Source organism: Haliotis rubra, unplaced genomic scaffold, assembly GCF_003918875.1.
Source record: "Haliotis rubra isolate DU_JTF1 unplaced genomic scaffold, ASM391887v1 Scf236, whole genome shotgun sequence".
NCBI lineage: Eukaryota > Metazoa > Mollusca > Gastropoda > Lepetellida > Haliotidae > Haliotis > Haliotis rubra.
This window is the reverse complement of record NW_025766403.1, coordinates 4,615-76,703: the sequence shown is the minus strand read 5'-3', so window position 1 is coordinate 76,703 and position 72,089 is coordinate 4,615. Positions and strand designations below refer to the sequence as shown.

Here is a 72,089-nt window from a genome sequence, read left to right as displayed (position 1 = left end):
AACAGGGTTTTGCTCAATACAAACTGAAAGATTTCCACGACGAACCTCTGACAGGATCCTTTTATGCAAATGAGCTAAAGAAAGTCAACAAGGCAGCAGACGTGCTCTGGCAAGTAGAGAAGGTCTTGAAAAGGAAAAAGGTGAAAGGAAAGACCTATGCTTTGGTGCGTTGGCTAGGATGGCCTAAAAAGTATGACTCCTATGTGGATGAAAGCGAACTGAAAGAAGTGTGAAACAACAGACACACAATAGAAAACAAATTGGATCAACAATGGAGAAGTATGTTTTCCTGAAGAGTTCAGACTCCAAATCCACATTCTTTCCAGGGAACACACCCTATCATTTTCGTGTTAAACTCAACCAAAGGTTAACTTTTTCTGGTTTCTGGGTAGTATCTTTAATGGAATTGAACTTTGGACAAGTAGATATGAGTAAGGTCCAACATCCCTATGTGGATGTTTTGTCAAATCTTTGTGATACTTCGTTGGTGGGAGAAACGCAGCTGAGCTTGCTGAGACGCATCGATCTGAGACAGGGTCCTGCCTACAGTTTTGGCACCGAAATGTGCATGCGCGTCAAACTGAAGGAGACGGACAACATCGAACTGTATTTAAGAAGTGACAATCCTGACAGCGCTTCATTCTTGTCTGAGGAGACCTATGCCACACTTCACTTGAGACGATATCCTTTCGCCGAGTGATTTTTAGCATCGTCATGGAAACCCGTCCGCTGTACGTACCCGACTATAGCAAGTTCAAACATTACTTTGACAACAAACACGTGAAGAAAACGTCCAACCTGCTTTACGGGAAAGCCAAAAGGATGGTGATTCCGGTGGTGAGACATCAAGCAGGGCAACAACCTAAGCAGCCCACCACAGAGGTCACCTTGCGCATGACGTCGGAATCACAAAGCGAGGTCGACAGAGCCGGAGCCAAAGACAAGAGAACCAAAGCTATAAAACGCAAGGCCGGAGGAAGGTGCGTCACAACGAAGAAGATTCGTCGAACCGAGAACACTTCCTCCATTGTTCCCACCAAGACTACCAAAGCGCTCAAGTGCACTCCCGTGCGAGAAGACGATATCTTCAGCTAACGAACAGTTGTTTCCCATCGTCATGTCTCTGATAAAGGAAGGTGACTTCGAGGAACTGGTTCCCGAGGCTCTCAACGTATTTACTCTACCGCCCTATCAGTCGTCAGTCCAGAGCCATTACTTTATTCAAAATAGACCGATAAGCCAAATCAACGACACGACCCCGCTGGAGTTTAAAGTGTCCAATTCCGGAGCCGACTACATCGACCTGAAACGCACCCGTCTTCACCTCAAGGTCAAAGTCACTCAAGCCGACGGGGAATACGGACTTGGCTGTGGAGGAAAACGTGGCTCCGGTGAACTTGTTTATGCAGACGTTGTTTTCCCAGGTGTCGGTCTACTTGCAGAACGAGTTGGTGTCGTCGACCAACAACTATTATCCCTATAAGAGTATGATGAAAGCGCTGCTCGGTTACGGTGCAGAAGCCAAACAAACCCAGCTGACCACGCAACTGTTCTACAAGGACTACGCCGAGAGCGACCGCGACCTGGAAAGCAGCAGTGTCACGGGATCCCTCAACAGTGGAATGATGACACGCGCTGGTTTCATAGAGCAAAGCAAAGAACTGACCCTGTGCGGTCCCCTCTTCGAAGACGTCTTCGAAATGAATCGTCACCTGGTCAACGGGGGTGGACATGACCGTGAAAATGTACAGATCGGACCCCAAATTTTGTCTGATGAGCGACGTGACCACCCACCAGTTCAAAGTGCAGCTTTTGGACGCCTACCTTCAAGTGTGCAAAGTCAAGGTCAACCCGGCCCTCCTCATGGCTCATGATTCTCTGTTTAAGACTTCCAACGCGTTGTATCCCTATGTCAAAAGCGAGGTCAAGGTCACCAGCATTCCGAGCACGGAGCAAAGTCACACCATCGACAACCTCTCGAGTCCCGTGGCCAGCAGGTACATCGTCGGACTGGTGGAAAGTGCCAGCCTGAACGGCAGCTACACCGGCAATCCGTTCAACTTCAAATCGTCCATGGTGAAAAAGATCACCCTCTACGTCAACGGAGGCAGTGTTCCTGGTCAGCCAAGCCGAGCGGACGATGTCGCCACCTATGTAAGCATGTTGGACGGTATGAACGTGTGGAACCAAGACAAAGGAAACGCAATCACCAGGACGGAATTTCTCTTGGGAAATGCCCTGTTCGTCTTTGACCTGGACAAGATTTGTGTCGATTCGGAGTATCTCAACTTGGTGAAGACCGGAGACGTGAGACTGGAGCTGGAGTTCAAATCGGCTCTTTCATCAACGCTGAGCTGCATCGTCTTGACTCAGAGAAACTCTCTCATCGAGATTGATCAAGCCCGCAACGTCTTCGTCAAGTAACTGGAAAGCAGTAGCTAAGTACTTTAAGATCTTTAGATGAAGGCATCCGAGCTATGGTGCGCTGTGCAATGCGATCCCACCTTACGGAGACACGTGTTGGGCGTGTACGCCAAAAATAACTTACCATCCTCTATCCCGTGGAGTCTGCGCGCTCGAGGCGTGGGTTTCGTCGTCAACACGGAGCCGAGGCAAAAGCGAGGACGTCACTGGATCGCCATGGTCATCGAAGGGAATAATGCAGAACTTTTTGACAGTCTCGCGGAACCAGTGATTACTGACTTTCATCAATATCTAAAATCACACGTGGCTTCTTACACACACAACGGTCAACGATTGCAATCCATTGATTCGGACATTTGTGGCTTGTATTGCTTGTATTATTTATTGCACAAGTTCAAAGACAACTTAAGTTTGAACGAGATTGTCCATCATTTTAATCCTCATGACTTGCTGTGGAATGATGATTTTATATCGAAAAAAATGTGTCGCTATTTCAAATATTGTACTCATTGTAGATCCCTATCTACTAATGCCTGCTCTTCTTAGCTTCAATGTAAAGAAAATATGTTTTATTCATGTAGTTATATTAATATTATAAATATCCATGCACTATTCTCTGACATACCATTTAGATGTATACCCTTCTGGTTATGAACTTTATGCAGAAGAAAAGTGATAAATAAAAAGAAAATGTAGAAAAGTCTTTCGTGTGTTTTTTGTTTCACAACTTTATAGATAGTGATGGTTGTTCTTTGTAATTTTTTTAAGCTTTGAATAGAACACAATGTTCAAGATAAAAACCAAACACACACACACACACACACACACACACACACACACACACACACAACAATTAAAACTAATTAAGACAACTCCTTTTTGTTTGTTTTTGGTTTACAAATTTTGAAGAATGAAAACAAATTTTGAAAAATGAAAACAAATTTGTGAATTTGGAAAACAAGTTTTATTTCTTGACAACAATTTTTTTTCTGCTTACAGTTTTTTTAAAAATGGATTATGATCAATTCAAATGAGTGAAACAAATTTTTGAAGAATGAAAACAAATTTTGAAAAAATGAAAACAAAATTGTGAATTTGGAAAACAAGTTTTATTTCTTGACAGCAATTTTTTTTCTGTCTACTGTTTTTTAAAAACTGGAATAATGATCCGTTGAACTTTGGTGAACATTTTCTATTGACGTGCAATTTGAAAATTTTGGTATCAGATTTTTATTTTTTGGATAACAATTTTTTTTTTTCTCTCCCCAAAATGAAATTAATACTTAAAAAAAAAAAAAAAAAAAAAAAAAAAAGGAGGAGGAGTGTGTATATTTTATTCACTTTTTAAACGTTCAACGATTCAACAATTCAACAATTTCTAGTCTAAATAAACTTAAAAAAGAACAAACTTTCATAATTCAGTGAAAATGAAATTTTATTTCACATTTTTTTTAATTCATGGGGACATAGTCCTCGTTGTCTGACAATGGAATTGGCGAGGGGTGAGGGGCCAACAATGTTGGGGTGGCGGTGGTGGTGGTGGTGTTGGCGGGGGTGGTGGTGGTGTTGGTGTTGGCGGGGGTGGTAGGATACCACATCACATCATCGCTGCTAGCATCGGTGAAGACTCTTCTCCTCGGCGGCAGGGGAGGAGGGCGCGCCTTGAGCCTTCGCACGTCGCTCTCCACCCGGTCCATACGAACTTCATATGAGCAGTGCCGCGGGCATTCGATTTGACTGAAAATGCTTCGCAGATCTCGCGAAACACCATCAAGTCTGTCCTCACATCTTTGCAACCTTTCATTTATTTCATCCCTGTCTTCCTTACTTCTCCCCCAGCATTGACCCATTCTCTTCTTATCTTCGATTCCGCTTTCGTCAAAATGTGTTGTGGTCAAAGGGAGATAACTTTCAAGAGAAGATGAAAGCGAGCAAGTGAGAGACCGCTAGAGGCGCGTTTCGAAAGCATGTACCACTATTTCAAATATTGCACTAACAGTACAACGCTACTCAGCATCTGCTCTTATCTTCAATGTTAGTTGACATACACATATTAACTGTATTTACTCATAACCTATTTATTTTTATATTCTTTAGCCTACTTTTGCTGTTGTATTGTTCTTCGTAATTTTTAAAGCTTTGATTTGAATACCATGTACTAGAAAAAAAAAAAAAAGGAAACATGAAATAATTTTAGAAAATGTAGAAAACTCCTTTGTTTTGTTTGTTTGTTTCTGTTTATACAAATTTTGTACAAAGAAAACATATTTGTGAATTTTAAAACAAATTTTACTCTTTGACAACAAGTTTTTATCTCTGTCCACAGTTATTTTAAATGGTTAATGATTAATTCAAGACAGATTTTTTTAAAAAGGGTGAGGAGACAAGACCGCTAGTGACGTCAAGCTTAATCATTGATCTTCTCACTGTATAAATTCACTCCCTTGAAGGAAGTCAGATTCATTCTTTGAGACAAAGCCGAGAGTGTAGGCAGGCTACGATGGGGGATACCAAGTGTCTTTTGCCTTTTAAAACACCAACTACGATTTCGATTGTGGGCGGGTCCTCCAGTGGTAAGACGAGATGGTCAGCCACATTGCTGAAAGAGGCGAAATTCATGTTTGAACCACCACCCCAACTCATAATCTTCTGCTTTGTAGTGTACCAACCGGAAGTGTACGGAGATTTAGAAAAAAACTGTCCCCAACATTCGCTTTCAAGATACGCTTCCCACGGAGGAGGAACTGAGGTCGTATGCTTTGGAATCTGACAACAGGTGCTTACTGGTGCTCGACGATTACATGCAAGAAGTGTGCAAGAATCAGGTGTATTTAAATCTTTACACTACGCTGTCGCACCATCTCGGTATTTCAGTCATCAACATCCAGCAGTCGGCCTACCCAAAGGGCGAATGCAACAGAACAATTTCCCTGAATACGCATCATTTCGTTTTGATGTCCAACCCAAGGTCCGCTCACGAATATAAAATTTTGGCATCGCAGATATTTCCAGACAGGCAAAATATTTTGCAGAGGCATTTCGAGATGCAGTAGCCGAGCGAAAATATGGTTACCTCGTCGTGGATGCATCTCCACATGCCGACGAACATTACGGACGACTACGCACTAATATATTTCCAGGGGACAACAAGGCATGCACTGTGTACTTGCCTAAATAGTTCTAAACAGTCGATAGACGTTGACACCAATCAGTTGTGCGCTGACCGTGCAATGGATAAGAAGCAATACTCCTGGCTCGTAGTAGCTAACCCACCTGGAGGAGAAGCAGAGGTGACATTGCTTCAGTGTGAGACCTGGTTTGCCAGCGAATCGCAGGCATTTGACAATCTCAAACATCACATAGAAAGCAGGGGAATCGACATTCCAGACCGCTGGGGAAGCCCCAAGCACTTTGTCGTTGTTCGTAAAGAAATTCATCTGTGACAATCTGTCCCTGGATCTCTTCATTGCATCTGACTAGTAAAAAGACATTATGACAGCAGACCTCCTGAGGAAGCAGAGGACATTTCTCTATTCACTGGAGGACGTGAACACCAAACAAAGAAAGGCCTTGCTGGCTCATCTCTCGGGTGAACAATTCAAGGCGATTATCACCTTGATCTACAACATATTGAGGGGAAACATTCCCCTCTCTGACTCTGACAAAATACGATTGCAAAGACACAAGAATCTCATTCGGACATTGGGAAGCAAGAAGGTAGGGGCTCGTGAAAAACGGAGGCTGTTAGTCACACACCACAACGTCCTACGTACGTGCATTAGAGCATTGCTCGAGCAAGACAGACGCAATCATGAGCAAGCCTATGGTTCTGCTGTCCAGAGAGACCTATCAGAGACTGATGTCAGATCAAGAGTCGCCCTCGACGACAGAGAGGACACAGACTCAGACACAGACGGCGACGACGATGAAAGCACCACCAGCTCGCTCGACAGTGACAGAGAAGAACGAGGAGACGATACAGAATGATGTCATGTCCTCCACGGACGAAGGAACAGAGAAATCAAATGGTGACATCAGCAGCAAAAGTGACTACTTTCTCCTTCGTGTTCCTGATCAACTCCTGAAAGACATTGCTTCTGCAAAAACTGTAGGAAAGTTAATGAGATTGTGGCTATTTCTCAAACAGAACATTGAGTCAAATAACCTCAAAGTGAATCAAGATTTGGAATTTGTGTCAGCGGATGGACAATGGGTGAAACACGCAAACCTTGTGAAACTGATTCGCTTCATGATTCTCAATCCTGCCAGGTCAAAGAGTCCTATCGGATTCACTGAATTTCGCAAAGTGTTGCGCAGTCTACGCATGCCTAAACATTTCATCAGAAGGACCAATGAACGCAACCCAAGCAGCGACAAGAGCACCAGTGGCAAAACGGTGTATAAAAGACTGCATGTGAAGAGTAAAGCGGGTCGCGGAGTTCCTGGAAAAACTAACTTTAATAAACAATTGGAAATATTCTAAAATATCATAACTCTAAGATGCATCGTTGTACTCTTTCAAGCTTTGAGGGGGGAAAAAAAGCAATCATGAAATAAAAAATAACTTAAGCAATGAAAATAGACTTTTTGTTTTGTTTTTGTTTTGTTTTCTTCTGTTGTATTTAGTTGTTGCTGTAATTGTTAACAGTGATAACATCGAACATATGTTGAGTGAAAATTCTAAATTGTAAATGTTGAATTTAGTTGTGATGAGCCTCACTGCTCCCAGTGAGTCAATGAGTGATAACATCGTGCACAGGTTAAAATACTGAATTGCGAATGTTGAATTTAGTGGTGAAGAGCCTCACTACTCCCAGTGAGTAAACGCTTTTGAGCTTTTGACTGATACATAAAGTAAATATTACGTCGTATGGAGAATGGGAAAAATCAATGCCTCACCATTACAAAGATGTTATTTTAAATATTATGCCAACCAAGCGACACTACTCAAAAGACAAGTCTTGACAATTGAGTAAAATATTAAATTTTAAAAAAAGTCAGTGGTGGAGAGCCTCATTGCTTTCTGGTAACATTCAGTCAGTAAGGGAATTCGGGTGGAAATACACTAACATGGCGTTGAGAAGACTATTTTTCAACTTGTACAAAGTTGGGAAAATCCTTGATTCACTCTTTGTGAACATATACACATCTAAGTACCGTTTGTGCATCGATAGCGCACTTACTGGTGAAGGAACTGTTCCCAACCGCTTGTGTACAGCACGCCAAAACGTAGCAGGCGAGAGAGATCGCACCCTTTCAGACCCTACTTAACATGTATGGATGCGTTTGAGCGATTGTTTCTTGTTTTCGGGTTACGTAAAATGCACTGGAAACTCACAGTGAAGGAACTGTTCCCAACCGCTTGTGTACAGCACGCCAAAACGTAGCAGGCGAGAGAGATCGCACCCTTTCAGACCCTACTTAACATGTATGGATGCGTTCGGGCGATTGTTTCTTGTTTTCGGGTTGAGTAAATGCATGCACTGGAAAGTCACGGAGTGAGTGAGTTCTCTGGACACCTGCGGGTCTCGACAAACACTATGGAGAGAAATGAAAACATCACACACCCATAATATCAATATTATTACAAGAAATGGATAATGTTGAGAACTTGTTAACCTTTCTACATTGAATTTTCTTTAAAAAACGCATGCAACTAGATAATAAGTTAAACCTGTCCCGGTTACCTTTTTGTAACACAAAGTTTATAGTTTATAGGAAAGAGATGACTCAAAACATCCGCACTTTGATCAAAACATTACATAAAAAGCGTTGAGGTATTTTGCAAAAGGCGTGAGAAAGTTCCCCTTCGAGTTAACCCCCTCGATACCGTAGGACCATATATCACCTCGTAATACACGTGTTTCAAGAACCTCTGCTAGCCAGATAATATTATGCGTCTATACTATCAAAATGGTTACACTCAACACATAGCTTTATATAGCTTTAAAATTTACCCGATCTCTTCTCTCCCATAATTGGATTTTTGGAAGTAATACTGATCATGTCTTTCCAACTGATATTCAACCCGACGAGAACACATTTCCGATTACAATTTGGGAATAATTCCCAAACTGACGTCATACTTAATTATAACCTGACAAGTAAACTCATCGACATTTTAGTGTACTTTTTGGACGAGTTACATTTGTACACAGGCGTTTCTCCACCTCTAAACTTGTGTGCGCTCCTAACATATATTGTAGACAACACCCTGTTCAGCTTCGACAGAGCAGCACAAGGATCGCTGTCTATTCAAGTCAGAGACTCGAACACCATCTTCATGTTCGATGTTTCGGAGATGAAAGAAATGGTGGAATTGCTCTACAGAGGGCAGGCAGAGATCAATGCAAATCAGTCAATCGAAGCTTTCAGGATCACTTATCAACATCTCAACTAACGTAAGTAGAAAAAACATTTTTTCCTTTTTCATATTTTGTTTCCGTTTCCTAAAAGTAAACATTAAAGGGACAGTGGCACTTTTTTAACCCAAAATTTTGACACCCCATTTTTTTTTGGTCAATAGAAATGATCTACAGTAACCCTAAAACTCGTCTGATATCAAACTAATTCCTTTGAGCCATTATTTAAAAAATTTTTCACACATGTAAAGTAAGACCACATCAAGCTCCCCTTAGTAAAGCACTACGTTGGTCATTTTAAGTTATTTATTTGGAGTTGGTCATCTGTTCCTGTGCCCTAAACGCTTATTTTTATGGTCACCTTATACGTTTGCTTTTATTTCTTTTAGTGGTATGTTTCTATTGCTAAAATTCATTTTTTAATTAATTATGACCCATGAAAAACCTGTTACTGTCCCTTTAACCTTTAAAAGTTACAGTAGCTCACGACCTGTGTCTCAAACATAACATATTGCATTTCAAAGTTCCAAAAAACATTTTATCATCTCTCAGGGACACTACAATTAAATTTTTCAAAGTCAAGAAATAAGTATCAGGAAATTAGAGGGGTTTTTTTTCTCGAAAATCTTGGTAGGTTGTTCCCTTACAATTTTATTTGTTGATAATTTTGACAAGTCAAATTTTCTAGACTTTTTGTGAATTCTATCGATATAAACGTGTTCGTTGCTATAGATGCTAACCATTCGTTGATGTCGATTTCAAACAAACATTGAACTAATCTGTTACGGTTTTATGATATGACGTTTTCATTACTGGAGAAAGCACAATAAGTCTTGTGTACATAACAATTCAACGTGATGATATACAATATCGCTTTTATGAAAACATGTATCTGTGTGAATCAGCAATAGGTCAATAATTTTCACCTCTATCCAATTAATCAAATTTGCAAAGGGCACTGAAATCATAACATGGATAGAAACCAGGCGTATATGGGTGAACAATGTCACTTCACGTGAAAAGAGTGTCAGCGGTAACATAGTTACACAATAATTCCACATGTTAGCAAGATCAAAGGTGTCTCTCCCACGATGGGCACGAAATACTTATGAGATTTTTGGCGGGTTTGGGATTATGTTGTGATTTTGTTTCATTCTACTCGAAACCTTGGACGAAGATGTTGCTTGCCAGCTTCTTGATCTTTGTTTCCATTTCCAACTGTTATTCAACACACATAGTAAACGGTGGTCAGTGTACCACCAGTCCAAGGCAAATAGTGTGCAAGCCAGGTGGGGGTACCTCATACACATACCTGCGAGGGGCCCCCCACCCGTCTGTCACCCTTATCCGTCTGTTGGGTAAGGGTGACAGACTGGAAATTGACCTATGGCGATTTCCAAAGCTGAAAGTAAGTGCAAGCTCCATAATTTCCAATTTATTATGCATGTTGAAAATTTGTTTGAGATTGGATTGTTTGACAAGCGTTTTAAAACATTCTTATAGCAACCGTCTATAGATAATTTTAAAGTTAATTGAGTAAAAATGTGATATAGTAGAAATTAGTCATTGCAATATGTATGTGCATTACTTTAAACAAGGTTACGATTATTGTATATTTTTAATATGATTCACAAATAATGAAATTATTAAAATCCATAGTTAATATTAAGATGTTATTTCAGTACATCGATGGAAAGGGTGCCCGCTGCGATGACCTTCACGGCGACGTGCGGGGCATCCTGGTCAACGACCAGCCTTGTGTGGAAGGTAGGTAATTCTTTAATACAGTACATATTTGTTTTCACCATGTATGGGTTTCAATCCCAGCCGTGTCATACTGAAAGCCCTCAAAGAAAATCCTGATGGTGTTGCTTCATGGTCTGTCGCTCAAATTTAATGTTATTATGAATATTAATGAAGAATTCATTAGAAGTATATTAAAGTATACTATCAAAGGTAGTTATACCTTCATATAAACGCATTAAAACGTATTCATTCCAATCTCATTCGTGTTATTTTTGAATTTTTTTTTTTACAGTTTTTTTCTCCTATTTAATGAAATTGTATTTTGTTGAATACCTTTTGCCCGCCCCCCTTTTTTTAGAAAATTGTATTTACATCCACAGCCGTCAACAATACTACAACAAAACCAACAGCAGCAGCAACTACTACTACTACTACTACTGCGACTACAAAACATTCAACGGCTACTGACGTAATGCCTACACCTACAATTACTACAACTTCTACATATTCTAAAACTAGGACCCCCACTACAAAAAAAACTTCTCTTTCTACTATTTCTATCACTCTCCCCACTTCTACCCCTGCTACTACTACCCTCGCTACCACTCCCACAACTTCTACCCCTGCTACTACTACTACTACTACTGCTGCTGCTGCTGCTATGAGCAACACTACTACTGCTACTAGCATCGATGCTAACACTATTAGATCTAGCGCTACCCCATTAACGAGAATCAAAACTTATTTTCATTCTACTAAAGCTGCTACTGCGAGTACTGCTGCCAGTGTTTCTGATTCTGCTTCTGATTCTATCGCAACTTCTACTTCTACTTCTGCTACTGCCACCGTTAGTAACAGTCGTTATAACCCATCTACAGTTGCTACTAATATTACTGTAGTCCACTCTGCTTCTATTGATTTCGCTAATGCTTCTGCTTACATTACAGTCCCTATTACTACCAGAAATGGTGTCATTGGTAATGTTGATGGTGATGACGATGATGGTGATGGTGATGACAAAACTCTAACTGACGTCTTAGCAGGTACAATCATATCTTTAGTACTAATAATACTAACTGGTTTGATTTCACGGATCATATTAAAAAAAATTGAAGACATATAGACAGACGAATGTACATGATTTCCGAATAGAAAGTCCCATTTACTTAAAAACAACAGAAAGTAGTAATGTTTAAAAGGCACATAGTCAAGTCAAAATATACTTTAATGAAAACAATTCCTATTCATGATCTCTTTTCGATTTCATTTCAGACCTGGACTCTCTTAAGGAGGGTGTTATTGTCATTGGGGTTTCTGTGATTGTTACAATAGCATTTGGTATTATATTTCGATTTAGGGAGAGAATACTGAGACGCTGTTGTCAACGTCTACAGCACCATGATTATGAAACACCAATGGGAGTTGCCCCAATACCGTCCCCTTCTCGGAGACGTCCCTCAATATCTCACCCCATACCCTCCACATCCGTCTCGACCCGCGTTCAGTCTATTATGTCTGTATCCAACCCCATGTCCTTCATGCTCTCTTCTACTCCCACCCATTCTCTCTTTGACTCCGTTCCTCGTCCACATCCCATCTCTCCCTCTGCTTCCACTCCTGTCTCTCTGTCACGGCCGATCTTCACCTTCACGCCTGTCACTTTCATTTCCAGCCCTTCTCAAGAAACCTCTCTCGTACACCCTACCCCTTCCAGCCTCGCCGCTACCCCATCAGCATTCCTCGATATCGTCTCTAACTCAACCCCGTCCACCCTCGCCGCTACCCCGTCCACCCTCGCCGCTATCCCGTCCACCCTCGCCGCTACCCCGTCCACCCTCGCCGCTACCCCGTCCACCCTCGCCGCTACCCCGTCCACCCTCGCCGCTATCCCGTCCACCCTCGCCGCTATCCCGTCCACCCTCGCCGCTATCCCGTCCACCCTCGCCGCTATCCCGTCCACCCTCGCCGCTACCCCGTCCACCCTTGTCGCTACCCCGTCCACCCTCGCCGCTACCCCGTCCACCCTACTCGCCACCTCTCTCTCTACATCTCGTAGCGCGTCCAAACTCCCACGTCCCCCCTGTCACGACCGCTTTTCCCATGTTATCACTGATAACACACCTCCATCGCCACCAAACGTGGACCCACCAAAAAGGAGACCTACACGAACTAGGCAGGCTCCGAAACGATTCAGTTTTTCTCCGTATTGACATGTTAGGAGATAGACAATTTTTAGTTTTAGTTTTAGTAGACAATTTTAGTTTTAGGTTGTAATGAGATCATGTTCTAGAAATTAGTTAGTAAATTTATGATCTTATGATCTATGTTAGCAGATAGACGTTTTAGTTTTTAGTTAGTAGACAATTTTAGTTTTAGGTTGTAATGAGATCATGTTCTAGAAATTAGTTAGTAAATTTATGATCTTATGATCTATGTTAGCAAATAGACGTTTTAGTTTTTAGTTTTGTTATGAGAATATGTTCTGGAGAAGATTAAGTGTTAGTTGTTAATGTTGACTTCTTTGTTCAGGTGTCAGTTGATTGTTGTGTAAACTGTAATGTGTGATTACAAATACTGTTTCCCCAAATTATTCACTTGTGTATCAAGCTTGTGTAATGTTTGTTTGTTTGTTTTTGGTTTTTTTTGGTGCTCGTTTTGAATGAATAAATCGCGAATCAATTCATGAAAAAACCTATGCATCAATAAATTTGAATAAAATGCTATTACATTTATGCCTATGTTTGTTGTAAGCCATGCTGTCATCATAGGCCAATAGTAACATCTCCTTATATGATAGAGCGTAGAAGTAACAGTTTAGTCATGGTGTCGCTGTATAAAATAATAAGTATGGCTATTGCAATCTTAAGTTACTTAACAAGTTTAAAAAATAATAAACAAGCTGTCATCATCAGCTAAACTTTAGTACAGAGACACCATGACTAAGCTCTCTTCTCGTCTCTGCATGTTATCCCAGACTCGGTGCACTGCATGCTGTGAACTCTTACAAGCGTGTCAACACCACGGGGAGTGAGAGCATTGTCCAAACATGACCCACTTTTCACAAAAAAGCCAAGCTATTTTAAGCTGATATCAAAATGTTACCGTTATACAGAGTACAGGGGAACTTCAATGGATAATGCTTTCCCCCGCGCAAAGATAGAGATAGCTCTTCAAGTACATAACCATGAAAGAAAGATACAACTCTTTTTAAATTCAAATTCATTTTTTTTATTAAGACCTTGTTTGAGTTTAGTTGAGTTACTCAAGTCTACTTTCTCAGTTCACTCGCGGCTCTGTTGGTTTCCGAATCCTGAAATGACAAATGGTAAAATACATAATCCGAAGACGATAATAAAAATATTTGAACGGCATAGAAAAACACTACACTAAGTTAAAACATCATTAATTAAAAGGTACAATCTTAGACTCAAAATAATAATAATAATAATAATAATCTCTTTATTATCCTCAAAACAACTACATTTTGATAATTCGTTTTGTGCCTAACAGTGGTACCCGTCGCCGTAGTGCAGAGTCAATTACTGTGTTCTTCTAACCTCATAATACTGAGTGCCAAGCGAGGTAGCAACAACTCCCACCTTTTTACGTCTTTTTGATATGATGTGACCGGGATTCGAACCCATGACCTCCCGGAATCAACGCGGACACTCTACACCTACACCACGGCATATTGAGTACAGAAATACACGGTGGAACTAGCAAACCATGGGTGAAACTACACTTTTACCAAGTGTAGCATTATACCCAAACCTTACTGCATGAGAAACGGTTCTCCACTACAGATGAGGTTGAATTAGTTTTAACAGAAACATGGTATCATCTATTTATATTGTGAGTATCCAACAGCTTGTGGGCAAAGGTATCTTGATTACAATAAGATTTCATTTCATAAACCCACGCCCATATTGACAGAGGTGCGCTGAATACAATACCCATTCAGTTTCATACCCCACCCATATTGACACACGTGCCTTGAGAACAATACTCATTCACTTCATAACCCCACACCCATATTGACACAGGTGTCCTGAGAACAATACCCATTCAACTCCTGCCCTTTTTTCTTTTTATTTACCCATTCAAATTCACAGGCACCCATGAAGGGCCACCTCCTCGTGGTGGGTGCTGGGTCACGCTAAGCGCCCTTCAACCCCCCGTTGTGGACCCGGGGGGGATATTTTGGTCCACCAACCTGTTTGCCGTGGGTTGCGCCCCTGTGTCGGTGGAGGACGGGATTCTGGTGGTTGAGGGCACTGGAGCCAGGAACAGTGTTCCTTTTGCCCAACACACCACTTCGGCCCTGACTTCACCTAGACGGGAGGTAGAATGGGCCCGGTTCTACCAATCGGCTGGTCATGCCAAGCCCTGTGCATGTATATTGTGGTGCACATATATTTTATATTGTTAAATGTTTGGGCAAATGTCTTGGCTTTATGATGTTTCCTTCGAAATTCAATTAGAACTTTCATTCTATAACTTGCCTAGAGTCCTATGCCCAGAAGGCGGTGGCTCATGGGCCAATCTGGTGGAGTAATTATTTATAATTCTTCTGCTGGAGTATATCATCCAAGTATCCTTGGTGCTACAAGTCGGAAATCCACTTGTTTTTAGCATTGTCTATATGGTACTCCGTGGTGGGTGGGGAGCTTGGATGACGAAACAATATAACAACAGCCATGGATTATCAAACCCCTAACAAAAAAAAACCAAACGTCCACTTGAAAACGATGATCAGCAACGTCCCTCCACATCTATCGATTATTGGCCACGATTTTTGGTTATCGAGACTCTTGACAAGACTCCATTAAAACTAAACCCTTTCACAATTTCTAAAGGTGTCTCTCTGGAATAGCAGGAGAAGTCAAAAACATCAAACGCTTGCGAACAGGATCGCTGTTAATCGAATGTAACAGAAAGATACAAGCAACCAACCTGCTATCAATTGATGTATTCATTGGAGTTCCGGTTCTGGTGTCAGCTCACAGAACGTTAAACACCAGCAAAGGTATTGTTAGAGATCGGGATCATCTATTTGCAGACATGACTGAGCTCGATATTGTATCCGAGATGAAAGACCAAGGAGTTTCATTCGTCAAAAGGTTTACAACCCGGAAAAATAATGAGATCATTCAAACAAACACTTACCTGTTTTCATTTTCTGCACCACTTCCTCCAAAGTCAGTCAAGGCAGGTTATTGCAATCTAAACATTGATGTATATATTCCAAACCCTCTGCGCTGCTTCAAGTGTCAGAAATACGGACATGGTGTGAATACTTGCACATTGTCTGTTACATGTGCTCACTGTGCTGAGAATACACATGTAACAGAAGATTGTGATAGTATTTCTAAAAAATGTGCAAACTGTTCGGGACCTCACTCGTCTTTTTCTAAAGAATGTCCCATTTGGAAAACGCAAATGGAAATTAACAAAGTCAAATTTTCCAGAAACGTCAGTTTCGCAGAAGCCAAAAAAATTGTACTGTCCTCTGAACTCACTGAGACTTACGCCTCCGTCACTAAAACTCCTGAATCGTCCTCAAAAAGAACTACTTCACCTGTAATCACTTCATCAAGCTCATGTCAGACTGACTTGACATGGGTGAATACAGAACATCCCAAATCTATCTTTCCTGAACAGTCCACTCAGACAACACCACCTTCTACGCAGCAAAACGTATCTCCTCCTTCTCAGTCTCGATCTCAGTGTGAAAAGAAGAATGAAAAACAAACAGTAAAATCGAAAACCAAAACAAGAACAGAATCGTCGAAACCAACTCGAGCTCCTAAAGGGTCAGATGATAAGATCAAATTGTTTAATAGGTTTGGATCAATGGAGGATATGGAAGTGTCTGACACTATCCATTCAGGGCACATAGCTTGTCGCCCTCAAAACCGTGCGGGGTAGATCCCCAGTCAACCCACCAAAAGATAATGTTTTCCAAAAATATAGTACAGTGGAATTGTAGAGGATTAAGGACAAATTTTAATGAGTTACATCTTTTAGTTCAAGATCTGGCACCATCAGCGTTCTGTCTGCAGGAAACTTATCTGAAACAGACAGATACATTTAATCTACGTCAGTTCGATGCATATCACTATTTCTCACCTCTGGGTGACAGGGCCACTGGCGGATCTTCAATCCTTGTTAAGCAGAATGTTATTCACAGCCCAGTAAAACTTACAACTAATCTTCAAGCTGTTGCAGTAAGAATCACTCTTCATATTGCCTTTACAATATGCTCGTTGTATATCCCGCCTTCTTTCACACTTCATCTGTCTGATCTTCAGGGTCTCTATGATCAGCTTCCGAAACCATGCATTATAATGGGTGATCTCAATGGCCATAATCCACTCTGGGGTGGCACAGCTACTAACAATAAAGGTAAACTACTAGAAGATTTCATCACGAACAATGACTTGTGTATATTCAATGATGATTCAAGCACTTATTTGCATCCTGCAACCGGCACCTACTCTTCTTTAGATTTATCTGTTGCAGACTCTAATCTACTCAATGAATTTGATTGGTCAGTCCATAATGATCTCTGTGGAAGTGATCATTTTCCAACGATACTATCACAAATTTCCCCAACTGATTCTCCATCTTACTCAAAATGGAATTTTTCCAAGGCAGATTGGTCCTTATTTCAAACTTTATGTACATCTAAACTAAGACCTGAATGTTTCAGTGATGTTGCTGATCCTATTGAGATGTTTTCTGACGTTTTAACTGTAATAGCTGATGAATGTATACCAAAGTCCTCTACAACTCCACATGTGCGGAAGCCATGGTTTAATGCAGACTGTAAAAATGCTAGAAAAGCAAGGAAGAAGGCAGAGAAATATTTCCGCCATCACCCAACTGTCCATAACTTAAATAAATTCAAAATACTAAATGCGAAGGCGCGTCGTACCTTCAAGCAAACTAAACGTCAGTCTTGGCGAGACTATGTTTCAAAAATTAATTCACGAACACCTATGTCCAAAATATGGAATATGGTGCAAAGGATAAAAGGTAAAGGATCAAAATCTGGTGTTCATCATCTTAAAAATGGAAACACCATATTAACTGATAAATCTGACATAGCTAATAAATTAGGAGAAACTTTAGCTCAACATTCCTCATCATCAAATTATACACAAAAATTTCAAAAATTTAAACAACAAGCTGAAAAAATGAAAATCAATTTTGCGTCTGATAATGGTGAGGACTATAATGAGGTTTTTTCCATTCATGAACTACACACTGCCTTAGGGCAAGCTCATGATACTGCTACGGGTGCTGATGGTATTCATTATCAGTTACTTAAACATTTACCTGATTCTTGTTTAGAAACCCTGTTAAATATTTTGATCAAATATGGACAACGGGTAATTTCCCTTCCTCGTGGCGGAATGCTGTCATTATTCCTATTCCAAAACCAGGCCGTGATCATACTGATCCTTCCAACTATAGGCCAATATCGCTTACTAGTTGCGTTTGCAAGACCATGGAAAGAATGGTCAATAACAGACTTGTATGGTACTTAGAAACTAATAATCTTATTACAAATATCCAGTGTGGGTTTAGGAAAAACAGAAGTACCATTGACCATTTAGTTAGATTAGAAACGTTTGTTAAGAATGCTATCGTAAATAAACAACATGCGGTATCTATATTTTTGATCTCGAAAAAAAGCATGATACCACCTGGAAACATGGAATTTTGAATGATCTTCATGATATGGGTCTGAGAGGCCGTTTGCCTAATTTCATATCACAGTTTTTAACAGATCGAAATTTCCAGGTGCGTGTGGGTTCCACCTTGTCTGAATTGTATGAACAAGATCAAGGTGTTCCGCAAGGTAGCATATTATCTGTAACGTTGTTCAGTATCAAAATAAATAGTTTATCGAAAGTGTTAAATGACTCTGTTGATGGGTCATTATTTGTTGATGATTTTAATGTCTCATGTCGGGGTAAAAATATGCACACGATTGAGAGACAGTTGCAGCTCTGTCTCAATAAAATTAAAGATTGGTCTGAACGAAATGGCTTTAAGTTTTCTAAATCTAAAACTAACTGCATCCATTTCTGTCGCAAATATAAACCACACAAGGACCCATATTTACATCTATCGGGTACCCCCCATTAAAGTAGTTAAGGAGGCTAAATTTTTGGGTATCATATTTGACCATCATCTTACCTTTTTACCTCATATTAAATATCTTAAGGCAAAATGTCTGAAGGCATTAGATATATTAAAAGTCGTCTCCAATGCTAAGTGGGGAGGTGATCAGTCGACCCTCCTTCACTTATACAGAGCACTAATTCGTTCCAAACTTGATTATGGTTCGATCGTGTATGGTGGAGCCTGCAAAAGTAACTTGAGTCTATTAGATTCTGTCCACCACCAAGGTCTAAGACTTTGTCTTGGATCCTTTAGAACCTCTCCCATTGACAGTCTTTATGTTGAGGCCGATGAGCCATCTTTAACACTTCGCCGTATCAAATTGTCTTTACAATATGTCACAAAGTTATCTTCTAATGATTCCAATCCTGCTCACAACTGCGTTTTTCACCCTCTTTATGAGGATTTGTACAATAAAAAAAAACTGCCCTTGTTCCACCTCTTGGGATACGAATCCAACCATATATCTCTGCTGCCGGCATTGAGTTGGAGAATATATCTCCTTCCCGTCTTTTTTCTTCTCCTCCTTGGCAATTGGTTAAACCACACGTTGACCTAACATTAACTACATTTAAAAAATCAGAAACAAATGACTTACAGTATAAGCAAGAATTTAGTCAACTACGAAATAAATATAATACATACAAATCCTTATTTACGGATGGGTCCAAGGACGGTGGCGCAGTGGCATGTGCCACTGTCATTGGATCCAGAACAATATCTTCTAGAATACTGGATAACAGCTCTATATTTACCGCAGAAGCTAACGCCATCTTAACAGCTCTAAATATATTCAAAGACATCCTAAACATAAACAATATATAATCTTTTCTGACTCACTTTCTTGCCTTCAGGCTATTAAAAATCTATCTTGCAAACATCCACTTTTAATTGAAATAATCGAATTATATAATGAACTTGCTACTGGCCAATGCGACATCGTCTTTTGTTGGTTGCCCAGCCACGTTGGCATTTCTGGGAACACAATGGCTGATCTTGTTGCCAAGGCGGCACTCAACAAATCTGTGACACCACTTCTTATTCCATATTCTGATTATAAAGCTGGCATTAGAACTTACATCCGTGATCTGATGCAGAAGACGTGGGACACCCAGGTAGGTATTAATAAATTACATGAAATAAAACCCTACATTGGTTATACCTACTTGGGTTGTCAGTCCAGATTTGAGGAGGTCATTATGCGACGATGTCGCATTGGCCATACGCGTTATACTCACAAATACCTATTGAAAGGTGAGGATCCTCCGTTTTGTATCCCTTGTGATGAGAGAACCACGGTCAAGCATGTCCTGCTTGACTGTGTTGAATTCTCCATCATAAGGGATAAATATTTCAATGTAAAAACCATGAAGGATCTTTTTACAAATGTTAATTATCATTTAATTATTGGTTTTTTAAAAGAAATTGATTTAATGAATGAATTTTGATTAATATGTTCTGTACATAGATGTATTTTAATTATTGGTAGTTTTGATTTGTAACTTAGATTGTGAGTGGCAGTGCCCTCAAAGGGGGTTGAAGTAGCGTAAAATTATTGTCCTCCTGAGAGGGTACGTAAGTCCCAAAACATTCAAAGTAAATTTCAACCTACTACTCTTTTAATCGTAGAATATATGTTCCTTTAATATATGGCTAGATTATCTAACATTGCTAATAGCTGAGGGGATGGTGTAAATCCAGCTAGGGTCCATGCAGGAAGCCAATGTACTGTAAGTCCCCATGGTCCCTAGTATGGTGATCTACCTTCAGTTGTTGGCAATATATAGCCGGTTTTTACCTTGTATTGTCCTATAGTTAGACTGTTTTAGATTTGATTGCTAGTTTTAAATTCGAATCTGTGATAATCTAGTTATTTTACTGTCCTTCGTTGACAGGTTTTTATAGTTTGCCCTTGCTTATTATGTATAAAATTAATTGTTCTCGTCACGATATGGCTGAAATATTGCCGATGTGACGTTAAATTTTAACTCACTCACTCACTCAAATTCACAACTCTGCCGTTTTATTGACACAGGTGCTTCTAATATAATACCCATTCAAACCGGGAAGACCCGCCCTTTATTGAAATAGATACAGTCTGTGGAATGAAGACCATACAGTTTCATATCTCACACCCTATGGACACAGCTGTGTTAGATTGACACAGGTGCATGGGTTGTACAATAAGCCAAACCCATATTGACACAGGTGTCCTGAGAACAATACTCATTCACTCCATAACCCACACCCATATTGACACAGGTGCCCTGAAAACAATACCCATTCAACTCCTGTCCTTTTTTTTATTAAATAGAATCAACAGCTGTTCAGCTCTCTGTTGACTTTAGAACAATACCCATACAATACACTGTTGACACAACTCACCAAGTACACTGATGACGTCATCAATGACCTCATTCCATTGTTCAAACGAGGTTATTAGGTACATTTGTGGTTTGAGGTTTTTTATTCATCATTTATTCCCTACTCTTGGTGCGTCACGATATCCTCATGGAAGTTTCTTTTGCAACACATGTTGCATCAAGGAGAATAACCCCCAGTGCGATGATTGCTCTAAGACCACGCGGCATGATCAACGACTTCCAAAGTTAACGCACGTGGTTTGCCAACTTGCTACGCATGCGTAGGGTGAAGAAACTCTAAAACCCAACATTCTAACGAATTCCACACGAACTTGACACTTTGAGGAGCTACTAAAAAATCATATTGGGATGCTAATAAGCTGATTTCAGTCATAATAAGTCGTTTCGGATGACAAGTATTGGCGGGAGTTTGATTGATTTGCATTAATTTGCTGGGAAAGGATACCTTTCTTTTTCTTTTTTTACTTCGAAACGAACGAAACACACACACACACACACACACACACACACACACACACAATCAAACAAACGAGTTGAGACGGGTTTTCAATTTTATTACATAATATTTAAAATGCATGTTCATATGAACTCATGATAATATGTATACATTGATCTGTTCCATAATCAAACACGCAGGTCAACTACGCGTAACACGTTTATTGTCACTGATTTTTTACATTCAATCCATAATTATTTTTAAGGTGATAACCCATTTGCCAAGTCTTTCGCTCGTCAAATAATTTTCACGAACCCACGTTTCATCCTCGTGGAAAGGCGTCGGATCATAATTGGCAACTGTGTTGACATGATTCGTGAAGCTGTCTTTCGCTTTTCTAAATAAATCTTCGTGCGATAGACTTTTCAGGACTTCATCAAAGTACCACGCGACCTCGGAACTATAACTCTTGGGATAGAGGCACGTGTGTTCGCGTTGCGAAGGATGATCGATTTCACATCCGGAACATGGACACTTATTTTCTTTTATCCTCATCTCTATACCGTCGCGTAATGCTGCGATATAGTATCCATCGAGGATATCATTGAAATCTTGCCTCTGTTTCTCTGTTTTCATTTCCTTAGGGAGGGGCATCGCAAAATTATAACTCGACAGCTGAATAGTACAGGGTCCATCGACGTCAGACAATTGTGTCGATTTTACTACTTCTAAAGCAAACGATACTGCTGTCAAATTGTTGCTGTAATAACAGTCATCCTCGTAGACAATGCGGCCGCGTCGATCTTTGATGCAGAAATGATATTTCACGGTAGTTGATGTCTTGTTGTTCATGTTGTCGATGTGTATTCTGGAATATTTGAATAATAAAAATAACAATAATAATCACTTATTCAATCATCCACAAAGTTATGAGATGTGACGAACAAGATCTCCTTTATTTCGATTAACTCTTTTCATATCGACATGTCATTCTATTAATTCGTTGTTTACTTCTTTTTTTTAAAATAATTTCTTTCTCCTTAATTCCATCGTTTGTATTGATAACGAATGTAATCAATTAACCTGATATATAGATGAGGATCCATCGAATACATGTACATGTCTTCGTGTAGGCTCTTTGCCTCTTTTCAGTTTTTCCGGCTTTACTAGTATCCATCTACCCGTCTGTCTATGTGTGTGTGTGTTTGATTCAACCCCACAAATTCGATGATAATATGATGTGCAGTTTCTGATTTCATAAGGCCGGGCTGTTTATGTCTTTCATTGCTGTACAAAGGATGAGACTTTGGAAAATTGGACGTGTCGAATAATTCCATGTGATAGCTCATAAACAGATAAGGATCTAGGAGAGGTTTTTCCGGCGGGCGCTCACAGCAAATAAGAGCGAATCCGTATCGGTCATACACAGTTTCACCTGACTACCGTACTGTCTAACCAAAACGTCATACCAGAAAGAATAGATTCTTCTCTTGGCATGTTCCAGTATACAGAATCCCACAGCAATTGGTTTGTCTAATGTGACCGAAGTACGCTCCATTTCTATTGAAGTCAACTCTTCAGAGAAGATATTGAGTCGTTTGAAATTGCACTTGGCAGTGTATTTCGTCAATATGTTAGCATCGTTCACCAACCGAATGTCCTTGTACTTTCTACAGTTTTCAATCTGTTTTCCATAACACGCATTGCTCAACAGTTTGTAAAAATCTTTGGATGCGCTGTCAGTAGCTAGTTTACGTTTGTGCGTGTTGACATCGATGTAAGGTTTCATCCATGCCTCCTGAGCGAATCTAACTACAGTGTGAATATGCTTCACTCGCATACCTAGTCTCAAATAACACTTCAGCGTTTCGAAATGAACGATGTAGTTGTTTTTGTCATACAGTGTACAAAATAATTTTTTCCCGCTCGATTTGGTTTTAGATAGACCTAACTCTTGCAAAATATCTTCACAGTAAGGTGAAAATTCGCTCAGTGGTATGTTCCTATGCATTGGTGCTGGAGGGAATGAAGAGAAGAAATCGTGTAAATGCGGAGGGATTGTCAGATCACATTCTATCGCATAACCATAGTACCCGTCGTAAGGGACAGACATCCAGTCAATACTGTCAAACTCGTCACGCTCTAGGAACTCAAAGTTCCCCACAGCCAAGGGCTCTGTCATACAAGTAGCATACAGACTATTGACGTCGTAGTACAACAAATAACCAGTCTCTTTTGTTGGGTCATACTCATCCCCCATGTACACGTTGTTACTTTTGAAATATCGATGGGCGATGAAACTACATCCACCTCTGATACCTCTCTCAAAATACCCGTATAAATCTGGGTGAGTTAAGAGTCGTAATTGTACGCGGGTGAGTTTGAGGCAACACATGTTCGAGAAACCCGGTAGACTCACAAAATGAAACGGTTTAATACCGTAGTCTGTCATACACATAGATCTAAACATTTGCATGACGTCGCATAACAGCAAGGTGTCTACCGACACGTACAACTCAACAAAATCGTTCATCGATTTCATGTCAAACGTATGCCAAAGACGTTGAACAAAGTCATAATCCGGTTCCGAAATTCCTTCCTCGCTCAGCGAAGAATAAAACCGATCTTTGGAGGGTAAACACGGCTCGCTTAATACCTCAAAACTGCTTAGATATTCATAGCAGAACGGTAATTTTCTTGTCAAGAGATCGACGTGATGGGGATACTGTTCTCTTAAATGATGAAAATGCTCGATACCTTTGTCTTTCAAGTTTTTAGTTAAGGTGTCTAGGGAAGCGTTCAGAAATTTATAAGAATCCAAAAGCACGAGGTTGTCGATAGAAAAACTTAAAACGTTTTCAGTATTGTGAGCGATACAGTTTAACTCTCTATCCGAAAAGGCTTCTACGGCGTCTAACAAAAGATGCGTGTCGTATTTTTCCGCATTGTGTAGCACACACACGACTCTCTTTCGCTGTCGATAATTGACATTACAGTCAAAATGCGCTAGTCCTCTAACTTCATCGGACCAGGACCGGTTGTTCTGTTTCAAACCCCTCTCCACATAACCAGCATAGATTATTCATGTTTAGCTCTGCGCGAACATCGCCAGTGATGCGGAGCACCACTGGGTTTGCATAAATTTCGTCTTGAATCCAATCGTAAACCTCCAAAATGCTAGTTATAAAATGTTTACCAGCGTCGGCACCTGTGTACACTTGCAAGGGTTGACAATACTCAGGTACGCGGCTAATCAGTTTGAAAGCATAGGCACAGGGTACATGAGTTTGAAGTCGATTAGAATCCTGATCGTCTTGCGGCTCGAGTACGGATTCGAAATCGGCATAAAAAATGAAATCGCATTCTTGTTCAAAGGATTTCTGTCTCAATCCATATTCTAGCAGATTAGCGTCATCGAGTTTACTCGGCATTGAAACTCTCTGGGCTTTTTGGTTACAATAAGAAGCATGCTTTTCAAAAACCGACTCGCTTGTAAAAGACCAAAGACAACGTCGACATACTTTAACCTGTCGATTTGTAGTAGATGATGTTACTAAACTCGCCAAGTTAGTAATTAAACAGAAATGACTCTTTCCTATATCCGTTAGTAGCAAGAGATCGATACATCGTTCGCGGGGAACATTGTCCTGCACTTTACTTATGAGAGCGGGATAAATGTAACCCGGAATAACGTTTCCGTATTTGTCAACCACTGGTTCTTCGTACCCATACACATTAACAGATACATTGTTTTGTCTTTCAAATTTAGAAATGTTTTTTAATGACACGGGAAAGGTGATAGTATCCAAATTAAACTTATCCACATGGGGTAAGTAATGAATTTCATGTTCACGATGTGACTCTGGCGGAGCGGGGAATAAGTGTGCTATCACCGAATATAGAAAACACCGATCATCTGTGTTCACAATGTTCAGTATGGATTTCCTATGCTGTTTCAATTCCGCGGGAAGTTTGATGAACGAAGAGCCTCGAAAGGGTCTGAACCGAGTTACGGTTAATTTGACGTTGAGAACCTTATCCAAGTTTAAATTTGAACTGTCTCCCTCGTAGTCATCTATTCGTCGTAATAATGTATTGACGTGCTGGTTATAATGGTTGATCAAACTGTCACCTTCCATACCAACTACCATTGGTGAATGAAAATAAGGTTCCGAATACAACACTTGTCCATCGTCTGCTAATTTTGAAAACTGAACGTGTAGACACAGCCCCCATTTAAACGATTTTTTTTCGACGACTTCTCTTCTTACCTCGTCAATAATTCTCTCTTGTATGGATGCTTAATACAATAAAGGGTCACTACCCTCACGAATATCATTAGGTGTGAAATCAAACACCCTAGCCTCACCGGCAAACGCTTGACGTGTGCATCCGGAAGGTATGTTATTTTGACCACTGTTCGTGTCTTCGTTCGCCGATGTCCCTTAGCCCGTCCTCTACCCGAAACTGCACCTCCAACCATCTTATTGTACTTAGCCCGACTTTTCCCTCTAACAATGAATAAACCATGCTGCTGACGTTTGTGAGAAGCTAGTTTGTTCTTACTGTTGCAGGAGAAACTACAATGCTGACAGAAAAACAACGTCGGGTGACTGCGTCGCACATGCCATGTTAAATAATTTTGAGTGGTGTATTGTTTACCGCACTTTTCGCAACTGAATAGTTGTTGAAACTGACAATCTTTTTCATGTTTGCGCAAGACCAAGAAACTGTTACTTTGGAATCCACACTTGTGGCATTTTAACGTTTCTCTATGCGATCTTCGTATGTGCTTTTGTAAATTGTCTTTTCTCGTACATACAACGTCACAGTGATTGCATGGGAATCGCTTAGGTTCTTCAAAACAACTTTTTTGATGACGATATAAGGCTAGTTTGGATCCGAATGATTTCTGACATAAAACGCAAGCATAGATCGGACAGCTTGTGTGTGAAGACATATCAATTCTCTCCTTGTACACTGTTTACGTGTTACTCGATGCACTATCCATATAAATATATCTGTAAGAATAAACATATACCCGTTAAACAAACGTAAAGCTATAGTAACATAGTACTTAAATGTTCAAAATTAAATGTAAACTCACTTACCTGTTTCCTTCAAAGTTGACGAAAAAGATTTAACAAGGTAGATCTTCGCGATTCGCCAACAAAAGTCAGAGGTTGTATGAAACTCTTAACAGACAACCGAATGTATCCTTCCAAATTTCAGCTAACGGATTTTATATCAGTTGAGAACATCACAAAACGAACTCAAAGTGTAAACTTTTTTGATTGGATAACTAAATGAATAATTTGAGATCTCCGGGTATAGTCATCGACGAATCACTGAATATGGTATTCATTCTTAGGTAACTCCTACTTTTTGTGATTGACACGTGATATTAGAGAAGAGATACAGTTGAACATCATATACTGGAATCTCGTATAGGAGGAAATCTCCTTCCAGACAAATTTTAGATGAAACGAAACTTTCTTTCTGTAAGTGCATTTGCCTACCCCCAGGAGCAGGTTAGAGAAACGTTCAAAACAGCCCCATTAAAATAAAATGTTCCGCTTCTCCAGAGGGAAAGATATATGCATGTGTATGTGACTCTTCAGTACTGTTTAGCACACGTCTAGGTGTATTCATTGTTAATATTGATAATTTCATCTTGTCATACTTCTATAGACAGGTATTGGATATATTTATTGAAATACATACAATACATTATTAATATATATATATATATATATCACGGATAATATGTTTGCTTGTTTGTAATCGGACGTTTCGCTATCCAGACGATTTCCGAGTGTAACAAAATGTTCGGATAAACGGAGTTCAAGTGTACAGTGACACGAAATCCGTTATGTTAAATACGATGCAAAATTAAGCAATCAACATGACTAGCAAATTTAAATACTTTTGAACGTATAGTCAAGGCATAACTGTCGGCGGTGAAAAATGTGCGACGCTGACGCTAAGTTCTTCAATAGCGTCAAGAAAACTAGAGAGGTACTTAACCGAACTTTTCCTCCATCTTGAAAGGGAAAACAATGTATGCAAATGTATGCTCTGGAAATACTTGAAACTTTCATCAAGTAGTAACTTCAACGTCGTCCTCGGTGCTTGTAAAATTAAGAAACGGATATACTTTGTAACCGTGAAAATGTATGAAATATTCAAACTTTAAACCACCTGCAACTGAACAAAAACATTTCAACTGAAAAGGAAATGGTAATGACAAATACGTGTGGGAACGTGAAGATTTCTGCTAGAACTTCCAAAAAACCATCAACGATTGGATGCTTGAGAGTATCCAATGCAATCGGTTACCTTTATATATAGACTTAATTTTCATTCTTTCATATGCACAAGGTATTATACACGAAAGTGTCAATCACTACTCTGGGAGACAGATAAAAAGGGACAACCATCTGTGTTGTCTTCACTTTTTGCTGACATCGACAACCAGACTCCGAGCCAACCTTCCAACCCACCGAACCATCGTTAAACCAGCCAGCCAACCAGCCTAACACCAAGTCAGCTTACCAGTCGGTCTACCTACCTACCTACCTACCTACCTACCTATCTACCTTCACCAGCATCTACTTGACTATGGCGATGAACAGAGCTTCAAAGAAGATTACGTATTGGTATAACAACACAGTGCACGTGAACCTAGATCCATCTAGCTCAAAACCGTACATACACATCAACAAACGTAATTTTAAGGGGGAGAAGACAATAAGCCTTTCCCCCGAGGCGTTCAAGGCCCTCGCGCAGAAGCAAGATGAGATTCTGGAAGCAATGGAAGATGTGGAATTGCTAAACTGCTGCGATCCTGAGGTGGATCGAATCACCAGATTTCATCCGTATGAAAGACCCGTTAAGTCCCGAATTCTATACAAGTTTTCATCTCTCTCTCTCTCTCTCTCTCTCTCTCTCTCTCTCTCTCTCTCTCTCTCTCTCTCTCTCTCTCTCTCTCTCTCTCTCTCTCTCTCTCTCTCTCTCTCTCTCTCTCTCTCTCTCTCTCTCTCTCTCATATATATATAATTAGACGGTAAACTATTGTTCTCACTTACGGTATTAATATCCATATGTCTTTTAACACGTTGATAATTTGCTTTATTCTTCAACAGAACTGATGTATACATATTCAGTTAAAATTAAACATGTACTTCTACATTTCATTTTAGATACGGTGATAAGACCTAATACACCGCTACCGGGACCATCAACCGCAGCAACAACGGCAGCACCGGGAACGGAATCTACACAGAGCGAATGCGTCGCTGATGTGTCGGGTACACATGCACTCGAACGTAGCGACCAACCGCGGACGGGTCACAGCGTTACCATACCTCAAGCTAGCCAGAAGTCACAGCAGTGGAGCCGCCATGGTTACTCGTCTCCTTCCAATCAGTGGAATGAATACATCCACTCCCAATCTCTACCACAGCAAAACACCATACAGCAGCATCAGCAACATCAGCAACAACAACAGCAGCAGCAACAATGGATTGGATATACTAGTATGTCCTACCAACCTCTGCCAGACCGAAACGTTCACCCATGGAACAGATACACACCCAACAACGTATACACGGATAGCAACAACAACAACAACTACAGCATCTGAGGGTGCTAGTAAGCTCGGGTATCGTACCAAGTTTCTAGTGTGTGATTTGTATCTCAAATCATAGGACAGTTCCGTTTGGTGAACCTTCGGAATCTAAAGCGAACTGTTAAAGTGACTCTCTCTCTCTCTCTCTCTCTTTCTTTCTCTCATCTCTCTGACATGAGATTATTTCAAATAAAGAAAAATTAACAAATGTTAATGCGTTTGTATTTTATTGACCTTTTTTCTATCGTCGGAACGAGATATGTGCCATACATATAAGCTTCGAGAAAGTAGTTAGCGTTTACTACTCTCTGTAACAATTCGAACTCAGCAGTTTGTTATTGACGAACATCTCATACAACGTAAAACACACACACACGCACACACACACACACACACACACACACACACACACACACACACACACACCCAACGCAACGAGACTGTTTGAACAACCTTCCTCGGACGTGTAAACCGGAAGTGGTTCGCTAGCAGACGACTGTCCTAAAGCAGACGAACTTTTTTTCTTATTCACATCCAACCCGTTGCAGACGGGGGGAACCGCTAGCAGACGACGAACACCTGTGTCATCTCATTCACTCCGCTCAATTCAATACCTTCCTTTGTTCCCTTTGTTACCACATCTTTAGGGAGTCTTCTTCGGTCCACTGCACATTCAAGTACCTCCCTCCATTGTACACGCGCTCACGCTTCATCGATTTCTATTGAAATTGGGAGGTAACTGGTATTGTTGTCATGATTTCCTACATTTCCTCTACTTACGTATATTTGGTATCTTTGCGGGATATGATTCATGGTTGTATATTGGTTTTATACATAGAGTTGGTATCTTAATGGGATGTGATTCATGATTTTATATTGGTTTTATACATATATTTGGCACTTTGTGGGGTATGATTCAAGGTTGTATATTGGTTTTATACATAGAGTTGGTATCTTTGTGGGATATGATTCATTGTTGTATATTGGTTTTATACATAGAGTTGGTATCTTAATGGGATGTGATTCATGATTTTATATTGGTTTTATACATATATTTGGCACTTTGTGGGGTATGATTCAAGGTTGTATATTGGTTTTATACATAGAGTTGGTATCTTTGTGGGATATGATTCATTGTTGTATATTGGTTTTATACATAGAGTTGGTGTTTGGATGGGATGTGATTCATAGCTTTCATACTTGTTAGTTGTCGTTATGGATTTGGATTATAGAGATTCAATATTATGGGCTATTATCTTTGGTTGGTAGAAATTTCTGTTTAGAAAACGTTGTGGGCTGTTGACAGTGGTTGGTGTAAAGTGTTATCTATGCTGTGGTGCATGATGTTATAAAAATACGAAGAATGTTAAAATCTATGTATAGGGTAAAAGATAAGATATTTTATCATCATTTATTGTCGGATAATATTTTTGGACATTTCAAAGATAATATTGAAAAACAATATCTGTTTAATTTTTATGTATCACTCCTTTTGCGGAAGATCAGCACTTGATTATCTATAGATATGTTACTGACGGCAGAAATAAATCATTCATCAATAAAAGTCTAATGTCATGTAATTTTTTACAGCTTCGAGCTAATATGTTTGGTTTAACGCCACTTATATGGGTGTTTAGCCATTACATCAAAGCCTGTCAGCTTGATGTGAAAAGGTTGTGCTTGAAGTGATGTGAATTTTCTTTTTATAGAAAAATGTACAAATACGATCACTGTACTATAAGTCATGATTAGTTTGAAATTTGGATTCGAACCCACAATCACACATCACATCGACTAAGCGTAGCTGCTACGGTTAAGCCACCCTCTTCTAGCTAAGGTCCGAACACTGCATGTATGCACCAGTTCATCGCATTCGTACTTTCAGAAAACACAATAAAATGTTTTTTTATTTTCCTGGGCTGGAATTTCCATCTGAGACACATATTTGACGAAAATATTTTGTCTCGCTATTTTCTAGAACAGAAAAAGAAAACAGTGACTTCACATTAACTGACTGGGGTACCTTCTCTCGGTTGTGGCTGACATTGTACACTACAAGTGCACATACTAAATATACTAACGAATATATATTGAAAGGCGAAGATCCTCCGTTTCGTATCCCTTGTGATGAGAGAATCACGGTCAAGCATGTCCTGCTTGCCTGTATTGATGTTGCCATCGCAAGGCGTAAATATTTCAGTGTCAAAATAATCAAGGATCTTTTTTATAATATAAATTATCATTTAGTAATTGTTTTTTAAACAAAATAGAATTATTAGATAAATTATGAACAATATGTGTTGTAAATAGACAAGTGGAATTATATAAATGGTAGTATAAATTAGCAACTGTGATTGTTAGTGGCTGTATCCTCAAAGGACACGTTAGACCCAAATTTTTCAAAGTAAAATTTAAACCTACCACATTTTTAAATGTGGCAATTTTGTTATTTTATATTTAGGCTACATTTTCCTACAATCGCAAGCGGCTGAGGGGATGGTGTAAATCCATCTAAGGTCCATGTAGGTAGCAGAGGTACTGTCCACATGGTCCCTAGTATGGTGATCTACCTTCAGTTGTTGGCGATCTATATCCTGTTTTTATGTTGTATTGTCATGTATAGTTAAATTATTTTAGATTAAATTACTAGTTTAAATTTTATATATGTGATAATCTAGTTGTTTTATTGTCCTTCGTTGACAGATGTAAATAGCTTAATTTTTAATAATTGCAAATCTATAATTTGATTTAGTCACGATATGGCTGAAATACTGCCGTTGTGACTATAAATGTAACTCACTCACTCACCCACCGGGGTTGGTTCTAAAGTCTTACTGGTACAGTGGTATAACCGAGAATAACCAAGGCCTATTAGTGTATATGTGAGTATAACATCGTGTTAAACAATCTCCACGCAGCTGTTTAGTTTAGTTAAATCTAGTTGCACTTTCTAAATGCACCTAACTGTGAGCGTCTATTCGTGGAAGAACACTGCTGTCTCGCTTATAATATCTTATTCGTCGTGTATATCTATTCTAAAAATGTCCCTAATCGCATCTACTTTAATATCTTTTCTCTGCGTTACACAGCTCAGAACTTACCTGTATAGATATAGGCACTAACACCATCAGTCACTGAGCATTTCACACAACATTCGATGAAAGTATGACATATATATTTTGACCATTTGGATTCGAGTTCGGATTTAATTGACTCAAAACATATTTTTACCGTTGCATTTAATGTTTAATTCAGGACAAAATGGATTCTTTATGTGATATATTTCAAAACTTCAATCAAAACAGGCTTCAAACAAACCAGTATCCATTATTGCTGTTGTTGTTAATCCCTTTGATGCATACATTGATGTTGTTTTTACTGAATCCCCGTTTAATAAGTATGTATATACGTATATAAATCTGTTTTGTGCTGTAGTAATTCACTCTTGCTTGACAACGGCATAATAACCTATAATCATTATAAAATATAGAAGTTGTCATCCATAAAGTATTTTACCTTTCTTAAGTGTTGCAATACAATAGAATTTTCCTATTAGCGCGTCCATGGGATTTCTAATGCCGCGTTTTGCTTTACATTACTTAAATTTCTGACAGCAACCTTATGTCAAGAGAAATTCATATTTTTAATATCAAGCAGGTGGAGAAGTCAAAGACAGATACCCTCTGTGTGCATCTCATTTTTCTGGCCCTCGGTGGGATTGAGGGTTATTAATCACTCTTGTACTGTGTGGGCTTCAATCTGTTTGTCTATAGAGGCAACGGGTATGTAGTGTGTGTCTGAGTGTGAGTCTGTATGTGCCTGCGTGCCACTCACGTAGTGTCTATCATGTCCATTTGGTAACGGAACCACGGAACCCAGTTGTCTGCGTTACTTTGAAAATTAGAACATTAAGAAGCCCAACAGTAGTGCTTACTTTAAACTAACTATTGTAACAACTGCTTCATTTTTACCTAAGTCAGTGAGAGACCTGCGTTTAACGCCGATTTAAGCAGTATCCCAGTCTCATTACGGCGTGTCAGCATTGTGTATGAGGAAAGAACACAGTGATGAAGATGTTAAACGTTCACCATACTGGTGAAGTCCACGAGCCAGGGCATGGTGCTGGCGATCCGAGATCCGAACCGGCGGTCATAGGTTTCTGGCGCTTTGGGCGAATGGACGCCGTACAACCGTACAATTCTATATTTCGTCGCTTACAAACATAGCCAGTTCATATGTGTGCGTTTGCATTGTTTCAACAAATACGCATGTTAATGATTTGCTCCGAATTAGTATAGGTCTTCACCAGCGTGCTTACAGGATCGCTGACTTGGTTGATGTGTATACGTCACCGTATTCTAATTGCATAGATGGATGCTCATGATGTCAATCATTGGATTGTCAGTCCTGATTCCAGTATGCACAGATGGCCTTCATAAAGCAAGGATATTGTCAGTCCTGATACCAGTATGTACAGACCACCTTCATAAAGCTAGGATATTGTCAGTCCTGATTCCAGTATGTACAGATCACCTTCATAAAGCTAGGATATTGTCAGTCCTGATTCCAGTATGTACAGATCACCTTCATAAAGCTAGGATACTGTCAGTCCTGATTCCAGTATGTACAGATCACCTTCATAAAGCTGGGATATTGTCAGTCCTGATTCCAGTATGTACAGATCGTCTTCATAAAGCTAGGATACTGTCAGTCCTGATTCCAGTATGTACAGATCACCTTCATAAAGCTAGGATATTGTCAGTCCTGATTCCAGTATGTACGGATCACCTTCATAAAGCTAGGATACTGTCAGTCCTGATTCCAGTATGTACGGATCACCTTCATAAAGCTGGGATATTGTCAGTCCTGATTCCAGTATGTAAAGATCACCTTCATAAAGCTGGGATATTGTCAGTCCTGATTCCAGTATGTACAGATCACCTTCATAAAGCTGGGATATTGTCAGTCCTGATTCCAGTATGTACGGATCACCTTCATAAAGCTGGGATATTGCTGGGGTGGTATTAAACAACCAACAACACTGACCCTATGTATAAACAGGCAACCACTACGAGTGGAATATAAACAACAAATTCATAAATGTTCGGGGGAACTGCATGCAATCAAGCCAGTGTTTTTTTCCAACTGACCAAAGGCATGTTTGCGGAGTGAAGGGCACTGAACCGTCCTGTATTTAGCTGTGGTTTATACCGTGAACCATAATTCGTTAAGAATGAGGGCAAACCTTTGGGATACACAACTTCTTTATTCTGTAAAGGCGACGTTTCGAAATTGCATATCCAGAAAAATCTGTCCTCATTCTTCATCTGCTCAACTTCTAGAATGCCAATCAAAGAAGTCATTATTCGTTAATTGTGTCAGTTCATGTGCATGATAAAAACACTCAAAGCAAGCACTCACGCAGTGACAATATCCTGAGAGGCCTGAAAAGCTGAATTACGTAGTCAAAAATATAAGACATGTTGTCTGTCAGTGGCTGGTCTGGATCATCGTAGGCGTGACAATGTAAACCATGCAGTTACCCAATTGTTTAAGTAAGAGCTGCTGTAAATCATCTATGCAAATTAGACATGAATATATATATTTAAGTGATGACAGAGCGGGATCCTCATCAGACGAACTGGAGCTCAAAATGTAAGTATATTTCTTCTTTCCAAATATGGATACTTCATGTTTATCATTATATGTGCTCGGGTAGTGTAATTCACCGTCAGGAATACCTGTTACAAGGTGAGGATCCTCCGTTTTGCATCCCTTGTGACGAAAGAATCACGGTCAAGCATGTCCTGCTTGACTGTATTGATTTTGCCATCACAAGGGATAAATATTTCAATGTCAAAACAGTTAAGGATCTTTTTTTATAATATTGATTATCATTTAATACTTGAATGTTTAAAGGAAATAGAGTTAATTGATAGAATTTGAATATTATGTTTTGTAAATAGATAAATGGTACTTTAGACATGGTCGTATAAATTAGCAACTGCGATTGTTAGTGGCTGTATCCTCGAAGGGGTTTAAAGTATCGTAAAATTGTTGTCCTCCTGAGAGGATGCGTAAGTCCCAAAACTTTCAAAGTTAAATTTAAACTTACCAGATTTTTAAAACGTAGTATTTTCGTTCTTTTAAAGTTTGGCTAAACATTTCCTACAATCGCCAGCGGCTCAAGGATGGTGTAAATCCAACTAGGGTCCATGCAGATAGCAAAGGCACTGTAAGTCCCCATGGTACCCAGTATAGTGATCTAAATTCAGTTGTTGGCGACCTATAGCCAATTCATATATTGTATTATCCTTATTTGAAATCAAATTTTAGAGTGAGATGCTAGTTATATTTCTTGATACTGTATTCTAGTTGGTTTTACTGTCCTTTCATGACAGGCTTTTATAATTTACATATATTCATGGTGAATTCTAAACTTGTTTTAGGCACGATATGGCTGAAATATTGCCGATGTCACTGTAAATCTTAACTCACTCACTCACTCAATCGAATTCACCGAATATTACTCTGGTCGGGGCACTCGTGAAGAGCCACTTCCTCGTGGTGGGTGCTGGGTAACGCTAAGAGCTCAACCCCCCGTGTGGACCCGGGGGCATACCAACCCACCAACCTGTTTGCCGTGGGTTGCGCCCCTGTGTCGGTGGAGCACGGGAGTCTGGTGGTTGAGGGCACTGGGAGCCTGGAACCGTGTTCATTTTGCCCAACACACCACTTCAGCCATTACTTCACCTAGACGGGTACCCTGTGCCCTGTGCATAGACAGAAGTTGTGCACATCTATCTTATTGGGTATTGGCCATTTTTGATTTCCAGTAAACACATTATTGCTATACAAAATTGCCTAGAGTCCTATGCCAGAAGGCGGTGGCTCATGGGCCAATCTGGCATTATTGATCTCAAGGTTCAAATTGTCACCAAATACCTTTACAGGGTAGAACCAACCTGCCTTATATTCAGTTTGGCAATATTTGCTACCTGTGTTGATATTGCATGAGTATAACATCCCTGTAGCCCTAGTGTTTGTAGTCGGTTTTTTTCACTACAATACTGTCTTTGTTGACACTCGATGGCGGGTGGGGAGCAGGGATGTCGAATATGTTACCTTTCAAGATGGCTTCCCCGCCAATCACTGGTTCTCGGTACACAAATAAAAGATTTGATGCATATTGATGCAGACACTGTGTCATCTCCTGATGATGAAAGTTCTGTCTTAACTGTTGATTCCTTTGCCACGATTTCTGGTTGTGAAAGTTGCTAATGGTCTCCAACTTAGGATAAACCCTTTTGTTGTGTCTAAAGCTGTGGAGGGAATATGTGGCACTGTACCAAATATCATTCGTCTACGGTCTGGCTCTGTTGATTGAATGTGCTAAGAGGCAGCAGTCTCTAAATCTGCTCAAAGCAAAGAATTTTGCTGATACTGAGGTTGTATCAGTCTACAAATCACTAAATTCGTGTCGAGGCATTGTTCGAGATTATTCGAAATTTTTGTCTGACATGTCAGAAGAAGAGATTACGAAAGAACTCAAACCTCAAGGGGTGACATCTGTCAGACGATTCACCTGAAAAAAATAATGATAGAATAGTCAATTCTAACACCTATCTGTTTACCTTTGCCCTTTCGAAAATACCGACTTCTATCAAAGCTGGATAACTTAACATCGGTGTGGAGACATATAGCCCGAATCCACTCCGTTGTTTTAAGTGTCAACATTTGGTCATGGGGCTAGTTCTTGTAAGAACTCCCCAATTCGGCCCTGCCGCAGTGGAAAACATGAGAACACCGCTTGCATAAACGAGTTCAAATGTGCAAACTGTAGTGGTGAGCATATGTCTTACTCAAAGCAATGTGCAGTATTTGAGAAAGAATCCAGTATTATTAAGATTAAATATACAAACAACATTTCTTTCTCTGACGCCAAGAAATTGGTTGCGGACCAGACGCCAAAAGAAAAATTTAACAAAGTCGTACTCTGTCGCAGTCTCTTCTTCCATCCAAAAGGTGGATAGTGTATGCCAGACAGCAATCAGCTGGGTCACAGGCCAACAAAAACTCCTCTATCCGCTTTCTGAGATGACCTCAACAACTGAAACACAGACTGATGTGCCATCTACCCCTCAGTGCCGAACAGTTGGCCAGAGACGGGGATCTGTGCCTGAAAGCCATACTGGAAAAAATATCGAGCCCATCAAAAGAGTCTTTTCCAAACCAGAAAGAAAACAACGAAAAAGAAAACAAGCAAAGGCTCTTAAGCACATTGAAGTTTCTTTGCACAATCCTTTAGACCTTCCCCTCATTCGCGATCTCCAGTTACACCACCATGAGTCTCCACCAGTATATTACAACGGAATGCTAGAGGACTTCGGAACAATTATAATGACCTCCAGCTATTAATCCAGGGTTACAAACCATCAGCTTTTTGTTTTCAAGAAACCATCCTCGAAGCAACTGATACATTAGATTTACGACAGTAAGACTCGTGCCATTGCTTTTTACCTGTAGGTGACAAAGCAACCGGAGGAGTTTCTGTTATGGTACGACAGGGTGTTGTTCATAGTCCAGTTTCTCTGAATACCCCACTTCAGGCTGTTTCAGTACGCGTGACACTGAATATTGTTTTCACCTTGTGTTCTTTATACATACCACCATCGTATTCTCTTCCACAGTCTGCGCTTCTGGCACTTTATGACCAACTTCCCAAACCCTGTGTCATAATGGGTGATTTGACAGGTCATAACCCACTTTGGGGTAGTAACGACACCAATACGAAAGGAAAATTACTTGAGGATTTTTTCTTATATAACAATTTATGCCTTTTTAATGATAGTTCTAACACCTATCTACATCCTGCAACTGGCACGTATTGCTGCTTGGACCTATTAGTTGTGGATTCCAATTTACTAAGTGAATTTGAATGGTCTGTACTGTGGTAGTGACCATTTTCCTACCTCCAAAGCTAATTGTCGAGATTTCTGTAGAAAACATAAGCCGCATAAGGACCCATAACTATTTTTAAATTATAAAATAGTTGAAAGTTGTAAAGGAAGTCATGTTCTTGAGCTTAATTTTTTACTCGCATTTAAGTTTTCTTCCGCATATCAATATCTAAAAAATAATGCCTAAAGGCGCTTGACTTGTTGAAAGTCGTTTCCAATTCTATGTGGAGAGGGGATCAAGCTACCCTCCTACCCCTATATCGATCACTGGCTTGATTACTGCTCCTATCGTATATGGTGGAACCTGTAAAAGCAACCTTAAAATTCTTGATTCTGTCCACCCTCAAGGTCTAAGGGTAATTTATATTACCCAAGAAAAGAAACGCAAAACAAGGTCTTGGTTCAATTGTTTAGGAACATTTAATATGTTAATGAAGAATGGTACAAAGGAGGAAATGTGCAGCATGGAGAACACAGAAGTCGAGGTCATTACAACAGGGTTGAAATGTCACATTCAAAGGTCAAGGTTATCAACGTGGTCAGTATCGCATATGCCTACCATTGGCATCAAGAACAGCCTGGCATCTCCTTCCCATGGACCCAACAAGGGTCTGAATGACAACCTGGACGTTGTTTGCCTGAAAGTAACCTGTTGTGTGTCGAGCTGCATGTGGCCGGGCGTTGTCATGCTGGAAAATGACATTGGCGTTCCGGGTGATGGGTAGAACGTGAGGTTTCATGATCTCGTCTGTGTACCTCCGAGCCGTGAGATTGCCCTGCACACAGACAAGATCTGTTTTTCCACTGTGTGAGATGGCTGCACATACCTTAACACTCCACCGCCGAATCTGTCAACTTCTTGAATACAGCATGGTGCAAAACGTTGTCCCTGACGTCTGTAAACTCGAGTTCTTCCATCTGAACGATAGAGTAGGAAACGGGATTCGTCTGTGAACCACTCTCTTCTCCAACGCAGTTGCGGCCATACTCTGTGTTGTTGACACCATTGACGACGTCGTTGACGGTGCTGTGCTGTCAAAATGACCCCACGAACAGGACGTCGAGCCCGAAGTCCTGCTTCTCGCAATCTGTTCCTCACTGTCTGGGCCGATATCCTACGCAGGCGCGGTATGTTGGATGCTGTAGAGGACGCGGTTATGGTTCGAATCCGTAGATGAGGTAACCTGGTGACCCTGGTGGTCACTCTTAGTCTGCCGGGTCTGTGTCGATCACGTGTGGTTCCTCGGTGCCGATATCGGTTCCACAGTGTCGTTATGGTGCTATGCGCCACGTTGAACACTCTGAAAAATTATTATGGCTGTGCCTTCGAAGGGGGTTCACTGAGGTGGTACGTAAGTCCCAAAGCAATCAAAGTAAATTAATCTTACCAAATATTTTAAACTTATTATCTTTGTAATTTTAAATGATGGCTAAATTCGACTACAATCACCAGCGGCTGAAGAGATGATATAAATCCAGCTAGGGTCCATGCAGGTAGCAAAAGTTCTGTAAGCCCCCATGGTTCCTAGTGTGGTCATCTTCCTTCAGTCGCTGGTGATCTTCGGCCCGTTTGTATATTGTATATTGTGTTGTAATGGAGGTTTAATTTTATTATTACATGTTAGTTTTAAATTTCTATCTGTGATAGACAAGTAGTTTTACTGTTCATCGTACAGTTTTATAGCTTCTAATTATTTTCATCTTTAATGATAATTAATTGTTCTCGTCACGATATGGCTGAAATATTGCAGATGTGACGATAAATATCAACTCACTCACTCGAAGGGGGTTGAAGAAACGTAATAATACTGTTCCCCTGAGATGTTACGTAAGTCCCATTTCTTTTGAAGTACCATCGTTTTAATAGTAGGATATTCGGCTAAATTTCTCCATAATCGCTAACACCTGAAGGGGTGATGTAAATCCAGCTAGGGTCGATGCAGGTAACAAGGTACTGTAAGTCCCCATGGTCCCTTGTATGGGGATCTACCTTCAGTTGCTGGTGATTTCCAGCCTGTTCATATTTTGTATGGTCCATAAAAATTGTTAAATTTACAGTTGCATGCTAGTTTTAATTCTCCATCTGGGATAATCTAGCTATTTTACTGTCCTTCGTTGACAAGCTTTTATACTTAAATTGAGTTTATTTTGAATAAATAACTTTTTACAGTCACGATATTGATAATAATAGTTTTTAATGATACCAGTTTTTGCATGGTAGTATTTAGCTCGACTGATTTTACATTCAGGTTCAGTAAGGCAGAGAATATTGCTGTGCTCGGATAGTCTAATGCACCGAATATTGCCTTGCTCATGTAGATTAAGATGCCAAATATTGATGTGATTGAGCAGTGTAGTGAATGAGTGAGTTTAATGTTACGCCTCCTTTTTGCAACATTACAGCAATATCACAGCGGGGACACCAGAAACGTACCTTGTGCCCATGTGGCGAATCGGCACATTAAAAGTGTCCTGGGTGCCGTTCCACTAACCGATCTTAGCCCCATGCCAATCGTAAACCCCTAAAATCCCAATCTTAGCGTGACGTTACGATCGGCATGCCGTTCCACTAACCAATCTTACCTAAGTCAATCGTAAAGTTAAGATTCAAAGTCTAAGTTGCTCATGACCAATTTAGGATAGCTAAAATCAATCGCAGAGAAACCAAAATGGTGGCTTTCCTATTCTATGTGAAAAATAAGAGCGAGCATTTCACCGTGAGCGTCCCATAAAGTCCCCCCATGAAATGAATTTGTATATTTCTGTGATGTAAACAAACACTGCACTGAAGCCTTACAAATGTCAGGCCAGTCTGACCACTGTCGTCATGGGAACACAACCGAGCGAGTCGGTGTAACACATTTGCACAACAATATTGCAACGTCATGGTTAAGAATAGGGACAGCCGTGAAGTGAACAATGTTCTGAAGCAAAAAGATACAAATATGCTTGATTTCACTGCGCATATTTGGTGGGGGGATTCTAAAGGCAGGCCGCGTGTTATTCAAGACCACTGACAGATTCAACATACGTTATAGCCTCGTCACGCCTTGTTTATTCTGATTGACAAGGTTCAGGCACATATTAAAAGCTCTGACACAATTGACATTTTTAAAGTCCAGACTTAAAACCTGTTCTCAGTATATTACTTATAATCTCAGCTGTAAATATTCTCGTGTAAATTATCTGTACACAGCGCTTTGAGCATGCCCAAGGATGTGGAATAGGCGCACTATAAATATGCATTTATTATTATTATATTATGCTTGATACCCAGCGTTCTCGCGCACTTGCACCTGAAACCAAGGTGCTCACTACCCTAATATTTTGCTCTAGGTTTTTTCTCCACGTTTACACTTGGTTGGAAAAATACCCATGAAGGCCCGGGTTAGAATATTGAACTTCAATAACCCATGCCTGTCGTAAGAGGCCACTAACGGGATCGGGTTGTCAGGCTCGTTGACTTGGTTGACACATGTCATCGGCTCCCAACTGCGCAGATCGATGCGCATGCTGTTGTTCACTGGATTGTCTGGTCCAGACTCGATTATTTATAACTAAGATACATAGCGTTCACTAACATGAACGCTCATGTTAGTGAACGCTATGTATCTTGGCTAGATTATTTACAGACCGCCGACATATACTATTGCACTATTTCTGAGTGCGGCGTAAATCTAAACTCACTCACTCACTCAGTTTGTTCGTAAACTACTTTCTATCATTTGCTAGACTATGCAAAGGGAGATAACTCGTGCCTCGCATTCCTCTATCTCTCGCACGAAAGAGTCTCGATCTAAGCTTGGATCGGATCGTAAGATCGGGACCGGCTACGATCGGCCTAAGATCGGCTAGTGGAACGGGTGTAACGTTTAGCTAAGACGATTGTAAAATTGGCGTTACTTGCTAAGATTGATCTTAGATAAGATCGGTTAGTGGAACGGCACCCTGTTCTTGGTCCTGCTGCGAGCTTAAGCACATATGTCATATGTTGTGTCTCCTAAAGCAAGTGGCGTCGAAATGTGCCTGTCTTCATCCTGCACGAAATGGGTACATGGTAGAATTAGATGGCGATGAGACAGTTAACCCCAAAGGCAACTTGTGATGTACACACAACGGGGAGAAGACAATAAAAATCCAGAACACACTGATCAATTAACGAGGGTAATAATTAAGCGTTTTGGCCATGTTTTACGGTGAGGATTTGGCATATTTAGATGTGCACGTAGTTATATGTTTTAAATATGTCTTCCCTTGTCCCGAACAGATGAAGAAACAAATGGCCGCCTCTGCGTCATTCCTTGTGTTGCTGGTTAGCGTCCCGGTGGTGTGGTGTTGGCTTGGTGAGTCGTTTTATACCTGAACGTCATACTGACATTTGCCTTTTCTGCAAACACCTGCTGTCATCACTGATTGTCATGCTTCTCTCTTTTATATTCATTGATTTGCCCTTCCTTGACGGAAGGACTCGTTATTCTCTGGCGTTAACATTCCATTATATATGTACAAAGAATATGCAAGTGTCTACTTACCTCTCTTAACTGAACATTACGAAAATGGGCTATAGATCGTCAGCACCCATAAGTGGGCAACCACAGGGGGGACCTTGGGGACTTAGAGTACGCATGGTACCAGGTAGCTCTGGTAATTGATGCTTATCGGACAGTTTAGCCAAACAGTTAAATACAGTTAACAGTAATAAATATACTGCGTTTAAAACCACGTAGAATGAGAAATAGTTTAAATCAAATTTAACTTACATACACTCTCAGGAAGACAAATATTTAAAGCTACTTCAACAACTTTTGAAGGTACAGTAGTCAATCATTCTACCATTTCGAATTTTATCAATTAATTCAATTTCTTTTAAACACCCAAAAAGATCCTTTAGGGATGAAAGTGTGAAATAATTAACCCTCGTGATGGAAAAATCAATACAGTCAATCAGAACATGCTTGACGGTTATTCTTCCATCACAACGGATACAAAATGGATGATCCTGACCTTTCTATATAATTGATTCTTGACCAGACGTTCCAATGACCGACATATTGAGCATTGATCCACGAAATTTGGATTCACCCAGCAAGTTACTGGCGGAGCTTGCCACCGCATTCAGCCTTATTCCAGCAATAGGTCAGTGGTCGAGTCTGGAACAGGAAATCATGTGACTGATTGTAAAAAGTAACGACCCACGTCGCCTGAGAGTCCTTAAAGTACTGTAAAATTATTGTCCTCCTCAGAGGGGACCGCCTGCGTGGTGTAGTGGTTAGAGCGTCCGCCCGGAGAGCGGAAGGTCGCCGGTTCGATCCCCAACCGCGTCATACCAAAAGACGTTAAAATATGGTACTTGTTGGTCCCTGCCAGGCGCTCGGCATTAATGGGTACAAGGACTGGTCGGCTCGGAGTCAGAATAATGTGTCTGAGTAGGGTATTCATGCTTCACTGCGGTATGGTATCTCAGTGGGCTAGCACTATAAAACCAGCTTCTGTCTTGGCTAGTACAAGCAGCCGCACATACACGTACACATACACACGCATGCACGTCGTCATATGAGCAAAATATTCTCAAGCACGACGTTAAACCCAATTTCACCTCACCTCACCTGAGAGGGTACGTAAGTCCCAAAGCAATCAAAGTAAATTTAAACTCTCCACTTTTTTAACCGTAGAATATGTGTATTTTTAATGTATGGCTAGAGTTGTCTAAATTGCTAACAGCTGAAGGGATAATGTAAATCCAGCTAGGGCCCACGCAGGAAGCAAATGTACTGTAAGTCCCCATGGTCAATAGTATGGTGATCTACCTTCAGTTGTTGGAAATCTATAGCCCGTTATTCTTATGTTGAATTGTCCATAAAAGTTTGTTTTGCAGTTACATGCTAGGTTTAATTCTCTATCTTTGATAATCTAGTTATTTTTAGTGACCTTCGTTGACAGGTTTTATGTAATTCAGTTGTGTTTATTATGAATTCATAACTTTTTAAAGTCACGATATGACTGAAATATTGCCGATGTGACTCTAAATCTTAACTCACTCACTCACTCACTTAAAATCAGCAATGTGGTGCTGAGGACCTATTCTGCCCCGGGATCAGCTATCAGCTATCAGCGTTACCCAGCACTCACCACAAGTAGGTTGCTCTTCACGAGTGCCGTGATGCAGTGAAGTATGGCAGTGCAAAAAGTTAAACTGATGACCAAAAGAAAGTTTAAAATCAATCTAATTACAAACCACAAAATATTTATGAAGTAAAATGTATTGCAAAATCACAATTTTTATTAGACAGTTAAACTGCAACCGATATTGCCATGATAGCTGTCCGAATCGAGGTAGGTTAACAAAATCAAACATTCAAAATAATTGACAGTGGGCACACACACCTTAAATCGTACAAATTCAATAAAGTAAACGGCCGGCATGGTACCTTTAGGAGGTCGCGCTGTATAGGGGGTATTATGTTGCAGGGATGAATTTGTGGATGGACAGGCGAGAAGACCGCTGATCACTGTTTACAGACATTTGACACCTCAGTGTTACAGTTACATGGAGGACGTTCGTCGTCCAGTTGCCCTACCATTTGTACATCAGCTGCCATGTGGTGTCGTTTGTCAACGTGACAACGCCAGACCCCATACAGATTACTTGCAGCCAATAACTCCATGGATGTCCCCAATAGAATACCTGTTGGATGTCGTGTTCAACAGCGAACACAAAAACAGCACCCGACAAGAACTGATCCAAGTCCTTAAAAAAAATAGCATTATTATTCTGTAAATATGTACTTCATCTGAAAAATGTATTAGACCATCCTCTCTTTTCATTTGCTGTGCACAAATAGCTGTCATTTCTGTACGTATGCGATATCGACTATTTAATTATACAGCTTGTGTCATTAGGACTCATATATATATTCATGTACATATTAACATCATGTATTTACTCAGTAACATCAGGCATATTGTAAATCTTCGGATGTCAATTTACTATAGGAAATAAAGAAATTCATTCATTCATTCATTCATTCATTCATTCATTCATTCATTCATTCATTCATTCATTCATTCATTCATTCATTCATTCATTCATTCATTCATTCATTCATTATGTCCATGTCTTCAGTTCATGTGTACTCGATTGTCAAACAATCACCATATGTCCATGTCTTCGGCCCTTTAGTACTCGATTGTCAATCACCATATGTCCATGTCTTCGGTCCTTGTGTACTCGATTGTCAAACAATCACCATATGTCCATGTCTTCGGTCCTTGTGTACTCCATTGTCAAATAATCACCATATGTCCATGACTTCGGTCCTTGTGTACTCCATTGTCAAACAATCACCATATGTCTATGTCTTTAGTCGATGTGTATTTGATTGTAACACATATGTCCATGTCTTTGGTGTATCGGGATGTGTATTTGTTAAATGTAAATGAAGTTCAGGTATTTTTTCAGCATTTAACAATATACTTTCTTTCAGGTATAATAACGGTGACACCGGACCCTGCAGTAGTGGACGAGACCGCAGGCTCTATCGTTCTTACTGTTACCAAAACTGTGTTGCCTGTTATCGACACTTGGGATTTCACTGTGAGTGTTTATAACTTTCATGTAAAAAATTTAGGCTGTAACGATGCATTGAACTATCGATGGATTGCAATTGTTGAGCCTCCGATAATTAATCGATGGTAGAAAGAAAAAACTATTGATGCATCGATAGTATGTATGACTATCGTTAGTTTAATAATTGACTTCCGTTGACAAATATTTATGTAGTTTTTTATGTTTGTATTGTAACTGTTTATTTGAACCCAGTTTCAAATTTCTTAACAGATATTAAAAGACTACTTGGTAAAAAATTGATATTAAAAAACTAGTTGTTTTTATTTCATATACACTATACATTCATTTGGGAAATGACTTTTCAAGAAGACAATTCAAGGAGAAAAATACTATGTTGCAATAGACTATTGCTATCGCAATAGTTGTTTCCCCCTCAATAGTCACCCCTATAAAATAACCAAAAGTAACGGGATGATATTGAGACTGGAACGAGTCCAAATTTAGTTTGCTACCTGGGTAGCCGATACCTTATTACTCGGCTTTACCCGCTGTAGGACTCTTGGGTTGGGTACAAAAAGTCTGATAGAGGGTGTTTGATCGTACCCCGGCCACTATTCACATGTACACGATCTGGTCCCATCTGCACATGCGATCTTAGCGCTCCGATGATCGTAAGTGTCATATTATAACATTGAATAAGACCCAAGAGGACCCTGATCATGCACGCACTGAGATTGACTGAAGCTTCCTATTTATATAAACGTCAGAACGAATGCCTGCATTGGCAGAAAGAGCCAACACCAGCAACTTGAAGTGTAAGTATGGAGGAGCATTGTCATTGTCATTAAACAATATACTGTGGCGAAAAAGCGTCATTAGAAACCAATCTTTATCCAATCGCTTTTAACAACTGTGAAAATACTCTCGGCAAGGGTACAGTGATATCGTTGATGTTCCAGAGCTGTCTAACGATACCAGACACCACACGATTCGCCTCGCATGTTATTCATACGAAGCTTCGAAAACGGAGGTATTTCCCGTTGTTGTGTCATGTTAACGAACGGAAAGCCTGATTACATAAAAATGAAAATATAAAAGAAAAAGGCACGGGCATGTTATGACATGTCACAAATGGAAAAAAAATCGCTACAGTTTTTGCTTCTTTCGTGGTTTATCTGGACATTATAAATGTAAGCTTGCATTTTCATTAAAAAAATTAATATATTTAAGTTGTAGTTGTATTATTTCAATTTTATTATAAAAATAAACTTCATATTTATCAGCATGATATAGGTAATGTCTGTGAATGTCTACATCTCTACAATCCAAGATGGCGGTCAAATGTGAATAACGAACAACGGACATAGCGAACTAAATTTCTTGGTCCCTTGGAGTTCGTTATATCCGTGTTCTACTGTACAATATACGTTACTAACCCGGAGTACCAGAGTTTCCTGTTCAAGCCCTAGTTGGTATGGAGCTGTATGAAAGGAACGTGTATAGGTTTGTGCTCAGGATCAAAACGCATTTTACACAATGTATTGTTGTGGTGTCCTTCTGTTATAAATAATTCGTTTTGACAAAGGTTAACCCATGATGTAATATCCATTGCTTGGTCTGCTGGTCAAGTAAATGGCCTGTTAGGTTCATCATCCTAAAACTATCAATACCTTACTGACTGAATCGTTCTCCTTTAAGTATTCAACGGCTGACGACACAGCAAGTGGATCCGACTACACACCAGTCTTTGAGACGTTACGGCAAGTTCCATTTGACCAAAAGACCACTACCATTACGATCGCCATTTTGGATGATACGGTAAGTTTACTTTCCGACCTAAAAAGCAATAAACCCCTTTTCCTTCTTGTAATGAGTACATGAGTTAGGTTTTACGCCTCTTTCAGCAATAGTTCAGCAATATCACGTCGGGGTAGAATAGAAATAGGCGTCGCGCACTTTACCCATGTTGGGAACCGAACACGGGGCTTCGGCTTGGCGAGGGAACACTTTAACCGCTATCTCACCGCACTAAATCACATGAGATTAAGTATGATCCATATAGTGATGTTCGTGAAAAGGAGAGCTTATGTCGTTTAATCCGTGGTACTAGTCAAAAACATGCGAAGTCAAATGTACATCTGAAACAATCACGGAAATATATGGTTTCAGTCATAACTGAGAATTACATCAGGCATTTTTTTGTCACTAATGTTTCACATTTGGGCATTTTACATAAAACTGTTTTACTAAGGCATGAATGCTGTAGTATGCCTGTTGTATCGATATGACGTGCTGTTCAACGTATGTTGTCTAATACTATTTCAGTTTTAAACTCACAGAGTGTCGTCTTTAGTATAAACCCTGGAAGAATGATGTAAACCTTCCTCGTGCTTTACCTGTTTGATTTGCAACATGTTGATGTATTCTTTGAATCTTTGAAACGACTAATACCTCTAAACATGCGCCATGTTTTTACACTGTCATTCTCGAAAAACGGTAAACAACAAACAAATATTCTTGTGACATTGTATTGCTTAAAACTAGTTTTTAATCGGGATTTTACCAATATGTACGAAAAATGTTTTCTTTTACTGTAAGAACAGGTGACAAAATCTCCCCCGATATTTGACAATTATGAGTAATAGTAATCATCCATTGATTTGATAATTTCCTTACATATTCTCTGTTCAGGATCTCGACCCTGGAGAGACGTTCCTGGTCCAACTAACAGGCTTCATACTGGGTGAACCTGACATGAATGTGACAGTCACCATCATCGACGATGAACGTCAGTGATATCTCAAAGAATCTACTTGACAAAAATCATATTCTTCAAACAATACGTAAACCCGTACGAAGAGAAGAAATATTGCATACGTTTGTTTGCTTTAATCATGACATTATATGATGTTACAAGCATCTAATTTCACTTTTATCAAAACAAATGAGAGTGAGTGAATGGTGTTTAACGCCACAGCGAGCAATATTCCGGCTACTTCACGTCGACATGTAACTACTTTAGTGTAGGCAAGACAATCTGCTGGTTAATGTTATTTCCAACGCCGTCAAGTTACACTGAAAGGCACCCGTGAAGATCCGGGTTAGAACTGGTCTTCAGTAACCCATGCTTGTCGTCAGAGGCAACTAACGGTATCGGGTGGTCAGACTCGCTGATTTGGTTAACACACGTCATCGTATTCCAATTGTGTAGATCGATGTTTATGCTGTTGATCACTGGATTTTCTGGTCCAGACTCGATTAACTACACACCGCCTCCACATAGCTGAAATATTGCTGAGTGTGAAATACGAACTCACTCACTCAGTCACTAAATCGAAAGGCACGGCATTTAACGACCCGCTCCAATAAGGTCGACTGGTCCTGAGCAACCTATACTTGTTGTAAGATGCGATTAGCGGGATCTGATGGTTAGGTTTGGTGGTTTGGTTGTGATGCCTGTAATCATATCCCCATTGTATAGATCGATGCTCATGGTGCCAATCACTAGATTGTCTGGTCTAGACTCGAAACAAGAAATAGCGACGACATTCTCTACAAGCAATAGAATACTGGTGACCTGTTCTTACTCTCTTCCCCACAATGTTCATCCTCCAGAGACACTTTTTCTGCAGGTCCACCGGTACAGTTGAAGCAGCCTGCTGACATTGCAATCAAGGAGAACGCTTCCAACAACGTAACTCTGACACTTGAAAGGAACGACACCTCCACCCACAGCTTCACACTCCAGTTGCACATCATCGCTGGTACTGCCGATGCCGGGACGGACTTTGCACATTTCGGACTGTGGTTAAATATCACATTTGCTGAAAACGTAATGAGCGTAACAACTACACTGGCCTCTGTCATCAGTGACTTGGTGAGTGTCACTGCTGACAAAACATTTTCTACAAAATGTCATGCCTACTTAAACTGGTCTAAAGGGGGAGGTATTTGTTGTAGTGATACGTGAACAAAATATGATTTGATTGAAGTGTTTGTGCCAATTTGAATTGGTCTCCAAAGGGAGAAAATTGTTGCTGTGGTCCTGTATGAAGACAATAAGCCTGGCAAAATTAAGTAAGGAGTATCAGTTGGATGGGTAAGTGTGAAGGCAGCTTGACCTTTGAGAGTTTTTATGGCTTTGGTCGTGACCACCACAGAAACAGCAGTCACACTGCATGTTCTTATGTTTTTGCCACAATGCCTCATTGCCAAAAACAGGGGCGGTGGCGTAGCATAGTGGTTAAAGTGTTCGCTCGTCACGCAGAAGACCAGGGTTCGATTCCCCACATGGGTACAATGTGTGAAGCCCATTTCTGGTGTCTCCCACTGTGACATTGCTGTAATATTGCTAAAAGCGGCGTAAAACCATTTTCAGTCAGTCATGCCAAAACAAACTGACGCATGAAAAATACATTTTGCCACAGCTGGCGGAACCCAAAGAAGTGTTTACCATTTTCATCACCGGCGCAGAGATCACCAACAACATCACTGTGGCCGTCACCATCAGCGACAGCGATGGTCAGTTTCTTAGTTACTGTGTTTAAACCCTGTGGTAAAATTGACGGTTTAGCCTGTTTCAAATGGCAATATTTTGAGGAAATGTATGTTTGGAACTAGGTGTTTTACCCATTTAACACGTTGACTCCAATAAAAACAAAATGCTTGAGTAAACCCAGATTGCCTCAGGAATTGTTATGATTACACAATACTTCTTTCACATGCCAATGGTATTGTTTTGGCTATTATCCTAAGTGATATTCTGATTTATACTAATTAGTTCAGTTCAAATAGTCACTCTTTAAAGTCGTTGCATTGTATCAATATATTCACATCCCAATGTCTTGTGATTGTCACATCAGCTCCAGATTCCTTCCACTGTGGTAGGGGTAAGAGTCAACCCTGCCTCAACAATGGCACCTGCAACAACGACGGCTGCCTCCCATACACTGGCTTCTGCAACTGTACTTCTGGTTTCGAGGGAGTAAACTGTGGAATTGAAAGTAATGTTTTAAACTTAATAACATTAGATTACACGTAAATACAAAACGTATCACATCCAACACCACAGGTACGTCGAAATGACGTATCCCTTTCTGTGATCGACCATTGGAATAGGTAAACCATCACGCCATTATTTTGTGGTCATTGCGGCTTGCAATCCTCACCTATTTTATGATTAGGTACAATAAGGATGATGTTCTCTGTGTTTAAGCATTGAATATTCCATGTAGTTCCAGTCGCTGTTGCCCCCATTGTCAAACAATAGATCCAACACAGGTCTTAGCCCAACAATCATATGTTCTGTGAATCTTATCATTTAACGACAGAACTAAAAATGGCAGATAAATATAATGATTTCTGACTGAAAACTGTTGACAGACACAATATTGCATATTCAACGTGCTATATTGTCTGATGTACTGCTGTGTCTACCTGTATATACTTCACTGTACACATCACAGATTGTGCAATACAGTACAATGATGACGTGTGTGTTGTGACCTTGACCTTTTGCGTGTGCTCTAGCGTCGACGAAAACCACGAAGTGCAGTCCAGCGTGTGTGAATGGAACATGTGTGGACGGCACGTGCATCTGTGATCCAGGTTTTGCAGGGGACATTTGCGATAAACCTGCATGTGAGTTGATATATTTGTCTTCCGGCATGATTTCTACAGTAAATGACGTATCTATCGTAAGTCAACTATCAGACTAAATATGGTAAACAAGGTAATTATGTTATATGAAGTACACATGTAAAATTCTGATTTACGCCAACCAGTGGCTTAATTCAAAAGACGTTACGAAGAGCCGATCATTTCATTTTACTAGAGTTAATGTGATATATCAACTATAGGAATATAGAAGATTTGGGATGTCTTAAACGTGTTTTCGGTAGTTCATGGCAAATAAACATCAGTGGTATGAAAGAATTGGAAATGCTTCAACTCAACTTCAATATTCTTTAGAGTAGTATCCCAGCTAACACACAACGTTGTGGGAAGGTTGTGATTGGTAACGTCATGACACAACGTTGTCACAACGTATAACGTTATGCCACAATGTAATAAGAACGTTGCAAATTTACGTTGAAGAAACGTTATGCTTTGGGCTCCTCACAACGTGACGCTCGAATGCTTTAATCACTAGGCTACCCCACCGACCTGGGTCGAATCCCGGTTCTCCCCGAGTATGTTTCCATGTTTGTCACCATCATACCCGTGCTCGTGGGTTTCACTAAATTGGTAAAACATCTGACAAGTTCTTCACTTCGGGCTTTCTTCACACGTTTAGCTAATGTGATGAAATTGGAATACCGTTCAGAGGGGTATCAAGCTGAAGGCACTTGCTCACTCTTTCCAAACCTCTCTACCATATATTTTCAGATTTTCACCAGTGCAATCCTGCTAACTTCAGTGTCTGTATCACGCCTTTATCCGTAAACACTTTTGGCGGGGATATATATGTACACAACTTCAAGAAGGTCTCCGCATGCAGCTTAATTCTTGCTCCGCCGGTAGCGGACCCAAGCGACGGCATCGTGGATTGGTGCAAGGGCTATGCCGCCGTCATACCCTACAACGGCACCTGCGGTGAACTCGGACCGTCCTTTAGTGTGGGTATTCTCTTTTGACATTCTCTATGATAAGTATTCTCTTGTGACGTTATAGCCATTTGTCATTCTGATGGTGACGTAGAAAGCCTAGCACAAACATTTACATTTGTCATTCTGATGGTGACGTAGAGAAGACTAGCACAAGCATTTACATTTGTCATTCTGATGGTGACGTAGAGAAGACTAGCACAAACATTTACATTTGTCATTCTGATGGTGACGTAGAGAAGACTAGCACAAACATTTACATTTGTCATTCTGATGGTGACGTAGAGAAGACTAGCACAAGCATTTACATTTGTCATTCTGATGGTGACGTAGAGAAGACTAGCACAAACTTTTACATTTGTCATTCTGATGGTGACGTAGAGAAGACTAGCACAAGCATTTACATTTGTCATTCTGATGGTGACGTAGAGAAGACTAGCACAAACATTTACATTTTTCATTCTGATGGTGACGTAGAGAAGACTAGCACAAACATTTACATTTGTCATTCTGATGGTGACGTAGAGAAGACTAGCACAAGCATTTACATTTTTCATTCTGATGGTGACGTAGAGAAGACTAGCACAAACATTTATATTTGTCATTCTGATGGTGACGTAGAGAAGACTAGCACAAACTTTGACATTTGTCATTCTGATGGTGACGTAGAAAGCCTAGCACAAACATTTACATTTGTCATTCTGATGGTGACGTAGAGAAGACTAGCACAAACATTTACATTTGTCATTCTGATGGTGACGTAGAGAAGATTAGCACAAACATTTACATTTGTCATTCTGATGGTGACGTAGAGAAGATTAGCACAAACATTTACATTTGTCATTCTGATGGTGACGTAGAGAAGACTAGCACAAACATTTGACATTTGTCATTCTGATGGTGACGTAGAGAAGACTAGCACAAAGAGAAGACATTTACATTTGTCATTCTGATGGTGACGTAGAGAGACTAGCACAAACATTTACATTTGTCATTCTGATGGTGACGTAGAGAGACTAGCACAAACATTTACATTTGTCATTCTGATGGTGACGTAGAGAAGACTAGCACAAACATTTACATTTGTCATTCTGATGGTGACGTAGAGAAGACTAGAAGACTAGCACAAACATTTACATTTGTCATTCTGATGGTGACGTAGAGAAGACTAGCACAAACATTTACATTTGTCATTCTGATGGTGACGTAGAAGACAAACATTTACATTTGTCATTCTAGCACAAACATTTACATTTGTCATTCTGATGGTGACGTAGAGAAGACTAGCACAAACATTTACATTTGTCATTCTGATGGTGACGTAGAGAAGACTAGCACAAACATTTACATTTGTCATTCTGATGGTGACGTAGAGAAGACTAGCACAAACATTTACATTTGTCATTCTGTCATTCTGATGGTGACGTAGAGAAGACTAGCACAAACATTTACATTTGTCATTCTGATGGAGACGTAGAGAAGACTAGCACAAACATTTACATTTGTCATTCTGATGGTGACGTAGAAAGCCTAGCACAAACATTTACATTTGTCATTCTGATGGTGACGTAGAGAAGACTAGCACAAACTTTTACATTTGTCATTCTGATGGTGACGTAGAGAAGACTAGCACAAACATTTACATTTGTCGTTCTGATGGTGACGTAGAATGCCTAGCACAAACATTTACATTTTTCATTCTGATGGTGACGTAGAGAAGACAAACATTCACGTTTGTTCTTCTTATGGTGTCATACAGACGGCTGGCACAAACTTTCATATTCGGTATACTAATAGCTAAAACATTCACATTTAGTATGCTAATAGTGACACACGGATAACGGGTATATTGTGTTTTATTTTTGTTGGTCTTTTTGTGTGTTCTTTTCACGAACATTAATCAATACAGTCCGTTTGATTGCATTTGAGACCGATGAATTGTTCATTAAAGGTCACATGCAACCAAAAAATCAAACATTATTCAAACACAATTATCACTTCTTCATGACATATAATATGCATTGCTGGTTATGAAAAAACAAATAAACAAAATTATAAGCGTATAATCGCAAATCAAAAGTGCAATATTTTGTACTTGGGTTTACCTCCCTCGAAACGAAGCAGCCGGGATACCGAACCCAGTCAGAGCGGGTGGGTGTGCACTCAAGTGTAACGGCTGGTTCATTAGCAGATGCCGCCTTCACGGTTCATTGTGTGTGTGTATATATGGAGATGTTGGGTTTTGTAAATACATGCTCATTTCTTGTGTATAACATTTTGCAATCAACAGACATCATAACATGTCATGTGTTCAAGTATCACTCCTGCCTGTCTGTGTATTTACATAATGTGACATAGACCGAACTCGGGCCATAAATCAATGTGTTTTGTTTATGGTGTATAGCCTGATTGGTGTTAAGTTCGAATTGCATGTGGTCAGTGATCGCAGTTGTGTATTGAATACTGTCATTAGCAGACAGGCAGGCAGACACACAGGTGTCAATAAAACAAGACATTGAGTTTTGTCTGTGACAACGACATATCTATATCACAGTTAGAAATTGTGTCAACGCTAAATAATGACATTGCTTTTAAGTATCGAACTGAGAAAGTGACTCGGTAAGAAGAACGTGATGTGAAATAGACAAATGAAATTATATAAACAGTTTATTTACTGTCATAACATATAAAAAGCTCGCGAACCTATTTCACTGCGCACATGCTATGAGCGCAGCCCAGCTGTTGAAACCCGTTTTCCCCCAAAAAATTGGGGGGAAAATTAGTGAATCGTTTGAACTCCGATTTCGCGCGGTTTTTTTAATCGCGTTATTTTTCAACTTTATAAGTTGAATTTGCATTTTTGATGATTTGTTTCGGTACGTCCATACCGAAAGGTATCAGAATCTGCAAAGTTGTGTTTTACGTTGCATGTGACCTTTAACACAAAATCTAATAATTGCAATAAAATCACTTGGTGGTAAGACAGCCAGGTAATCAACAAACGTGTGTAGTGAAATTTCAATTTCACACGTGCAACTCGCACATCTGGCTCTTCTACTAGCTCCCGCCGCCCCACCCTGCACCCACTACCCCTTGCAGCAAAATAATGATCTCTTCGTTAAACAACCTTTTTTTCGGAATTGATCTGTCGATTTCATGTGACTGTGCAAATTTTGGTTTTGTTGCAATTATTAGATTTTATGTTAACGAGCAATTCCTCGGTCTCAAATGAAATCAAACGGACTGTACACACATGGGGCGTCTCACTTACGCTTTCCTATTGCTGTTATGTATTATCACAGGGCAACGTGACCTCCTATGTACTCCAGTTGTTTGTGCAATACACCAGAGATGTCAGGCAGTGCACTGATGAGAAGGTCACCTTCACCTGTGAGTTTAACAACAACTCCCTCGAGGTCAACTACAACATCGGCGTTGAAGGCCAGTCGGCCAGGTAGGTTGGTGGCAAGTATAACTTCCCGTGGGTATCAGAATTATGGTTGTTTGATCTTCAGCAACCTATGTTCGTCGTAACAGGCGATTAAAGAGGATGGATGATAAGATTCGCTGACCGCCGTGATATAGCTGGAATGTTGCCGAATGCGGCGTGAACTAAGAGACAAACCAATACATAATCTGTAGTAATGTTTCTGTTCCTGGGTGTCAAACTAATACTTGCTATTGGTGACAATTTATAATGACCCCGAAGGTATAAACGACATAAGCCAAAATCAATGTTTTTATTTTACCGGGTTATGCATACTCATCTTTGGGTAAATAATTATTGTCACGTTTGTCTTCTAACATTTCAGCAACGATGTCACGTCTTTCCAGGGTGGGACGAGCAAACTTGTCCCCGCCAATATGGACGCCACAGCCAAAGATGGAAATCCACTCCCTTCCATTCTAGCATTGGGAACTGATGTCAAAATAACCTTGTCCGTTCAAAATGGTGCGAATTTCATAGCTCCTGGGTATCATTTCAGAATTATAAACCCCACAATATATATTCTAATGTCATTTCAACACTTAAACAAACTCCCGATGGCGTGGGTGGTCTGGTCGTCTCAGGCGTCACAATTCGATTAGCAGAGTTGCTTCCCTTGTGAACGCAAGCCACCAATTACGTTTTCGGTTCGCCACAATTACGGTTCTGGGTTTTACAGCACCATACCCATGTTCGTGGGTTTCATCGGAGTGGTAAAAGCCTAAGAAGCGCATCACTTCGGGCTTTCCTGTCACATATGGCTGAGACGCTGTCATTTAACGGGGACACTGGTAACTAAGGTTGTGGCAAACAGACATCACCCCCTCACTAACCTGTCACCTATTTCATCAATCGTTCATCCATGTATTGTACGAACCTCGCTAGAATTGAAAGTTGTTTTGTCTGAGAGATGTATTCCTCTAGCCAAGACACCATTGTGCTTCTTTGAAATAAGCAAGTTTCATACTATGATCATAGTTATATTTCATACCTTTAAACGTAACGTGAAGCATATAAACTTACTGTAATAGATCATTTAGGCATAGATAGGGCATCGTTATCCTGCCCTACGTACTGCATCAACCCTTCCTCAATTTGAATGAAAAAATATATCGTACTGGTGATAATGTGTAGTGATATTAGTGAGCGAGTTGTGTTTGATGCCGCTAAGAACAGTATTGCCATCATGTCAGCCTCCAACAGGAAGTGATGCTGATTGCTCAGCTAGGGTATTCTGTTAGCACGGCAATGGTGCATACAAACCAAGCTAAGATTCCACCCTTCAGCAAACATTTTGGACGGTGTCCTCCCAAAAGATAAACGTGCCATTTGTCAGACACGTTAAAACAACTAAAGTTATGGTTAATTGCACTCAGGTACACATATCAGTGTTACCTTTAATACGTAATGGACTGATCCAAATTGATGGATAATGACTTTATTCAGCATGTATACAAAAAATTAAGGTAATTTAATGTTTAGTGGTACAAAAATTATCGTATTCAGCATACTAAGCCATATATGTATAAGAATATATTAAGCTATATAATTAATCACATTATAAACACATGTAGTTCAGACAGGCAACACAGTCATTATAGTAGCAGTTACCCAAGTTTAAGCAAATGCCCCACAGCGTCAAAGAACTCCATAGGAGTCTTGTCACCAGCACGCAGTCTCTCTTGCAGTCTCTTGAACGGTTAAGTCACTCAACTGCGGGAAGCGATCAGACACGTTTCTTTATAGAAGAAGTTTGTATTGCACCATATCCCAGCTATATGAAGGTGTTCCATGACCTAAATTGTACAACGTAGTATTCCTTTTAAAAGGTGCGGTCAAGTTTATTAACTGTAAATTCTAATAATGACGCCAGGTCCAGACGAACCAGTGATTTATAATGTAAACAATTTTCCACGCCTCATTAGATTACGTCATCAGTATATCATTAGCATGCGAGTTGTATCATCTTGGCGTTCGCTCTTCATCTCCAGTACCTGGACAGGATGGTATCATCATCCACTCCATCACCGTCCAGAACAACAGAGCAGGGTTGGACAAGAGATCTCTTTCTCTGTACAATTATGGGTAAGTGTTCATTCGAAACGTGGCATGTTAGTGTGGAGGTCATATCATTTTGATGTGTCGCAATGGGATTCGAACCACGGACCTGATGCGAGGTCGGAAGACCTGTCCATATGAAGCCAAGAGGTTAACTATGAAAGGGAAGGATGTCGTCTGTGGGATAACTCCACGCCTTCCTACATGTGCAGTGGTCAGTGTAAATGTTGAAATCTAAAAATGTGTATATTTTACAAATGTATTTAAATACTTTTTCATCCAAAAATATTCAGACTTACATCCCATGTTTACGTACCAACGTTCAAACTTCAGCTTCTATGTATGTCCTTTCTCATAACCGTAAATCCATCTAGGGTCCATGCAGGTAGCAAACGCACTGTAAGTCCCTGTAGTGATCTATCTTCAGTTGTTGGCGACCAATAGCCTGTTTTCATATTGTATGGTCTCCGTAAATAAAATAGTTTTAGATTTACATGCTAGTTTTAAACATCATCTGTGATACCCTAGTTATTTTACAGTACTTTAATGACTGGTTATTTAACAACTTATATTTATTGTGTTTTGAAAACCTTTCTCGGCACTATATGGCTGAAATATTGCCGAGGTGACGTTAAATTTTGCCATCTGCTTTCATAAGTCTTGTAACTATTAACACTTGCTGAATGTCTTACGATGCACAGTTACACTGTGACTAGATGTTGTGTTGGACATGAATTCCAGAATCCTTTAAGCAGTATCAGATCACATTTCCAATCTCAAAAACCAATGGACTTTCTGTATGTAACCAACGAAAGTATTTGATTTAACAGGTGCGCCCCTCAAGTTTACAAGGCCATCCTCATCGAGCCCCCCTACTTCTCCCCAGCCGGACAGAAACACACAATCTGCTTCATCCTGAGGCTTTTTGTGTTTGAACATGACATGAGTCTGTCCAACCCTGTTCTGGTCCTAAAAGTCCGATTTAGAGTCTTCAGTAATGCAGCTTCAACTGTTATGGTAAAAATTTACTTTGCGGTCGTTTAACATGAAGGTTACCCTTGGCAGTGAGGCAGGGGGATAAAATCGCAGCATTCCTTCTTCAGCACCCAGCACAGAGGTAGCCGTTAGCAGTTTATAGACATGACATCGCTCCAGGAGTAATTTTTGCTGTGTTCTGTCCTGTTTCAGAAAGGGGTAATATGTTGGACCGGGGTATTTCGTTTTCCTTTCATAGTTTTCATTGCTTTCGTATGCAAGACCTTGTCATTATTTGGTGTTTAATGACTCTTTTAAACTGAGGATTCATATCAACGTTGATTATCAATATGACAACATTATCAACAGTCATGCGTAATATAAAGTGTAACTTTGTCCAAACACTTTCGTGAACTCGATATGGCTGAAATATTGCCGACGTGACGTTAAAATATTAACTCACTCACTCACTTTCGTGAACTGATCATTCACCAAGTCACATTCCGCTCCAAATTTCAGCCGGTGTGTAGCGGCCGAAGGAAACGACAGGCTGAAGAAGGAGATCTCACCTTGTCAAGAACTTTCAAAGTCACTATTGAAGAAAATGGCGTCCAAGCAGGTAATTCTATGCAATGTAACTGAGAACTCCAACCTTGAACAGAGCATCACGCCCACTTCAACTAACTCCCCAATATTCATTGGAATCAGTGAGTACAATACTAACAACCGTACAATTAATAAACAAGTGTTTATATCGATTGTCAGCGTGGCCCATAGAGCTGACTGCTGCCTTGAACAACACCACTATATGCTTCACAATCTTCTCGGATGTAGAAACCAACATGTCTGTTGACTCCTTAATTATCTTTTTAAAACTCTTTAAAAGGACCTAGTCGAACCAAACGTTTTGTCGTTTCCTTTAGCCGTCTCATTTTGTAAGTTCACTTTTGAATGAAATACTCTAACAAATTACTCCAACAAATTCCACATGACCGATATTCAGTCATCTGCAGAGTAGCCACCTACGGGGTAATTAGCAGAACAAACAAACAGGAGTAATAACACTGGCATGGATACATAACAATCAATTTGACCGTTCCAGCTATCTCGCTAACTTTAACTGTAACAGCTGGATAAGAGGCATCGATAAATAAAACACTTCAACTTGTGGTGTCCCTAACATGTCATGTTATTACATCCCTACAGTCGTGAAAGGAGAGATCAGCACTGGTGGCTCCAGAACATGGATGGTTCCAGCCGTGGTTGGCATTGGATGCGTCGCAATCGCTGTTGCCGTCATTGCCATCTTCTTGGGCGTCATCATCACCAGACGAAGGAGAAGGTCGAATATGAAACAAACTGACGACAAGTCTTATTATACACATTAAGACTCCAATTTTCCAAGAAGCAATGTCAACAGGGGAGGTATCCCAGCTGTCTGTTGGAGCTGGGAAACATAACATTTGATGTTGGGGTACAGTTCTAATTGACACTCTCAATGAACACTTACCTGCCCAAACAAAACTGTAGAAGCATTGTATATTAGAAATACAATTTGATATTCTTGTTAAGCTTCTGGGCGACACTCCCTGTCAATACTTCCCTGCCCAAACTTAGCGGTGTATTTTGTATTAGAAGCATTGTGCATTAGAAGTGGAAAACACGAAGTCAACATTGCTGTCCTGGCTGGAAATGTACACAAGTGCACATACATGTGTCATGATACACTTTGTTATTAAGCATTTACTTGATATAGCATATTTGGAGATGTTTCTCGTGGTAGCATATCGGGATATATCGGTAGCGGAAATACGTTATGTGGGATGTGATTCATGGTTTTATATTGGTTTAGTATTTGGTGTTATTACTGATTTTCTGTGATCCATTCCTATAATTTTCCCAACTATTTTGTCCATTCACATCAAACGGAATTTGTTTCTGATGAGAGTCAAGACTGTGTCTTCCTTTGCACTAACGCTCCATATTGAACACATGTTTGGTACCTTTGTGGCATGTAATTCATGTTTGTTTATTGGTTTTATACACATGTTTGGCAGTTTGGAGGAATGTGATTCTTGGTTTTATATTTGTTTTAGCCATATGTTTAGTATTTTTGTGGAATTAGATTCATGGTCAAATATTGGTGTTATACTTATGTTTGGTATCTTTGTGGGATATGATTCATGGTTGCATATTGGTTTTATACATATATTGGGTATCTTTGTGGGATGTGATTCATGGTTGTATGTTGGTTTTATACATATATTTGGTATCTTTGTGGGATATGATTCATGGTTGCATATTGGTTTTATACATATAGTTGGTATCTTTGTGGGATATGATTCATGGTTTTATATTGGTTTTATACATATATTGGGTATCTTTGTGGGATATGATTCATGGTTGCATATTGGTTTCATACATATATTTGGTATCTTTGTGGGATATGATTCATGGTTGCATATTGGTGTTATACTTATGTTTGGTATCTTTGTGGGATATGATTCATGGTTGTATATTGGTTTTATACATATATTGGGTATCTTTGTGGGATATGATTCATGGTTGCATATTGGTTTTATACATATATTTGGTATCTTTGTGGGATGTGATTCATGGTCAAATATTGGTTTTATACATATAGTTGGTATCTTTGTGGGATGTGATTCATGGTTCTATTCTGATTTTACACATATGTTTGGTATCTTTGTGGGATATGATTCATGGTTTGATATTGGTTTTATACATATGTTCAGTATCTTTGTGGGATATGATTCATGGTTTTATATTGGTTTTATACATGGGTCATTCTCAAAAAAAGGCCAAATTCATGCTATGAAAAATATGAAAATACAAAGCATCATATTGAATTATCTCTTTATTGTTTTGAATGGTCAACACATTAAAAAATGCAGTCATGATAATTTGCACACAGGAAAGTAACAAAATATTTTTAAAATTAACTTTTTAAAGTATCCACTGAAAAAAACCTGTCAGTGGTGTAACAAGCATAAAAGTAATTTTTTTCAAACTTTGATGTGAGATTAGGAATTTTTCACTTTTGTCACTATTTACAAACTATTTTTTTTTTAAATATAAATTAAATCACTTCATTATTCTCACAAATGTAATTGTAAATTTAGCAAAAATGTCTTGGTGTGAGAAGAATGAAATGGTAACATATGATATTTCTTCTGATATAACTTGTATACTTAAGACTAATCATGTGTGATGTATACATTGGTATTAAAGCTGCTTTCAGTTATCATAAAATATCAGTCTAACTGTTAAATTATTCTTTTGAAATGATTAAATCTTAGCAAATACGCATGTTACACCACTGATATTGTTTGTTACCCCGCCTGTTACACCACTGAACTTTCTGCAACTTACTAGAGCAGTAAACCAAATCAACAGCCATATGATGCTTTGAATTACTTAATAATCATCATTGGAGAACGATTTTCAAAATGTGGCATTGAAAAACAAATAATATCAACAGGTAAGAATAACATTTACAAATTCAAAGAATACTGTGACACCAATGACATGTTGTGTTACACTACTGACTTTTCTTTACCTTACTGCAAAGATAAATCCAAATTAATAGCCTTTAATTCATAATCAACAGATTTGAATAGCTCAATAGCAAATTCTGAACACTCATATTTTAAAAGGTTTTTCAAAAATAATATAACAAAACAATTAACATAATGTAGTAATATTGTTACACCAATGACATCTTTTGTTACACCACTGATTTTTCTTGAATTAACTTCAACGATAAATTTAAATTAATTGCCTTTAATTGATCATTAACAGAGTTGAACAGATCAATAGCAAATTCTGATCACTCAGACTTTAAAAGGCTTTTCAAAAATAATATTAAAAGCAATAAAATGAACATATTGCAGTAACATCGTTACACCAATGACATCTTTTGTTACACCACTGATTTTTCTGAACTTTATATACTAATATACCAGAACAAATTACCTTCACAGACTTTACATGACTTAATGGCAATAAAATATTCTGGATAAATACAATGCAAAGCAGTTAAAGGTCACATGCAACCAAAAAATCAAACATAATTAAAACACAATTATCACTTCTTCATGACATATAATATACATTGCTGGTTATGAAAAAACATATAAACAAAATTATAAGCGTACAATCGCAAATCAAAAGGGCAATATTGTGTACTTGGGTTTACTTCCCAAGAAACGAAGCAGCCGGGATACTGAACCCAGTCAGAGCGGGTGGGTGTGCACTCAAGTGTAACGGCTGGTTCATTTGCAGATGCCCCCACGGGTCATTGTGTGTGTATATATAGAGATGTTGGGTTTTGTAAATACATGCTCATTTTTTGTGTATAACATTTTGCAATCAACAGACATCATAACATGTCATGTGTTCAAGTATCACGCCTGCCTGTCTGTGTAATTACATAATGTGACAGAGACCGAACTCGGGCCATAAATGCATTTTGTTTATGGTGTATAGCCTGATTGGTGTTAAGTTCAAATTGCATGTGGTCAGTGATAGCAGCTGTGTATTGAATATTGTCATTAGCAGACAGGCAGGCAGACACACATGGTGTCAATAAAACAAGACATTGAGTTTTGTCTGTGACAACGACATATCTATATCACAGTTGGAAATTCTGTCAACGCTAAATAATGGCATTGCTTTTAAGCATCGAACTGAGAAAGTGACTCGGTAAAAAGAACGTGTGGTGAAATAGACAAATGAAATTATATAAACAGTTAATTTACTGTCATAACATATAAAAAGCTCGCGCCTGTGAGATATCAACAAAACATAAGAAAAATAGCTCACACCAAAGCCTTCACCGAGCATTCACCGGACAACCCGCTTCCAAGCTGCGCGAACCTACTTCACTGCGCACGTGCTATAAGCGCAGCCCAGCTGTTGAAACCCGTTTTCCCCCAGAAAAGTCGGGGGAAAATTAGTGAAACGTTTGAACTCCGATTTCGCGCGGTTTTTTTCATCGCGTTATTTTTCAACTTTATAAGTTGAATTTGCATTTTTGACGCTTTGTTTCGGTAAGTCCATACCGAAAGGTATCAGAATCTGCAAAGTTGTGTTTTACGTTGCATGTGACCTTTAAGTTCTGTGAACAAGTGTCTTAAATGAACATTTTGTCAGTGGTGTAGCAAAAACTGTCAGTGGTGTAACATTTTCCCATGTTATACCACTGACAGTTACACCACTGACCTATTCCCACTTTTATGAACGTTATAACAATTAATGCTCCCTAACCACTGACCAATGTTGATAAATGTTGATGTTTCATTAACTTTGATGTACTTTAAATGAACAATGTTATGAAAAAATACATATGAATAAGTAATCAGCGTTACACAACTGACTCGATAAAAAAGTTATGATACAAAGTAGACTCACCAATTCAACAAACTTCAACATCAAGATAAAATTTGGCCTCCACTAAACTCCTGCCATGAGGAGGAAGGCATCAGCAAAGGGGCCAGTTAGTATTCCATATTTTACTCAAGGGGGATAATTATTAATGTCACAAATTTATATTCGTTACACCACTGACTGTGACATTTTGGACAGTCATTGTTTTCGTCATAAGTATGTGATTTAATTTTTTTTCCAATATTTCATGCAGGAATGCGTTTTTAATATTGGGATTTCATTATAAATCTTTAAAAAATATATATAAATGGCCTGGAATTTAACCTTTATGGTACTGCAAAGTAGTGTCGCTGTCCACTGACAGTGGTTTTTCTTTCAAAATGATGATAAAAACCCAAATGTGTCCCAGAAATAACAAACAGGTACACCATTTTACATCATTATGAGGAACAGAATACATTTTCTTTGATAATACGATTTTTGAAAAAAAATGTGAAATAATACTTTCAGAGAAATGTGCTACTGTCCAAAACTTGGGCAAATTCTGAGAATGACCCACATATGTTTGGTATCTTTGTGGGATGTGATTCATGATTGTATATTGGTGTCATACATAGAGTTGGTGTTTTAGTTGGATGTGATCCATAGCTTTCATACTTGTTAGTTGTCGATATTATGGGCTATTATCTTTGGTTGGTAGAAATGTCTATTTAGAAAACATTGCGGGCTGTTGACAGTGGTTGATTTTTATCTAAGCCGTTATCTAAGCCGTGGTGCATGATGCTATAAACATATGAAGAATGTTAAAACATATGTATTTGATGAAGGTAAGATATTTTATCATCATTAATTGTCAGATAATATTTCTGGTCATTTCAAAGATAATATTGAAAAAAACAGTAGCTGTTTCTTTTTTATATAGCACTCCTTTCGCGGAAGATCAGCGCTTGATTATGTATAGATATGTTACAAGAGGCAGAAATAAATAATTCATCAATGAAAGTCTAATGTCATGTGATTTTCTGCAACTTAAAGCTAATGTGTTTGGTTTAACGCCACTTGTTTAGCCATTACACGGGCTACGGGCTATAGATCGCCAACAACTGAAGGTAGATCACCACACCAGGAACCATGGGGACTTACATTACTTTTGCTACCTGCACGGACCCTAGCTGGAATAACACCATCCCTTCAGCCGCTGGTGATGGTTGGAAGATCTATTTTCTAGAACCAAAACAGAAAACAGTGACCTCAGATTATCTGACTGGGCTACCTTCTCTCAGTAGTGACTGACATTGTGCACTACAAGTGCATGAGGCTGTATGGAGGATGACACAAAAGAGGACCACTTCGTTATTAATGCAACATCGGCTGAATATTTTAGGGATAGTTTGTATTGTTGGTTGTTTTAATGACAGATGTGGGGTGGGGTGGGGTGGGAGGTGGGGGGCTTACTGTATTACTGGAACAGTGGAATAACCGGAAAATCCAAAGGCCTATTAGTGTAAATAAAGATGTGAGCATAACATCGTGTTAACAATCTCCACGCAGCTGTTAGTTTAGTTTAAATCACTAAATGTACTAAACTGTGAGCGTGTATTCGTGGAAGAACATTGCTGTCTCGCTTATAATATCTTATTCGTCATGTAAATTTATTCTAAAACTGTTCCTAATCTCATCTACTTTAATATCTTTTCTCTGGGTGTCACAGCTAAGAAACTTTTTGTATAGCTATAGGCACTAACAAACTTGCATTAAAATGACATAAATTGTTGTAATGTGTATTCACACCAACATTCTTTCCATGTAGATCTTTATGACACGAAACCTGCGGGGAAATCAGGTGAGACTAGCACTTATTAGTCTCCCCAAAGCGAGCGAATAGAGGGATCCAGGTGTTGAGCAGTAAAAAGTGGCTCTAGGGCTAAATGAGTTAATATCTTTTCTCTGCGTGACACAGCTAAGAACCTACCTGTATAGATATGGACACTAACACCCTCTGTTTATGAAACATCAGTCACTGAGCATTTCACACAACATTCGATGACAGTATGTCATATATATTTTAACGAATTGGATTCGAGGTTGGATTTAATTGACTCAAAACATATTTTTAACGTTGCATTTAACGTTTAAATCAGGACAAAATGGATTCTTTATGTGAAATATGTCAAAACTTCAATCAAAACAGACTTCAAAGCAACCAGTATCCATTATTGCTGTTGTCGTTGTTGTTAATCCCTTTGATGCACACATCGTGCACTCGTGCGTGCTGAGCTGGTATCCTGATTACCTTGACTTCCTCTATAAGTATAGGCAACGGATCTGTAGTGTGTGTCTGCGATTGTGAGCCTATATGCGTGTTCCCATGTGGACTCTCCGTCACCTACTGACAGCAGACGAAGCGACTGGCAGTGTGAAGGTGACAGTCATGAATCACATGCCCCGTCCGTCTGGCCATTGCTGTGTGAATATCAAAATATATCCTTGAAATAATCAGTAGTAGTCTTTGCTTGTTGTCTGATTTGATCGTTGTATTTGGCACTGTGGAATTCCATGCAAATACTTTCATAAAATGTAATACCAAATCTGTTATTATGGAAAATAATTAACTTCCAATGGAAATCGGAGTAATACTGCACTTATAAACCCTTATTTAACGCCACTTTAAGCAGTATCTCAGTTTCATTACGGCGTGTCAGCATTGTGTATGAGGAAAGAACAAAGTGATGAAGATATTAAACGTTCACCATACTGGTGAAATCCACAAGCCAGGGCATGGTGCTGGCAAACCTAGTAACCTAATCTGAGCGATCCGAGATCCGAACCGGCGATCATAGGTTTTCGGCGCTTTGGACGAATGGACGCCGTACAACCGTACAATACTATATAATTATCATAATGTTCGTCACTTACAAACATAACCAGTTCATATGTGTGCGTTTGCATTGTTTTAACAAATATGCATGTTAATGATTTGCTCCGAATTAGTGTAGGTCTTCACCAGCATGCTTACAGGATCGCTGACTTGGTTGATGTGTATACGTCACCGTATTCTTATTGCATAGCTGGATGCTCATGATGTCAATCATTGGATTGTCAAGTCCTGATTCCAGTATGTAGAGATCACCTTCATAAAGCTAGGATATTGCTGGGGTGGTATTAAACAACCAACAACACTGACCCGATGTATAAACAGGCAACCACTACTAGTGGAATATATACAACAAATTCATAAATGTTTCGCGAGAGCTGAATACAATCCAGACAGTGTTTTTCCAACTGAACAAAGACATGTTTGCGGAGTGAAGGGCACTGAAACGTGTTGTATATATACTGGACAAAAATAGTTAGGGATATATGTAAATTTTGAAAATATGAATAATGATCTATTTATTCATTGACACAATCATAAACATACCAATATCCCTAACATATTTTGTCCAGTATAGTTGTGAATCACAATTCGTTAAGAATGAGAACAAATGTTTGGAATATACAACTTATTTATTCAGTATAGGCGACGTTTTGACATAAATTCTAGTGTTAAGAATCTTAAGCCTTTTGAAACCAGACAGTTACACCACTTGTTTGACAACGATATTAGAATGTATGTCAAAACGTCGACTATACAGAATTAAGAAATTGTATATCCAGAAAAGACTATCCTCATTCATGATCACCTCGACTTCTAGAATGCCAAACAAAGAAGTCATTCATGTGCATGATAAACAAGCAAGCACTCATGCAGTGACAATATCCTGAGAGGCCTGAAAATGCTGAATTACGTAGTGAAAATATGAGACATGTTGTCTGTCTGGTCTTTATGTGGCTTGTCTGGGTCATCGTAGGCGTGACAATGTAAACCATACAATTATTCATTTATCAAAGTAAGAGCTGCTGTAATCATCTGATGTGGTAGTGTAAGACGCCGAATATCACTCCGGCCGGGTGATCTAAGGCACCAAATATTACTCTGATGGGGTAGTTTGATACACTGAACATTGCTGTGTTCAGCTTGTCTAAGCTTCAATGTTCTTCTGATCGCACGTAATGCGGACTTGAAATTGTCTGTCACTTAGATATAAATTAAGGCAAAGGCCTCGTAATCCAAAGTCATGTAAATCTTTTAAAATACTATGTTTCCATCGAAAATGATCGACACTGCATGCTGTTTTATTAATTACGGCCTTTTAACCAAAGAGTCTAAACGCACCATGTGGACGAAATGGAATCTGATTGCGGAAATCCATTGTTTGTTATTAAGTTATTTGGTTTCCAAGTACCAAACAAGCCGTTTATTCATCGTTTATCCATGTAATTTATTGATACCTACTTGAGTGTCCCGCACTTCTGCATCAGATCACGGATGTACGAGAGCTAATGGTAGCTGTAATCGGAGTATGGAATCAAGTGAATTGTCGATAATGTCTGAAGTGCTGATTTAGCAGCAAAATCGGCCATTATTATTTACCAGAGACAAAGGATTCCAACATGGATAGACAACCAACAAGGAGGATTGATGCCATCGCCAGTGACAAGATCATTACATAGTTCGATGAATTTCAATTAAAGGGGATGTTTACAATAAAAATTTTAATAGCCTGAAGGCAAGAAAGAGAGTCAGAAAAGATTATATATTGTTTAGGATTTTTGAATATATTTAAGAGCCGTTAATATGGCGTTTGCCTTGGCTGTTATCCGGTATCCGGTAGAAGATATTATTCTGAATCAAATGACAGTGGCACAAGCAACAGCGCCATCATTCTTGGACCCATCTGTAAATAAGAATTTGTATGTATTATAGTTACTTTTTAATTGATTATATTCTTGTTTATAATGTAATTCATTAGTTTTTGATTTCCTAAACTCTGTCAGTGTTAGGTCAACGTGTGGCCCTGCTAATTGCCAGGAGGAGATAGAAAGAAGACAGGAAGGAGATATATTTTCCAGCTCAATGCCGCAGCGAAATGAATGGTTTAATTCTCAGCCCAAGAGATAGCGGAACTAGAGAAGACTTTTTGGTACAGGGCTTGCAAATCCTCCTGCATAAAGTGGATTAAAGACACAATTAAATGCAAGGGTTAAGACTCTGCCTTGAATAATATATTTTTGTTATATACTGCAAGGATAATTTTATACGGCACTGGCTAAGGGGATGGCTCATCCGATACCTCACCATAGAGACTGTCAACAGAAGTTCCTAAAAGACCAGGACAGTAGTCTGGAAGGCCTTGATGGTGGACAGAATCAAGTAGTATTTATTTTGCTGCAGGCTCCACCATATACGAAGGAGCCGTTATCGCATCAAGTTTCCAATTGAACGGGCGGGTGATTCAATATAGGTGTAGGGATGGGTAGTTTGATCCCTCCCAACTCTGGAATTGGCATCAGGCATTTTACTTTTGGGATGTTTTGATAGGCGGAAGAAAGTTGGGACTCGAAGGAATACACAGGAGAACCTTCAAAACCCTACATCCATAGCCCCACAGCTTGGAGTAACAAAGAAAGTTCGTGGTCAGTGCACTGCTATTCTCCTGCCTGTTACCTCTCTTTCCTGTACAATGGACTAAGCGCAAACCTTAGCAATTGAAGAGATAATGGTTTAATTATTGATAACAAAAAGTTCAACCACATTGTATACGCTTTTATTAGGTTATTGGTTTCCATTACCAAACAAGTCGATTATTTATCATAGCGTTCCATGGTTTCGCAAGAAACACAGCTAGTTGATGAAACTGGTCTATAATTAGAAGGATCCAGTATGATCAAAGTCCAGGTTTAGGGATATGGGCACAATTATAGCATCGCGCCACGACGAAGGAAAGTTTCAGATGTCCAAATGTCATCACCGCGGCGTAAAAGCTGTCTCTCGAAACATGTGATTCTAAGGTGCTTCAGGAGTTGATAATGTATACCATCAGCTCCTGAAGCAGTATCATCGAAACCTGGACAAGAGCAGTATGAAGCTCATGTCGAAAAGGTTTCCTTGTAATCTTCCCATTATGTGAATTAAAATTAGTATATTTATTTGCTTGCTGTTTTGATATTTTTTGGAATTCCAGGGTACATAATTAGACGAGAGGAAGACTGTTTGGCCAACGCCCTCACCAAGTTTATTTGCAATATCTGATTTATTAGTCAATGATTCATTCCGCATCTTTCAGGATTGGTGAATGCTAGATTTAAGTATATACCATCTTGATTTTTTACGGATCATATTCTATACCTTTGAAATCGGCGTGCGCAAAGAATTAATTTTTGATACATAGTTGCGCCAAGATTTGGCGTTACTTTGCTTGAAAGTACGCCGGGCTTTGGCGTTTTAAAACTTTAAATTATATTTATATTGTGGACCGGCAGGATGGTGACGGAAATGATGTTCAGCTTTCTTCCGTGCCTGAATCATTCGATGCAGCTCCCTTAAGATTTCGTACAATGTTGAGAATTGTGGAGGACTTTTGGGATACAATCGTCAGCTATGCTTAATTTAAGTTCAACTGAAAAACATTTAATGGCACCAGAGATATCATACAAAAGTTCGGGTTTGAGTTTTGTCCAGCACAGTGAGATTCATATAGGGGCCAGTTAGCCTTTATAGAATTCCATCTTGATGCGTGGAGGAACATCCACACATGGATTCAAAGGGTTTTAGTAGAGATATGTAAAGAGTATGAGCACCTTATAGGAAGCTTAAATCCAGTCATCGTATTAAATGTCTCTCCAAAATATATATATAAGCGGCATGACCACAGAAGATCAGACAGGACTGGATATTATTTGTAGAATAAATTGTTATGACATATAGCACGTTTACTGCCCCAGTTTAAATCCCCTAAAAGGATTATCTTATCTTAGCTGAAGGCACCCGTGAAGAACCACCTCCTCATTATTATTGTTGGGTGGATAACGCTAAGCGCTCTTCAAGCCCCGTTACATGGACCAGGGTATATTTGCAGTCCAGCCCAGCCGTTTGCCGTGGGTTGCGCCTGTGTCAGGTGGAGGACGGTAGTCATTGGTTGCCAGAGACACTGAGGAGCCTTGACCCGTGTTCCCTTAGCCCAACATTGACCACTTCTGAGCCTTTACTACCACCTAGGCGGGTGGTAGAGCAGGCTCGGTTCTATCAATCATGCTGGTCACGCCATGCTCCTGAGCATGGACATGTTCATGTTGACATTATGGTTGCTTACGTGTATGGTAGGCACTTTGGATGTTGCAAGATATTCTGTTGTCGTGTATAATAATTGCCTAGAGTCATATGTCCAGAGTTATGGTGGCTCATGGGTCAATCTGGTGATATTGGACCCCTGAATTTTATGTTTTCTTGAGATGTGTCATGGAGCCGAACCAGCCTGGCACATGTTGCTTTGAATATCATGTCTTTATTTAACTGAAGTATGATGACATATCTGTAGCCCTGTAACGTCGTCATGACTGACATCCATGGCATAGTGGGAGCGAGAGATGTTGAATATATTTCATCCCATCATGTCTCTCCACGAATTAATCTGGTTCTTCAAAGAAGCTAACAAACGTCAGACATGTTGATTCTGATGATGAAATATCAACGGAAAACCGCTGATTCTTGGCCTGGGATTTCTGCTGACTGATGCTCCATTGAAACTCAACCCCTTTGCTATCTCCAAGGGCATTGAAGGTGCCTGCGTGAAGAAGTGAAAAAATGTTACCTTCCTCCGAAATGGTTCACTGTTAGTGGAATGTAAGTTGGAGGCAGCTGAAACTATCCAACCCTGCTCGTCTTAAGCAGTTTGTTAATACACAGCTTGTTGTCTCGGTGCAGAAGAACACTGAACTCAAGTAGACGAATTGTTGATCGGGCGAAGTGTGCT

General features: G+C 39.6%; 5 protein-coding genes and 1 long non-coding RNA gene across 6 annotated transcripts in view; 4 read left to right on the top strand and 2 right to left on the bottom strand.

Annotated features, from left to right (window-relative positions):
- LOC124278378 overlaps positions 1–233 on the top strand; it is a 1,158-nt gene extending 925 nt beyond the window's left edge. Inside the window, exon 1 of the mRNA XM_046714094.1 lies at positions 1–233. This exon is cut by the window's left edge and continues 925 nt beyond it. Coding sequence (XP_046570050.1) covers positions 1–233 — 233 coding nt within the window.
- A 1,510-nt stretch (positions 234–1,743) lies between these two features.
- LOC124278377 (uncharacterized protein F54H12.2-like) lies at positions 1,744–2,424 on the top strand. Its single transcript, XM_046714093.1, has one exon. It carries the CDS (start codon positions 1,744–1,746, stop codon positions 2,422–2,424), a length of 681 nt encoding a protein of 226 aa, XP_046570049.1.
- A 19,223-nt stretch (positions 2,425–21,647) lies between these two features.
- LOC124278400 lies at positions 21,648–24,554 on the bottom strand. Its single transcript, XM_046714114.1, has 2 exons — positions 23,165–24,554; positions 21,648–22,329 (listed from the first exon to the last, which is right to left on the bottom strand). Exons 1-2 carry the CDS (start codon positions 24,085–24,087, stop codon positions 21,789–21,791), a joined length of 1,464 nt encoding a protein of 487 aa, XP_046570070.1. The 5' UTR covers positions 24,088–24,554; the 3' UTR covers positions 21,648–21,788.
- Positions 24,555–35,376: 10,822 nt separating this feature from the next.
- On the top strand, positions 35,377–59,801 carry LOC124278399. Its single transcript, XM_046714113.1, has 15 exons — positions 35,377–35,410; positions 42,403–42,478; positions 45,620–45,729; positions 47,401–47,520; positions 48,394–48,490; positions 49,335–49,579; positions 50,130–50,223; positions 50,565–50,705; positions 51,232–51,342; positions 52,090–52,319; positions 55,610–55,761; positions 56,120–56,259; positions 57,786–57,879; positions 58,683–58,869; positions 59,347–59,801. Exons 2-15 carry the CDS (start codon positions 42,403–42,405, stop codon positions 59,467–59,469), a joined length of 1,920 nt encoding a protein of 639 aa, XP_046570069.1. The 5' UTR covers positions 35,377–35,410; the 3' UTR covers positions 59,470–59,801.
- An 897-nt stretch (positions 59,802–60,698) lies between these two features.
- On the bottom strand, positions 60,699–60,887 carry LOC124278397. Its single transcript, XR_006899079.1, has 2 exons — positions 60,800–60,887; positions 60,699–60,765 (listed from the first exon to the last, which is right to left on the bottom strand). It is a non-coding gene; the product is annotated as an uncharacterized LOC124278397 (long non-coding RNA).
- LOC124278396 lies at positions 60,759–61,915 on the top strand. The gene is made up of 2 exons (XM_046714111.1): positions 60,759–61,553; positions 61,608–61,915. Exons 1-2 carry the CDS (start codon positions 60,769–60,771, stop codon positions 61,768–61,770), a joined length of 948 nt encoding a protein of 315 aa, XP_046570067.1. The 5' UTR covers positions 60,759–60,768; the 3' UTR covers positions 61,771–61,915.
- Positions 61,916–72,089: the final 10,174 nt, after the last annotated feature.

Excerpts from the sequence above, each read along its gene's own strand:
- LOC124278377 (XM_046714093.1), top strand. The coding sequence starts at position 1,744 with ATGTACAGATCGGACCCCAAATTTTGTCTGATGAGCGACGTGACCACC.
- LOC124278400 (XM_046714114.1), bottom strand. The coding sequence starts at position 24,087 with ATGAAATCGATGAACGATTTTGTTGAGTTGTACGTGTCGGTAGACACC. Across the intron at positions 22,330-23,164 it reads GCTAACATATTGACGAAATA|CTACGAGGATGACTGTTATT; the intron begins CACTGCCAAGTG and ends CGGCCGCATTGT.
- LOC124278399 (XM_046714113.1), top strand. The coding sequence starts at position 42,403 with ATGAAGAAACAAATGGCCGCCTCTGCGTCATTCCTTGTGTTGCTGGTT. Across the intron at positions 52,320-55,609 it reads AACTCGGACCGTCCTTTAGT|GGCAACGTGACCTCCTATGT; the intron begins GTGGGTATTCTC and ends GTATTATCACAG. Across the intron at positions 55,762-56,119 it reads GTTGAAGGCCAGTCGGCCAG|CAACGATGTCACGTCTTTCC; the intron begins GTAGGTTGGTGG and ends CTAACATTTCAG.
- LOC124278396 (XM_046714111.1), top strand. The coding sequence starts at position 60,769 with ATGAGAGTCAAGACTGTGTCTTCCTTTGCACTAACGCTCCATATTGAA. Across the intron at positions 61,554-61,607 it reads TTTGTGGGATATGATTCATG|GTTTTATATTGGTTTTATAC; the intron begins GTTTGATATTGG and ends ATATGATTCATG.